We start from the raw sequence: 72089 nt of genomic DNA on the forward strand, positions 1-72089 counted from the left end.
AGCACAGGCTTGGGTGGCTTCAACAATGGAAAATTTTTTATTCATAATTCGGGAGGCTAGAAGTCTGAGATCAAGGTGTTGAAAGGATTAGTCTCTTACGAAGCCTCTCCTCTTTGCTTGTAGATGGCCATCTTTCCTCGTCTTCACATGGTCTTCCTCTGTGTCTGTGTCCTAATTTTCTCTTATTGTAAAGATACCAGTTGCATTGGACTAGGTCCCACCCCTATGACCTCATTTTAACTTAACTCTCTGAAGACTCTCTCCAAAGAGTCACATTCTAAGGCACTGTGGGTTAGGACGTCAACATATGAGTGGGAGGTGGGCACAATGCAGCCTGTAATAGAGTGAAATTCATGTTGCTTGCAGAGATATTTTTGTGTTTGATTATGGGTGCTGTCCTAGACCCCAGTGGGGGTTGATGTTTTGGGTTGTATGTACACTATCACCTTTCTAACATGTCCTGAATTCTGAACTTCAAAATACATCTTGCCTCTCAAAATTTCAAAAAAGAGGTTGTGGGCCTCTAACAGTTGGAGATGAGCTTCCTGCCAAGGCCAGGCCCCTCCACTTATCCACAGTTCCAGACTACAAAACTAGGGGATGAAGTCAATGGTCTCCAAGGTTCTCCCAACCTTTAAAATTTCATAATTTAAAGTAAGATTTAAAAATTTAAAGATTTTCATAAGTAAATCTTATCTCCTAAAAATGACAAGAATAAAAAGAAATAAAAATGATAAGCATGTTTTAATACTGATTCTTCTAATTGTGCCTGTCTCATTGGGTGACTCTCGAGACAGGGCTCCATCATATGGCCACAGAAACAGGCTTGGCTCTTTGGACAGGGAATTCTGGAGTCCTGAGTCCTTGGGGAATTTTCCAGAACTGGGGAGGTAGGTATGAGGAAGCTCTGATGCCTTTTTTGCTCTCTGAGGAGGGATGTGACTGCAGGAGGGTCAGAATGGGACCTCCTCAACCTTAGGCCAAGGTGGCAATGCCTGACTGGTGGAGCTTCATTTGAGGGGCTAAATGAAGAGGACAGCACTTAAGAAATCCCACTAGACAAGAAATTGGTTCATTTGGAAAGCTATGGGTCATGGGGTACTGTTTTCCCTCTTTCTGTTCTTGCTGATAGAGTGTTGCTTGCTCTTGAGAAGTAATCCTGAGGAGGAGATACAAGAAGGGCAAAAATTCTCTGGCTGTTTCCAAGTCAACAGAAAGTTGAAAATAATACATAAAAATCCCATAAGATTTATTCTAGGAAACTTTGAAGAGCTGGTTAATTCCATTTGAGGTATGAATTTTTTAAGTTTTTGAGGGAAAAAGCTTTGCCTTTTAAAATAGTAATTGCTGATACAGGGTATTAGACTTTTAAAGTATGTTTTGAGACAAAATGTTTCAGTAGAAATAAAATCTAAGAAGGAATACCTAAGAGAATAGTGCTTACTTGTGTTTGATAGCTTTAAGCAAACTGAGATAAAAGAAATTTTTCCCCCAGTTTTTAAAATATTTCTGTTTGACAAGAGTTCTGGTGGTTTTGTTATGATAGGAATGTTTAGGTGCTCTCCAGACACAGGGGCAGATAACTTACAGGAGGTGCACATGTGAAGGACTTGGACTCAGAATAAAATTTGGTGCTATCCAGACTGATGGCTCAAGTTCTCTGGCCTTGAGTTTCCCTGGTCATGGGGCTGTACCTCGAGACTGAAAACAAGATCATCACATCTCCAGGGTCAAGGTTGAAGGCCATGGAGGGTCAGGACAGGTGTACCTACCTGGCCTCAAGGGTGGGCATGTCCCCCTGATCTGGGGGAGCATGAATCCAGTTTCAAATGTTGTTGTGGGTGATGCCCAGGACATGGGAAAGGTGACTTTTGCTTCTGTTTACTGTGGAACCGGTGCAGAGACAGTGTAAAGGGTGTATGTATGAATGAGGACATTAGTGAGTAGATGGTCTCCTTAGCTGCTCATGACAACATGTTCAAGACTCAGTGGTCAGTACAAAAGAATCTACCACGTGAGAAAAGCCCAGAACCAAGGGTTAGCTGCAGTTTATACCACATGAGCTCTCACGAATCTATCCTATTTCTACTAAGGAAACTCTTATTGGACTACACTTCCATAATCTGTTTCCCAGAGTTGTCAGGCCAGTAACTGACCTGATCACCACACTTCTGTGGCCAAGCCAGTTCTCTACGCTTCTTTTTTCTCATCATGATAGTGAGGTAGAGACAAAGAAAACCTTTTTCAAGTGTGGATCTTATTCAAAGATGACCCCAGATATCCTCAGGCCTCTGTGGCTGACCTCATGCACATCTCAAGCAAACGCCTGCCCTCCCATGTCCTGCTATGTTCAGAACTATGTCTGATTTGGTCATCTAGAGCAGCTGAACTCAAACATTTACTGAAGGGCAGTGGCTGATGTAGCTTCTCTTCTGCTCCTCTGTCTGCTTTTACATCACACTGAGTCTGAGGTTAGATTGATTTATCTGTGTATCAAGGAAGGCACTTATTGGACTGCGGACATTCATATAAACATGCCTCTTAACCCAGTTCTCTACTCAATGACTTCAAAGGGTGACATTCAGCATCTCTGTTGGTGGAGCCAAAGTCTGTGATTCTAAACAACCACAGTACGATTCATCAGCCATGCACAGCCATGATGTGCATATAAAAGCTAACGTTACAGTGCCTGTAGGATAAGTGTGGGGCACGTGAGTAGCAGACACTAGGTGATATGGAGGTTTCAGAGGGGAAGAGAAGGCAGAGTGCTGGAGTTGTCCAGGGAGGCACTTTGGACATGCTAAGGTCTGAGTGGATGTTGAAAATGAGGGGGAGGAAAGCCCAAAGAGAGGAAAAAGCCCCATTTTGATGGATGGAATGGCTGGGACCAGGATGGGAAGTTAGACTTAACAGTGCTTATTGGGGACCTGACTGAGCAGTCACACTGTTAGAGCTCTGTAATATAGTCAACCTCCCTTCAGACAAACTGAGATGCTGTTGGTTCATTATTTGAAGTATTTTCAAGCAATTTTCCTCATCTGGGCCATAACTACTTCCTCTGGCTTCAGAATCAGTCAACACTCACGCCTACAGAGCAGGAGAATGGAGCCCGCTGACTCGTGTTGTTTGTGTAATTGCTGCCATAGTCTCGGATCCATGTCGTGCACACTCTGAGAGCTGCCTTTGGAAGGCGGCCATGGCGTTGCCCTGAAAGAGTCCTGCCTACAGCCAGCTCCATGTGGTGAGAGGGAGGCGGAGGGGGAAGGAGGGAAAGAAGAGAAGAGGAGAGACTTGTTCTAATTTCATTCTTTTGTACAGCATTCTTTACATGCAATAACTTTTTCTATGAAGTAGGCTATTTGCCCTAAAGAACAGATTTTTTTGGTTTTTCTAAGTGGGTAATTGGAATTATCTGAAGGCTTTGTAGTTTGGAGTGATAAGTACAGAAACACTTTATCTGATCTCCAATGTCTGATTGTGTGGGGGCAGCAATGCCTGTTTGTGAAGAATAACTTTGTAGTTTCCTTTGGGAAGCAATGCATTCCTAAATGGGTTAATTCAGCTCAACTAGCTACATTACCTTTTTAATGTTTAAAGCTTTTTTCAAGTGCACCCTATACCTAAATACTTTCCCGGATTTATTGTTTTTGCCACTGCAAATCAAAACGTTATTGGCAACCGAATATACTCAAAACTAATGAAACAAGGTATTTCAGTACTGGTGGAAGTTTTGTCCAATTGGAGTATGTACCATGACCCTCACACTTAAAGAAAGGGATATTGTAGAAAATGCTATAAATTACATGTATAGAAAGAACTTCCTGGAGGGTCAAAAATTCTGTTCGCACTGTGGATCACTACCGTTCTCCCAGGGACTATGGAGCTTTGCCTTTTAAGTAACCCCACAGTTAGTGTTTGTGCCTGAGCTGTCTTGGTGAGGTAAACATCAGTGTTTAGAGTGAAAGCTTCTGCCAGCACCACTCAGGAGCCACCTGGGTATAACCTCCTGAGCTGTGTTAGATGACGGGGCAGGGATCCCTCTGATTAGTTTAGCTATCGAAGGGAAGGGTCCACCCCAAGAGAAATGAGAACACTTCCCATGACTACAACCCTCATCTCTGGGAAGGATGAAGTAAACAGATGACCTTAAGTGCACCTACCTCTCCTATTACTATGTGTTCAGAATAGTGTCTGCTCACCAGCTCTTGTGCTTTTGGCTCCAGGGACCTCCCTTTCCAGAGTGGACTCCCATGCTATGCATTTCAGCAACACTTTGATTTCCCTGACTCAGAGACCTTCTGCTATTCCCACCAGCTACGAAGGACACTGGGGAAGAGCAGCTAACTGATTTGCCTTGTTACTTTGTTTTTTCTTCCTTTCTTATTCACAGGCTGCTGGCAATCCACAGAGTAAGTCACAAAACTAATCTCAGAAGGTTAAATGAACTAGATTTAGCTCATCTGCAATGGGACCTTCAGCACTGCATGGCAGAGATTTTCAGTTCCCTCTCACAGTCCACTGAGTCCCGACTGTAACTGGCTCACTTTCTGCGTGCTTTCTCAGCCTGGCCATCATCCTCTGACTCTAGAGGATGACTTATATGGTGAGGGAGGGAACCTTCTCTTCTTGAGTACTTCTCAGCATGCTCACCCATTTTCCACTCGTGTTCTACCTGCAGGGAAAGAGACATCCTTCTGCTCCATCACCAGCCCCCTCCATCTCACTGCCTCCTGCTTCCCTTGGGATCTTGCTCTGCTGCTTATTCCCTTTAAATTTTACTTCAGTGTGTTCTCTGGAGCGACAGGAAATTTCCCTCCATTTGACAAACATGCTCAAGTTCCTAGTAATTGAAAACAAACTGGAAAAGCAAATAGTCAAAAGAAAAAACAACCAACCTGGACCCCTTGACCCCGATACCATCACTTCACTTTTCTCTGGCTGACAAACATCTTAGTTGGCACTTGCCACCTTCATCTCTTGGTCAGTCGCACACTTCTTAAAATCTGGCTCCCAAACTGAATATTCTACTCTGTTGTTTTCTTCTTAGTTAAAGACGTCTCATAGTCTATAGCTGAAATGATCTCATCCTAGTTTTTAACTTCTTTACTCTCTCTGAAGGGTGAGCCACCTCGGCCATCCACACTGCTGTGGACTGAGTGTGTCTTCCCCCATCCCTCAGTTAAAACATTGAAGCCCTAATCACCGCTGTGAGGTGGGGCCTCTGGAGGTAATTAGGTCATGAGAGAGGAGCCCTCAGGAATAGAATTCATGTCCTGATGACAAGAAACATGAGAGACGATCTTTCTTTCTGCCCTGTTGTGAGAATAGAGCAAGAAGGCAGCCATCTGCAAACTGGGAGGAGAGCCTTCACCAAGAACCTAACCTTACTGGCACCCTGGTCTTAGACTTCCAGCCTCTGGAAGTGTGAGAAAGAAATGTGTTTTTGTTTAGGTCACCTATGGTACTCTGTTACAGTAGCTCTAACAGACTAAGGAACACACCTTAGAATTCCAGGCGGACTTCGTGATGCTGAGTGCTCCTCTGCTCCTTTGATGCTGACTTGCCCTTGGTCCTCTCCTTTCTTCCTAAATTAAGATGCTCCTTCTTCTTGGTCTTTCTCATTTCTCTGTGTACTTAGAGTCTTTCTTTGAGTGATCCCATCTACTCACATGAATTAAACACCACTTCTTGGAAAATACCTCTGAACTCTGTACATACATATATTGGGAATATTGTGGGTTTGGTTCCAGACCACTGCTGCAATAAAGCAAATATCACAATAAAGTAAGTCACACAATTTTTCTGGTTTCCCAGTGCATATGTTATGTTTTTGCTGTACTATAGTCTATTAAGTATGTGGTAGAATTATGTCTAAAAAAGCAATGTACATATCTGAACTTAAAAATGCTACCCATCCCGAGTCTGTGGGAAAAATGGCTCTGACAGACTTACTTGACACAGGGTTGCCACAAACCTTCAATTTGTAGAAAACACAATGTCTGTAAAGCAAAGCACAATAAAATGAGTATGCTTGTGTCTGTATCGCAGCAATGGACTGTCTTAGGCCTGCATTTCCCATTCTTCACTGCACACCTTCACCTGAAAGATGACCCATTGACTCAAACTCCAACTCAAATTGATCAAAGCTAAACTCACTTTTTTTTCTCTCTGTTAATACTTTAGGTCATTCTTTTATCACTGTTTATGAAGCATAACATACCTTCCAAACTGGTTATTCCAACTCTCAAATTTCTTCCTCATAATTACACTTGTGTGGATAAATTTATTACTGATAGATTATTTGTCAAATTTTGGTGCTGTTTAAAACTCTCAGTTGCAGATATGCCTATGAAAGTAAACCTAGCCAGAACCTTGCTTTGAAGATGCTCTACAGTGTGAATAAGCCTTACCTTTTCCAGCTATTCTTCTAAAACACTCCACCAATTTCCTACACTTCATATGAACCTGACAACTTATGGTTTCATGGATATGCTCTGAGCATTCCGTCTCCATTTCAATAAACTGACATGCAAACATGGTAAATAGTAGATTATTTAAAAATGGATACCAGTGGGTAAACTCCTATGAGTTGCATTCATGAGCCCAGAAATGATATCGCTTCCTCACTGTCTCTCAGTATAGGTAAGAAAAAAACGTTGAGTGGGGAGGTATATACCTGTTATTGTAAGTTGTTTGTTTTTGACCACAACCAGATTTTTTTTCTATATATCTTGTCTCTCAAAGAAGACTGTATGTTCTTTGGGGACATCATATGACTTATTCTTCATATCTTTTAAAATATGAAGTATACAGAATACATATTCCACATGTATTTGTTGAAAGGGCACATGGATGGTTAAAAATGGACATCATGCATGCTACCCTTGGAGACAACATACTTATTACTTATCATGCAAGCCCGGTTCCCCATTTCCAAATGAAAGCTCTATGGTAAACATCTGAAAGCCTAGACAAATGGAAATTAAGCTGCTCCCAAATATATCTGGAGATTACTAGGCGCTTTGTAATGCTTTCCCATTTTATCTTCCAGCTTAATTTTCGTCTGGAAAGCAATATTCCACAAATGGCTGTAGCATGTTGGAGATTTCAGCTGGGGGGGGGAACTTGCCATTTATAGCACAAGCTATTAAACTGTTTTACAAAATATCCAGGGTTTTTCGAGGCTGGAGATAACTGCAAGAATAGTGCACACTCTCTATGCCAAAAGATGTGAATTAATGAGGTAAAGGAAATGTTTATCTCTCGAAAATGACTAGAGAAGGTTTGCCAAGTCTCTTCAAGTTGTCTCTTTTCTCTTGGCATTTTCTTGGAAAGAGTATGCCCTGGTTAGGATACTCACATGTGACTAAAGAGAGCTTTATGGACTGATGCAGGCATTCAGGGCCACAGTTAGAGGTTTGGGGGATACTGGATGTTGCCATAGGTTTTAGGAATACAGGAATATGTTTCAAAATATGATCAATAAAAAATGTACAACCCCTAAACTAGGTCTACACATCCAATGCAAAGTCATATGGGGTGTGTGTGGGTTGGGTCACCTGGAAGTACAACCCTATGTGACATCATAACCCTCTGCTTCTCATTCTCTAGACCACTTTGTAGAGTGTGTGTGTGTGTGTGTGCGCACACGCATGCGTCTGTTTGTCTCTGTGAGAGGGTCATTAACATGCTGGAAATAAGGCAACAGTTTAGAGAAAAGCCTGTCCTAGTAAAGACTGACAAAGGCTGACATTTTTAAAGTAATATTCCTGGACAGGTGGACAGCTACTCTGGGTGCATCTTCTTCTTAGAATAAGAAAGAGGAGCAGTTCAGGCGTTTGTGCTCTCTTCCCTGGGTGGTTTAATTAGCGCAACTGGATAGTAGGATCTCTACCTGGGGTCCAAAGAAAGATTTTCTTATGCTCACTGTCTTTAACTTTTAACATATTCATGATAAAGTAGAAATATATTTGCTCTTATTTTCTAGGCTAAATAGTCCCTTATTCAGTTCAACACACTGACCTCTGGCCTAGAGAACTTGGGGCAAGTGAAAATCTTTGGGTAGTTTTTTTCTTGTGGTCTGTTGGATACCTTCACTTCCAGGTAGCTAGAACATTTTCCCCAAGCTCTTTGGGATTTGATTTTGTTTTTATCTGCGTTTTTCCCTCTGTGCCAGATCGTTCCTTATCTCACCTTTTACCTTTCCTGTTCTCTCTTCTGTTTCTTTTGTTTTCACCTATACAATTCTGGATGCCTAAAGTTAATGTGGCTTGTTAAATATTCTCTGCACACAGCCTGGAGAAAGGTGCTATATATGTCATGCAAATAGCGATAAGGAATCAAAATTTGCTCTGTGCTTTTGCCACTCTGTGGTAATAAGTTATGTAATAATGTACCAAATGATCAATTGGCAGCCTGGTGGGGTGAATGCACTTCTCTAAGTGCCTCATGAACACCCTGGGAATGACTTAAGTGTGGGAAAGAATAAAAAACAATAACATATGTCAGCTCTGATCCACCTGAGAATTCGTGTCCTGAGAAATTTCAGGGGAAAAACCTAATGTCTCGTCTGTGACGCATTTGATTTGCATTCACACAGAGACCATTCTCTGGTCTGGCTTCTCCGGGAGGGAGTTCAGAACTCACGGAATCTTTGAAATCCTTAATTTTGTTCACTTCCCTCTTACAGTGAATACCCACTGAAGTCATGGCTCTGCCTGGAAGGAGAGCTGAATGGAGAGCAAAAGCGATCTGGTTTGTACCTCTCAGAGCTTTGTCAGTGCAAGAAACACCCAAATCTGTAGACAGTTTTTGTGAGTTTATTTGAGCCAAGCTGATGATGCATGGGGAGCAAGATCTCACATGCTCCTGAGAATGGCAGTTTTGCAGCTTATTTAGTATACTAGGATCAAAGGAGAAGACATAAGGAAGGTGGATGAGATCCACTGACAGTAGATTTCGGAGGCAAGAGAACGCAAAGCAGGGAAATCTCTAGTACTGGATAAAAGGCAAAACGGAGAAGCATCCTTCCTTTACATTAGTGGGTGCGGGATAGTTAATAACTAGCATTTGCAGCACATAGAGATGGTATTCGAAGAGCAAGATAACAATGAGGCGTTTTGTGGTCTCCTGCTCCGGTACTCATATACTCTGGTGCCTGCTTTTGTGCCTTCAAGGGGCAGAAAAAGAAAATTACTCTGACATTTCAAAGGTATGTTGTCATAGATGCATAAGAACAATGGGCAGGGCTCACTTAAGGTAAAGACTGACCTTTGGTGAGGAAGCCGCAGGCCTGCCGTGTGGCCCCCTGCGCTTGTCAGATTTATTACATAGCCCCCTTTTTTGTTCACAGCTTCTGTAGTCCAGCATCACCAAAAGTGTCCCTTACCTGGAACCCAGCTAGGGAGTTCCCTTGGACAGCTGGTGTCCCCATCTTCCAAGCCACAGTAAAGGGAAGCCTGCTATCTGTCTTGCACTGATAATCCCAAATCCCAAAGACATGTAAAGTGCAATTCCTGCTCACAGTTGCTTGAAGTTTTGTTGAAAAAATGTGTATGCACATTTACAAACAATCTCACGGTCTGTAGCAAACTTTAGGAAACACACATAGAAAGACCAGGGGAAGTGAGATGTGTACAGGCTGCAACTATCAGAGGGAAACCTCGTGGGGATGGTAAGATTTGAGCTTGGCCTTGAAATAAAGAGGGCCTGTGGCTACAACGGGCCAGTGAGGCTTGGTAAAAAGAGAAGGGACTTTGGAAACAAAATGTCCTGATTTGAATTCTGCTTGGCTACTTACTGACTGTGTGAGCTCAGACTAGCTGCTAAACCTCTCTGCTTCTCAGTTTTCTCCTGACAAAATGGGCAGGGATGCGTAATAGGTGCTGAGTAAGTCATAGACTTAATTGGGTGAAGGCGTGTGGGAAGCACTTTAGGCAAACTGGAAGAGCTGAGCAAAGGTTTGGAGCACATGGGAACGGGATCTGTGGAGTGGAAGTGAGGCTCCTGATTGTCTAGAGCAAAGGTAACCTGGAGAAGAGTACAACATAAAGTTAAATTGTGAGAAAATAGGAAATGCATAGGTCAAACATTCTTTAGTTATTTGAGTTAACTGAAGTTCAGTTAACCAGAGCACGCAGTTTTGCGGCGTGAGGGAAATGACTGTATATACTGGCATGCTCCTGATCATGCTTCAGGCCTCAGCTTCGATACCACATCGTTCCCTGAACTTCCAAGCCTGGGCTGTGTGTGTGTTCCTATTACACTGCGTCACGATTGCTTTTCCCATGACCACCTCCCACTCAAGGTGAGCTTGTTCCTTGATGACGGCTCAGACTGTGCTTATTTTATTCACTGTGGTATTTGAGCACTGAGCAGAAGACCTGGCTATTTATTAAGCGCAGGGTAAGTGCTTAATAATTATTGATGGATGGGAAGAAAGGAAAGAAAAAAGAGAAAGGGAAGGGAGAGAGGGAGGCAGGGAGGGAAGGAAAAAATAACTATTCAAGAAGCTGGAAGTGAGGAGATTCTGCTATGAGGAAAAGAACTTTGGAAACTGGTTGGTAAGCAGGGAGTGAGAGCTGACCCTTTGCCAATTCCTGACTTTGGGTTTTGTTTAGAACAGGCAAGAAATTTAACTTTCAAATATTTAATTGATTGAGGGTCACTCTTCAACTGCCTGACGGAAGTGCATTTTTCTCACAAGCCTTACTTCTCCCTTTTTTCCAGGTATTTTCAATTGCTTAAGCACAGCTGCTAACAGAAGGGAAATCAACAATTCAAATAGTCATTTCTTGAAAACAGCATGCAACCAGGAGGTCCACTTTCAGAAATATCAGTTTTGCTAAACCTCTACCTCTCAATTATGCCATTTATCACTGATCCTAAAATATATTTTTTATATTTTAACATCTCTGCAATCAGGATGCATTTTATAATCAGTGGCATATGACAGTTATAATGGCCATGGCTTTTCTTGCTCTATCATAAGTAAATAGCTGTGCTTCTTTTTTAATCAAAAATATCTTAGATAAGATGAAGAAACTGAGTCCTTAGCTAAATTGAGAATTTTCTGAAGGTTACTCTGTAATGTGGTAGTGGGGCTAGGATGAGGTCTTACTCCCAGTGCACGGCTCCATTCTCCTGGTTATTCTTCCTCCTTTCCCTAGGTAATCACATGTCATAGCTGCGGATGATTCGTGGTAAAATTGTTTTTCTCTGTCAGGGGCAATAAGCAACTCCATTCCAAGAGTGGGAAGAGATCAGCTAGGAAACCTGACTAGCAAGAGTTTTCAAAGATCTGTGTGGGATGCAGGAGCATTCACTGCGGCCTGACTTCTGTGAAAGGTAAGCAGGAGATGTTTGCCACCAAATTGGTTCAAAGAGACTTAGTTCCACTCGTGTGAAATCAGGGGATGCAACAGGGACACCATGGCAACGCACATTTCCATCATTGTTCTCCTGCCTCTTCCCAGCCCCGAGGGCTTGTGTAATGAGACCTTGACTCCCGGACTGGATCGATTTGTAACACATTTTATTGTTCCGACTATTTGAATTTTGATGCCATCATGCCCTGGATGGCCTTGCCTGACAATCTGGAAGCCTAAGGGAAGTAAGTCTCTTTATATTATTCATGATTTGAGAGTCCCATAGTCAGTCATTCCTGCTCCAGATAATGAAGGGACAGATACAAGCTTCTGTAGCGAAGCAAGATTTGGAACCCTGAGGTTTTGGTCATGCTATTTATGGGCGGTATTGTGCTTTTGAACATTCCTTCAGTTACACTGAGCTGTTTCCCACATATGTATGTTGTCCTAGTCTCACGAATAATAGTTTATTTCTCATTCTAAAATTTTGCACAAAGAACAATGGCTCTTATGTGCTCATCATTTCCTCTCTATGCCACTTTGTGGAATTTATTATATTAAGCATGTGGGATTAAGTGAAAGAAAAATTTCTGGAATTTGCCTGGAACTGGTCATTAGGTTTGGGATATTTTCGTGGGGATTTTATAAAACTCTTGCTCATGGGGTTTTGAAATATTGCAATGATTGTTTCTATGTGTTACACCATGATAACAATTTAGTATCTTGCTCTGTGGCCATATCTGTACCACTGAAATTATCTAGTTCTCTAGAAAAATTTAGTAATTCTTCCAATATTGGACTCTATGGTTCTAATGGAGAATTACATTATCCCTTAAGCAATCAACTAATTTCAAAAGAAAGTAAATTACATTCAGTTAGGAGCAGGATTTCAAGATACTTAAATAAATAAATAAATAAAATGTTGCGACATGAAGTAAATGTATAAAATGTTGAGATATGTCAAAGATAAAAATTTTCTGATCACTCATTACGTCTGTCATCACCTGCGCTCCTTTACTAATTAGTTACTTCTACTAAATAATAATGATAGCCAACATTTGAACCCTCCCATGTGTAAGAGATGTGTTGTTGGGGCTGTATTCTCTGAGTCAGGTTTTAGAGAATCTGAGTAACTGAGTTCCGGTCATAGAAATTACAGTAGATTCGCATTGATTTCTTTCTATCTAGGTTTGATTTTTTTCCCCAGGAAATCTCTCTTACAAACTTCTCTCCCCATTTGAGTGGAAATGAGGAAGACTTCACACGACCCTGTTTCTCTGGTCATAGTTCAGAGGTTGGCAGAAGACTCAAGTTGGGTCTATGAGGGTCCCTTCCTTAGGAAATTTGTAATTGAGATAAAAGGATTCAGTTAATTTTGGGGGTGACTAAACCTGCAATGTGCAAAGTAGGCACCTGTTGCATTCCCTAATATATTTATCTCAAGGAGAGACAGAAATATAAAGCTGGACATGGATAAAGGACGTGTGTAAATGGGAGCAGGGAGGAAAAGCGGGAGGTCTCTTTGATGGTGTCAGAGGCCCTGTCCTAAAACACAGCTTATTTCTGGTCCTTTTACCCTCATAGTAATTTTTATCTTGTTTTTTTTCTTATTTGTGAGTGAGTTTCTATTACTGGTAACCAAAAAGTCCAAAGTTACCTAAGGATAGGTGTTTAATACAAATTAATATCATAAGACTATAGGATAAAATAACCTAATTTCAAAATATATTTAGGGCTGTACAACTAAATGAAGAAAATGGACTTTTAAACACTATTTATCCTACTTTTTATATTTTCGGATTATGCACTTGACGGCTTTCACTGAGCACTCACTGTGTGTAAAGAGCAGCAAAAGCAGAGATACTTTACACTCACACAGTCCCCGTCCTCGTGTAACCAGACACAAACAGGTTCAGGTAACTGAACAAGAGGAGGTTCAGCTGCCTGTCGCCACAAAAGCCAAACTTGTGAGACAGATGCTGGTGCAAGAGAAAAAAGGTTTTATTCAGGTGCTGTGTGATCTGGGAGGACGGCAGACTCCTGTCCCAAAGCCCATCTCCTCAGCACGACCAAAACAAAAGCCAGTGTCCAGAGTTCCTGCTCCAATTTAAAGTACAGTCCCTTTGGAGCTCACAGCGGCTGCTAAGCAGTCCTAGTCCCCATCCAGGTAGCTTAACTTGTTCCTGGCTGCCTGCGTGTGAAGCCCAAGGTCAGGTACTTCTGGGAGAGTGCATGAACACACCAGCCAATGCATCACCAGGTGGATAAGAGAGGGTTTCTTTGTTCCTCTGGGATTATATTAGATTGGGTATGGGACGGACCAGGTACTTTCTCAAGATGACCAATCAACTTCCCCAACTTTCTCTCACTTCCCAACCAATCCTCTCTTTCCCCTGGCTAGACTGACAGGCCTCTTTGGTCCCAAAATCTCCCCCTGTGCCATTCTGACTTCTATGGCTCATGTACCTGCCTTCCCTTGTTTCTACCTCCAACCTGGTACTGGAAGGGGGAAGGGCTTTTTGCTATCCAATTATCTTGCTAGCTTTTTGTGATCTCAGTCTAAGAACCTCACCCTGCCACCATCTCGGCCAATGGGGGAGACTCTCTGGTGCTCTGACTGACTGTTCTATGGTAACACTTGAGGATCTTATAATGTAGTTGAGAGAAAAAAATGCATAGGGGGAGAATTCTTAAGTAACAACTGCAAAGCAACAACTGTATAAACACAAATTAAATAGAGCAAACTAATTGCATAAATGCTAAGGGGTGACAGAGTAATGAGCAGGTTCTAGAAAATAATCTCTAAGGTCTATTTCAGCTACAAAATGCCACGAGGTTGCGTACAACTGATAATTGGATAAGGCGGCACTTAGCAGTAACCCTCAGCCTTAGGGAGCTTGAAGAAACCAGGCCCAAACCAAGCCGAGATTTGATTAAAACTTGAATGTTGGGAATGCATGTTCTGGGCTACAGCAGAAGCTTTCTTATATGACAGCAGCAAGGAGACTCCTGATGAGTTTGCAGTTTGTCTGAAGGAGAGGAAGGCAAGAGAGGAAAGATACCAAGTCTTCTTCTGGGCAGCTCTGGCTGGGAGAGAAAGGAGAAGGCCGTTCTTGCCACACTGTCTTTGTGACTATGACTACTTCTTAGGTTTGTTGAGACCGGGTAAATCTGCTATACTTCTGCAAAATTTCCATCTGAGTTTCAAATATACATACATATACACACACACACACATACATACAGAATTTCATATCATTTATTTAGAATATTCCCTCTGAAAATCTTTGTTCTAAATAAATCCTATAGAGGGAGGGCCCTTGGCATTATGTATTAAGAGATTTTGTTATGAGCTACATAGTATCATAAACAACTAACTACATTTCTGGGATTATCAAATTCAGTTATAATGAGATGCTTATTTATCATTTTTCCTCCCTGAACAATAAGTTCTTGACCACAAAGAATATAACCATAGGGGGGAAAAACCTTTTTCTCTCTTGTTCTTAGCACAGTAGCTGACCCCTCATGAGCCTTCAACTGGGACAGAATAGCTGAGGAGTTAAGAGGGTAGGCTCTGCAGTCAGAGATTTGGTTTCAGGTATTGACTCTGTAAACTTGGACGTGGGCCCATGGTTAGTCTGAATGTCACTTTTAGTCTTAACTCTCACCGGGGTAATGACAGTGTGTACATTATGTGGTTGTAATGAGAAGTAGGGAGTGATAAGGTAAAGCCCAGAACAGTGCCTGGTACATAGCAAGCTCTTAATAAAAGGTTGATGTTTATTTTATTTATTAATATCTGCTATTAAATAAACAGATGAATAGATGAATGGTTTGACAGCATTTTATGAGAGAGAGATCTTATAATAAATATTCTGACCTAGAAAAAGATATTGAAATAATCAGAAAGAAATGTAAAAACATCACTAAAATTAAAAGCTATAAGATTGCTTAATCCTCCATCCCACAGAGGATTGCATTTTCACCAGTATTATTACAACGGATGGGAACAGAGCTCCACACCTTTAATTCACGTAGACTTGTGTGTAGCTGGGGACAATGACATGCCTATGGGCATATGGCTCACAATGTGCAGATGGATGTTATTTCTGCTGGAAGCGTCCCTGAAGGTTGGAGACACCGCTCCTCTCCTCTGGATGTAACGACAAGCAGATCTGCAGACGCAAGACGCTGTTGGCAGAGGCTGAGCTGTCACGCACAAAATGATAAACCTTTTGTCTTTCACACTCTCATTCATGTAGAAGGTGGGGGAGGCAGAATTGCCTTCTGTGCTAAAACTGTAATACCAAGGCATTCTATGAGCCAGAGTCCATGGATCTTATCACTCAGCTTCCTTAGGTCCTGCAACCTAAAGTGAGGACCTCCTTTAATAGTGAAACTTTTATAGCTTCATTTGCAGCAGCATGGAACTAAAGATTAAATTCAATCTCTGAAGTCAAAAATAATTCTCTAAAAGAGAGAAATAAGAACAGCCATTTAGCTACAGTTAGTCAAAGTCACAAAATAATAATAGGGGGAGAAAGGGAACCTGGGAAAATTTTGGTTAATGTTATTAATTTGCTAAGGCCTCCATAACAAAATAACACAAACTGAATGGCTTAAAACAACAGAAACTTTCTCACAGTTCTAGAAGTCAGAAGCCTGAAATCCAGTTGTCTGAGAGCCAGTCTCCTTCTGAAACATGTAGGGGACCCTTCCTTGCTTCTTCCTCACGTCTGGTGGTTTGCCAGAGATCTTCAGCAGTCCTTGGCTTGTAGACGCATCACTCCCATCTCCATCTTCATACGGCCTTCTCCCTGTGTGAATGCACATCATCTTCCCTCTGTGTTTGTCTGTGTCCAAATCTCCCCTTTCTATAAGGACTCCAGCCATATTGAATCAGAACTCCCCCCCACCCCATGATCTTATATTAACTTGGTTACGTCTACAAAGACACTCTTTTTAAAGAAAGTCACAGTCTGAGGTACTGGGGCTCAGGACTTCAATATATCTTTTCTTTTGGGGGGGAGCAGGGAGACATAATCAAACCATAACAGGTAATCAAACGAAGCTTAAGTTTTTACATATTTTGAAGGGTTCATGCTTACTGCATTAAGCACACTTTATTTAAGCTCAGGAACTTTTCTCTCTAATTAAGTGTTATGGAATGAGCAACTGTAAAAGAAGTCAGCTTGAACTCTGGGGTACTAGCATGTGAAGGAAAGATCCACGGCAAAGAAACACAAGTGTCTGTGCCTTAACAGCAGGGAGGACAGGAAAGACATTTCTAACCAGTGAGTTAGTCTTTCTTCCCGGCCTTGGCGCCCCAGCGGGGGAACCACCTGGGTGCTGTCACCGCTGCTCTAACTGCACAGACCCTTCCCGAGGCGGTGAGGCCCTGCTAGACATTTCTGGGAGGCAGGTGAGCCCCCGGGGCCCAGCAGGACGCTCCACCACTTCACACTTCAGGCTTTTCCATGGGAACATGTGGGGTGGTAGAGGCTGAGGTTCTTCTGGGGTGGTTCTGAGGATTGCCCTGCACACAAACATACCAGTCTCAGAGGGTGGCTGTGAGAATTGCATGATCTGTTGCGTCTAATGCTGCTAATACAGCATCTGCCAAAAGAAAAACTGCTCAACGACGGTGTGAGATGAATTTCCAGTGTAATCAACTATGAAAATAATCAAACTAAGACTGAACTTTAAAAATCAAAAAATTTTTACAATCGGTCAACACTTAGGAAAAATGACCAAAATAATGGTGTTTAAGAATGGCTATTTAGGATAGGGTAAGTGGTCTTACGTTCCAAGTAAATTCTAATCTTTTACACACTACAGATCATTGCATCTCTATTACTTACTGCCTGTGTTGTCAACACAAAAACTGGCAAAATGAATGTCGGAGGTGATTTAAGGAATCGTGTGTTGATTGATGTACGTTGAATTTTAGAAATGAAAGTGACCATTTTAAGTTTCATGAAGTATAGTAACTTTAATGAGGAAGAGAATAGTGCTTCCTATTTTATTAAAAGTTATGGGAAGTGGAAGCTTCTCAGAAGCAAGTGTTAAAATCAGGATGATTTATTCTTAGCCACAACATTAAAATTTTTGTTGTACCATCCTCTCTGTATTTTGATTAATTAAGGCTTTATAAATTAAGGGATTAAAGGTTTTTTTTTCAGATGGAAAGTACATCACTACTTAGAGACAATATAACTTTTCAATATTTAAAATAATATATACATTAGTATTAATGTATATGTAAAATGCTGACTTACCTCCACATAGATTAACTATAAAAATGTCAGGAAGATACAGGAAATGAGATATAAAGACAAAAAATGAGAACAAGGAAGATAAATACAGGGACTGGGCCCAGGAAAATTCTCTCATTTTAAACTTCCTGGATAAATGCTCTACAATTTCCTGGCCCCAGGGAGCGTGCTTTTATCTCTGCAGTTCCATGTTTTCTGTAATTTGACTTATCATTTGTCCAGTAGATTATAAAGTGTTGTGTCCTTTGGTCTGTAGCACTGAGGCTGCTGCTTCCCCCCACCCTAGGAATTCTGCCATAAATCACTGTGAACGAGTCACTCTCAGAGTACAGGCTAACGCGTCTATAGTTGCGTGACCTTTTTTTTTTTTTTTTATCAGAGCTCAGAGACTTCTCAGTAACAATTTTCTCCTGCTCTTCAGAGAACTGTGTTGAGATAAAATTTTAACTTCTCAGGCCGTAACTAATGAAAGGGTTTCTTTTCTGTCCCCAGCAATCTCACTGCTGCTTATCAACAAATGTGTGCTTGGCAGTCAGTGGCAAGACAGAGGTTTGGATCATGCGCTGAGGGGTTGGGAGGAATGTGGGCACTCTTGGTAGAACAAGTCATTAATGCCCACAGTACCATCCTTTGTCTTTGCTCCTGCTCCTGGAATTCCTGTCCTAATCCCGCTTCCCATCATTCTTCCCTCCGTTACACTTTAAATTCCAGCCAGCAGAGCAGGCGCAATTCCTCTTTCATGCCTCGCTTACAGTGTTGACGTTAAGATGAAAACGCAGCATCCTGCCCAGGGGCCCCCCCCGCCCCCCACACACACAAGGCGCCTTTCCCACTCCCTGTGTCTCTCACAGTGGGCTTCTCATCCTGAAGCTGTGTCAGGTCAGCATTGAATTTGAAAGGTGCACCTGCCGCTCGTGGGACAGCCAAGGCCCAGTGTCTCCAGGAGAGGAGGGACACCTGGGGCAGCAGAGTGAAAGCCTGTACTGGGAATTAACTGAGGTTACTGAACGAGTCACATGATTTAGTTTCTGCCTCCCATTGATTCTAATATTTTCTTCCTGAGGCAGCCCTGGGTGAAAACTTAGGCTGTCCCTTGACTTTTCTGGTCACTCTTGGTGACCACACATAAAATACATACTCAGATAAGTAATTGTAATGCACAGTCCCATATAATTATCAACACCACCAACTTGATTTTAAGTTGGGGTGTCTCTTCCCATTTTGGGATTGTTGCAGGAAAAAAAGTCTTGTGATTGAGAAGTGGTTCTGTGTTTAGCTGTTTTTCTAAGCTAGTGGTTCACATCTTCCCGCTCCGTATCCCTATGGAGTCAGGAACGTGGGGCAAGGTGGGAAGGAAGAGGGAGCATTGCTTTCTCAGTGTGCACTTCTGCGGGGGGTGGCATGTGCCATGGCTTGGCAGGTGTTTAAAGCGGGCTCTGATTCGTATGGGTCATCTGAACATCTTCTTCCTGCAGGTCTCTGAAGGGTGGCAAATGTATCTTTCCTTGGGCTGGACTCTTGCTCCTTCCTCAGGCATTTGGTGGTAGTGCCAACATTTTTCTGTTACACTGCCCTTAACATTCTCTCATATTTTTCTCCCTTTTATTTATAGATTTTATAAATGGAATTAGAAAAAATACTCAATATAAATTGTAGGAAAATAAGTCAGATCTGGGGCACAGTCCAGAAAGTTTCTAAGTATATTTGTTTGTTGGTTTTGACTTCTCTTAAAAACAGATGGTGTCGTTGCCCTGGAGACTCTGGACTCAATATTTGTGGAGAGTTAAACACTGTAGCAGAAGTGACTTTTGCAGCACTTTTGATTCTATTGCAAGTTCATGTGGATTAAACGCAGTTCAGAGTTGTGTCATTCAAGGCAGATGAAAACTTCATAATAAAAAACAAAACCCAGTGTCCACATGTCATAGTCTTTGCTAACTCTTAGTGATAATCAGCCTTGAGTGGGGTGAGCTCATTCCCATTTGATACACAGTAAAATCAGGTTGAGAGAGTCTAAGGACTTGGGGGAGGTCGCTGAGCAATACTGTGGGCCAGAACTAGAATTCACATTCAGATCGTTCTGGCTTCAAATTCCACAGTATTTATGCTGTGTCCCACACTGTCCTGGAATATACAAAAATAATAGGAACTTTTACGATAGGAAATCTGGCCAATAATTCCAAATGTTCCAGTAAAAACGCATGGGGACCTGGCTGAGTAGGCAGGTGGCAGCTTCGGCCTCCTTCACGTTCTCTCTGATTGCCCTAGGTAGTGCAGGGACATTTTTCAGTTAACGGGCTGGGATTCCTGCTCAAACCTTTACCTAACTTTCTTAGGGGAATATAGAGAGCAGGGTGCTTGAAGTACCACTGTCGCTTGGAATCTTTAAGAGAGAAATTTCAATATGTCAAGTGTTGGGTGTCGAGGGACACAGATGTAACAAATAAAGACTTCTTTTTAGAGATTTTTCAAAATAAAGTAAAAAGGGGAAAATGTTCCAAGAGAGGTTGTTCTCAAAATAATATTTTTGAAGTTTTATTTTAGATTTTTCAAGACCTAGATATGTTTAAAGGAAGGGGAAGAGGGAACCTAAAGAGAAGGCGAGAGGTGGATATTGTAAGCAAAGAAGATCACGACATGACTATGTCACAGGTTAGAGGGTACCCCATGCAGATGACAGAACTGGCCATGAAATTAGAAAGATAATTTTTGTTTGAGTTGGGGGTAAAAATGGAGAAAAAGTGAGAGAAATATGGGGAGATGGAGAAGTTGAAAATTCAAAAAAATGTTTTCTGTATAATTAGGGCGACCATAAAATATGTCACTTAAACCAGATAACTTTGACAGTGAAAATGGCACCTTCTGGAATAGATGTTGGGATAACAAACATTAGTTAAGTTTAAGGTTGATGTATGTTCACCCTCTGATGCCTTCAGCCTTTTTATTTAAACTCAGGCATCTCCCCTTCTTTTCTTTCCCCAAACATCACTTGAACTATACCTCATATCAATGTGGTATTTATTCTTCTACTAATTCATTTAAAAATATTTTTGAAGAACTTTTTATATATCACACAACATTCACTACACTCTGATGTATAGTGCAGAAGGCAGAAAAAATTATAGCATGCTTTATTAGACTTTTTATATCTGAATTCTCAATAAAAATAAATTTATATGTTCATAAATTATACACTTGTATGACCAAATTAATATATTGTGTCCATTTTACTCCAAAAAAGTAAAGTGTAAAAGTGAGATAAAGATATAACATGCAATATTTTAAAGTTGTAATTTCATTGTTGACAAAATTATTTTGTTCCACATGAAATACTAAACTTATTAGTCCTGAACCTATTACAAAATTTCATTATTTTTGAAATTATTTAAAATTTAAAAAAAGACTTACCTATTGGCTTCTAGGTAGATATAGATACTTGGTTTTAATAACATGCATAAGGGGAAGAAAACACCCCCGAAAGCACAGCAGACGCACGAAGGTAACACTCGCCGAGTCAGTATTTACGACGTTGGACATCGGTCCACAGCTCGAGTGTGCGCACTGTTTGCCCGACTCTGAGTCCAAACCTGTCCTGTCACCATCGTGTCTGCCGGTTTGCAGGCTGTAAAGAGCACACACCTGCGCCTTTCACATGTGCTTACACTGTTAGCATTGTAGTCAATTTTCCACTTCTTTGGAGGAATATTTTGAACCCATTGGTCTATTCTCAAGGTATATTGGTCAGAACAGATAAGTGACTTCTTTGGGCCCCGTAAACTACAACACATGACGATACACTAGAAACTAACAAATGAGTGAGGAGGCCACTGTCACCCCTCCTCCTTCCAAACGCTCTGTGGACTGTGTGTGTTGTTTCACTACCTAGTCTGGACTGAAATGGTCCTACTGACAAACATTGGCCAAAAAGAAATAGAAATATGAGTTTTAATGTCCTCTTTCGGCGCCCCTGCAGGATGACTTGTGGGGGAGGGTAGGCTCAGGTGTGGGCTTTGATGTCATGCAGACCTTGCTGTGACACTGAGAAGCTCTGTGATCCTGGATGAGTCACTTCATCTCCCTGAAACTCAGCTAGCTATTTCCAGTATAATGGTGATAATAATATTTGACTCATTATTTTGTTGACAATTGATGAAAGACCATGGCCATGAAAGAAATTCAACCAAGGAAGGGCAGATAAAGTGCTTCCCAGACAAGGTAAAGCTAAAGGAGTTCATCATCGCCAAGCCCTTATTATATGAAATGTTGAAGGGACTCATCCAAGAAAAAGATGATCAAAAATACAAACAGTAAAATGACAACAAACTCACAACTATCAAAAAAACAAAAACAAAAACAAACTAAGCAAACAACTAGGACAGGAACAGAATCACAGAAATGGAGATCACTTGGAGGGTTATCAGCAGGGGGCAGGGGAGGGGGAGGAGGGAGAATGGGGAGAAGGTGCAGGGAATAAGAAGCATAAATGGTAGGTACAAAATAGACAAGGGGAGGTTAAGAATAGTATGGGAAATGGACTTATAAGCCAAAGAACTTATATGTATGACCCATGGGCGTGAACTAAGGTGAGGGAATGATGGTGGAAGGGGGTACAAGGTGGAGGAGAATAAAGGAGAGAAAAAAATGGAACAACTGTAATAGCATAATCAACAAAATATGTTAAAATTAAAAAAAAAAGAAATCCAACCAAGAGCCTAATACATGGTAGGTGTTCATTGACCCATTGGCTGCCTCTCTTGCCCTCTGCTTCCGTTCTGTCCAATCTACCTTTCTTGCTTAGCTCGATCATCCTCCTGCCCCAAGCTTTGCTTCTATGTTTGAAAAATGAATGAAAAACAGAAACTTGGTATATGTGACTAGCTCTTCTGAGCTCCCCACATTTTCTCCTACAATGGCAGTTTTCAGGGCTCTGCTCTATTTTAGAAAATAGACAAGGGGACCTCTCCCCAGATTCATATATGCCATACGTTTCTCCCAGGACTCATCAGCTAGAACAACATATGAGGTCTCATTAAGAGTAATAGCTCAAATTTCACCTGGTTTGCAGGCCCTCCCTACCTATTGGCAAAGGACTTTCAGCCTCCCTGCCAGCCCACACACCAATATTTCTGGGACTTTCTATGGGGTGCCTTAAATGTGCTGACACACGGTTTTACCCTTGACACATGTAGCAGCACTGGGCAGTGTGGCCCTTCCATTGCTCTCGTGTGCATGGTGTCTCCCTGACGTGGCTCTGCATACCCTCTCCTGGCCTTGGAGTCCCCCTTCTCCATGCTTCCTCAGTGGCCATTTCAGTTCCTCCTGTGGCTCTGCTCAGCACAGTTGGCAGCTGGACTAATTCAACAAGGAAGACCCGAACTTCCCTCTTACCAAATCTCCTGGGGTCTTTACCAGGGCAATGAGGAGGGGCAGTTGCGGAGGGAGGAGATAGGTCCTCTTCCCTTTGCCTGATGTTCTGGTAGGGTGGGATCACAACAGCTGTATTATATAAGTTAGTAGAAATAATTATTTAAATTAATAATTACAGCTCCACCTTCTTGTCTTGACACGCGTATGTCCAGAAGGCTGGGACAGGGGCAGCTCTGACAATGTTTACCTCGATTATCCGGGATCTCTACTCCGATGTGATAATTAAGCCTTTTTTGTGGGATCAGCTCATTATCTTCAGTTCTTCCCTCAGTATAAGTTCCCTACAAATAGACTTCTGAGCCTCCACCCAAAATCCCCTTGGGCAATCAGATTATCTAGCTATTCCCAGATATGCCTAAACTCCAGAAAACAGTGTGGCTCAGGTTCTGGTTCCAAGGGACTTCTTGGCATCAAGCTGAGAAACTTTGGTGAGTACTGTCCCTTCAAGTCACCAGCAAGCAATAGTATCAATTTTGTCCTCAATGTGATCTTCATCCTTGTCAAAATCATCATCACCCTGACAACTACCATTTAAATGCTTCTGACCAGCTGGATGCTGTACACAGCACTATTTCATTAAATAGGGCATGATATAATTTCTTAACATTAGGGCAGGTGAACATAGCCAAGTGCAAAATGAATCTCTGCTATGTCAGGTTCTCTTTGTTGCCTCAGACATTAGTATAACCTGCCCCAATAATGCCAGGAGAGGGGACTTGCAGTCAGTAAGTAGAAATATAGGCCATAGAGAAACCATAACATAACCTGTATAGATTTGAACCACCAAAGCCTTTCAGAAAGCACGCTAGAAATGTACTTTTGGCTCCAAATGAAGCCTTCAGTCCCACTACAATTTTCACAAGTTTGTTCTACACAACTCATTTAAAAGGCAAACGTAACTTATTTTTGGTGCATTGCGCATTTTAATTAAATGCCCTGGAAGCATCGGCATCTCCTCCTCTTTTTCTCCCTTGGAAAGAGCGATATATAACGAACATGCTGACATTGGAATGAGTAATTAATATGCAGCTTGTTTAGTGAGTATGAATCAGCATTTTGATGATGTCTTGTGAGAACAGGATTATATCGGGCAGGATTTTTGCCTTAAGGTTGATAATTCTAAATTCTGGAAAGAACAGATGCATCAAATAGCACTGTTAGTTTGTTTTATAAAGCATATAGCCGTACAAGAGACAAGTAAAACTTATAACAGAGCGAAATTGATAAAACCTAATTAAGTATATCCCAGCTTTGAAATATTTAGATCATTATAAATTTGTGGCAACTCTTGAATTATTCAGAACAATAATTTAGAAAACCAGCTTAGGAACTCTCTTCTGTGATATGTTATCTATAAGATTAGTATATTCTTCAAGATTCACCTGCTATCTTCTCATTGACCTCAGAGTAGTTATAATTCAAGGTGCTGGTTGACTTTGCCAGTGACCTGATTTGTTTCCTGAAGTATTCTTGCAGAAAGCTTACTCAGCCAAGCCTAGTCTGGAACCTGTTGTCTCTTCCATGAAAATAGATTGTTCTCAAGCCTGACAAACAAGTTCTCCTCGGAGCCTCTGTGTGATCCTTCAGTGTAACAGGCCTTCCTCTCACTTCCTTGTCAACGTCTTTCTCTCTCTCTTTAGAAACTGCTACAACTTCCACAAAACTCTTTTATGATTAAAACTGTGTGAATCCTAATCTCTGCTATGAAGTATTTAGCAAGTGTATTGGTCAGAACACAGCTCTTCCAAGACGCTCTGGGTAAAGAGTTTCAGAAATAAGGAACTGAGGGGAATGTTGCTTTTATTATACTCTGCTGGGAGACTCACAGCATGTCTTAAAACTTCGGCTGTAAGAAGCTTATTTTGATTAACTTCTTTGATGACACATTTACATCCCTGGAGCTGTTGTTGTGTGGAATGTACTCTAGGAACCCACTTCTGCAGCTGTGATAATTTGGTATTTGAATTAAGATTGCCGACATTGTTTTCAGAGTATTTAGTCATTTCTCCGCATTTGATATAAAGTGCTTCCGTTATGTTGTCCCATCTCCCCAAGCACTCACGTGTAATTTTCTCAAAGTGGGCTTTTAATTCACGTCTACCAGATAAAAACTGAAGGCTACGGGGACAGACCTGAAAGTTGCCATTTCTATCTGGATTTGAAGGGCTCCCTTAGATTATTAATAAATAAGAACTAGCAACTCTGTCTATTATACTGATCCTGTCTGTCCCTTCTTTTAATTCTCCCGTCACCACCTCTGTTATAAATGCTGCTAAACACATTCAACTTCAAAGCCTTGCTACGCCTTTTATTTTAGTTCCTATTGCTGAAGTCTGGCCTCTCCCGGGTGTGCAAGTCACAGCTGGTAGTGATGGGGACCAGATGATGCCCCAGCAGCACATTAAAGGTCTTTTCCAGGATGTGGTTTGATGGTTTTGCTTGGGTATTTTGTTGTTGTTATTTTTTCCTTTGGAATGTGAGTTGTGGCCAAGAATTATTTCCCTGATTGCATTTTTGCTATCCCTCTTCATTTGAGTGTTGGAAAACATACAGCGACATAAGGGATATGAGTGTAAACTACTTCTAGAACTAACTGGTAAGGTCCTGTAGGGGGACTTCGAGCTGTGACCTTTTATTTACTCAATAAATATGCTTCTATTATGCCCAAAGTCCCATGCTGATATCTTGGACTTATCACTTTAACAAGGCATCATTATTCTAGATTTTTTAAAAACTTAAACATTTACAGGCATAATTCTTTGAATATTACAGAAGAGATGTTTGCCCTTATACTGTGTGTTCACGTCATAATGTAGTGGAATGTGTGTAGTTTTATGATCACGTTGAAATGCGTTGTGTACAATATATAGGGTATTGCTATTTAAAGTATAGATTGTTTTTTCTCATTATAGAATTGTTGGATGCTTATACAACAATTGTTATAACACCAAATTATTATAAAGAATTTGAACAGCGTATAAAGGACAAGGAAGAAATGAAAAATCATCCATAATGTGACCACGGTGCACAGCTTACTCTTTGTTTCACGAGAGGGGAAAACAATGGGATAAGTAAACGACACTCCAGCCACTACTGTCAGCATCCTAACTAGGAGTCTGCCTCTCAGCATTCGTCACCAGACTCAGAGTCCACTAATGATCGCATATTCAGTGGTTCTAAACACTGGAGCTACCTAGTCCTGAGATGCCTTTTTGTTTCTACATTCAAACTTTTTAGGTTATCATTACTAATTCCTTGGACTTAAAACTGTATCTATCCCCCAAATATACATCTCCAACCTGGCCACTCCCTGGAATTTTAACTCATACTCAGCTGCTATGTTAGCATCTCCATGCAGATACCCAGAAGGACTCTCAAACTTAAGGCCAAAGCTTAACCCCAGATGTTCCTTTATCCAGACTTTTTTCCCCAGGTGTTTTTTTGTGGTTTTGTTTTTTGTTTTTATCTTAATAAGGAGCATCACATTAACACAGTTGCTCAAGTCAAATTCTGGGAAGCCATTCCTGATTGTTCTTTTTCCTTCCTCTCTCCCCCTCGTGTAGCATATGTGAGTCTGGAGAGAGAAAGATTTGGGATAACGCCAGATTTCTCTCGGCCAAGCCATTATTAAAGAATGTAATTTATAGGGGTCAGTTCTCTCTCTGCTAGAAGCAAATGGAATCCTGTCAACTTCTAAGCTGGGGGTAGGCATGACTTTGGCAGAACAAATATTTTCCATATTGAAAAAAAGGAGGAACCCTTATGGATGACCTAGCAATATGTAGCCGACTTCAACAACTGCTGTTTTTGGCAGCAGAAATCCACCCCAAGGGCTGACATTTTGAAGCAGCAGCCTTCTGAGTGGTTGCCAGTAAGAGTGTTCAGCAGGTTGAGCAAAAATCAGAGTTCCTGGCAAGCTAGGAAACTAGGAGAACCTGGGTCTGAAGAGGCCAGAAAACAGAATTGTATGTTATATTTTTAAGGGGACATATTCACCCATTTCCCATCTTCTTCCGTAAGGCACTTGCTGAAATGAGCCGTTGGGTGGGGGTTGGGGCAAGAGCATTGAGAAAGAAGTAGAAAGAAAGGAAGGTAGGGAGACTCTAGGGCGGTGCTCCCTCATGGAGACTATTAGTTTCTGGGACAGACAATTTATGTTTGTGCAAACTGCCCCATGTCGGGGGACATTTAGCATGTCTGATCCTGCATGCTGGAAGTGAATGCTAGTAGATGCCAGACGTGCCCATCCGTCATTAGGATAACCAAAACACATTTCTGTGGACATGGAGCAGTCCCAGCTTCCTTGGAATCTCTCGAGAGAACCTATATAGAAGGAAAAATCTTTAAAGAGAGAGATTTGAAGGAGTGATGTACGTGTGTGTGAGAGAGAGAGAGAGAGGACGAGAGAGAGAGTGAGAGGGAGAGAGAGCACTATAGATAATGGTGAAAGACCTCTCTTTCACCGACTGGGGTGGCCAGACTAAGAAGGATGTGGAGACTTACTGGATCAAGAGAATCCTCAAGGATTCCTGAGACAGGGCGGACAGTCTTTGGGAGAATTCCTCCATCCTCAACAGACAGGGAGTTTTAGGGTCCAGCCAAGATTAGATGTGTTTTGCCAATGCATCCCAAAATCCTGTTTTGGGATTCTGTTACAACCCTTAAATAACCAAAGCGTGTGACACACAGGAGCATCTGTGATGTCATTTTCTCTGTGATACATTCCACTGGCCTGAGTAATATCGCCTAAAACACATGCCCAAGCTGCCTGCAACCCGTGCTTGGCGCCAAGTATCGCATTGCTGATCTCACTCATACAGAAAGATGGTACAAGAAATCATCTTAGACAGCTTAGGCTCACACCTGCCATAAGAATTTAATTTTATAAATGTACCAGCAGACTCCTCCCCTTGGTGGGTTATTTCACTTCTCTGAACCTCAGTTTTCCTATCTATAAAACCAGGCTATTGATACTTTACAGTGTTGTAGCAAAGAATGGGTAAAATAATTACATAAAGTATTTGATATACATTTTGTGGCTTCATAAACATTAATTTCTCAACTAGTCAGTTGGTCTAGGTGATTACCTGGAGTAAGGACACCACTTTTGACTAAATGACCTTACATAGTTTTATAAAAGTCTGTCTTCTTTAGGTTCTTTCCATCCTTCCTCTTGGTCTTCTCATGAATTAGCACAGCCAGCACTAGAGGAATGAATCTCACCCTCGTCCAGGTAAATTGATTACACAGCACACTGCAATTTAAGCTGGAGGATCAAGCATATGGGGATGTGAGCAGTAGAAGTGGCTCTGTAGTTTTTATAGAGCAAAAGAAAGGGCACAGGATACATTTCAGTCTGGACATCAAATGCCAATTTTGTTCTAACGAACTGGCGGAAACAAAGAGGAGAGAAAGAATTCTACTCTGAACTGATTCGTGCTGCAGGCAGCACCAGTGTACAGACTCCTCCCTGGATGATTAAGCAATTGTTGGCTGTCATGTCACATAACCTCGGCTGCCAAACACGTTTAAATATCTGCAAAATACTCACGTACCTGGAGAGATTCCTTAAGGGGCGTGCAGGAGTTACAGAAGTCAGGGGTGTCAGTAGCAATATAAACATTCAGATGATAAAAATGAAGTTGAGATACATGTCATCAGACATCAAAATGGAGCAGTCTGTTAACGGTGCTTCTTTTTGCTGTTATTCTTTCTTTCACACATTCTGCCTTATTTGGACAGCTGTTTTCTCCTTCCCCCTGACCCCCATGTATTTGGTTTCTTTCTTATCTTCCAGCAACACTGCCCCTATAATCCCCTACCCCACTCCACCCCAAGACATCCCTTGAATACTACTACTATCCATGTATCATAAAATAGATATTAAAAAACTATCTTTATACGTTTATATAAAACACGAACCTAAAAAAGACAATTACAAGAATTGCTGAAGCGGAAAATGTAGTAAAGTCCCAATGTTCTCATTTACTAATTAACCTAGACAAAGCACACTTTCCAAAACTGCTTTCATTTCATGTAAGAGTGCCAAAATTAATGAACTATTCAACTAATTTACCTCAGCTGGAGTCTCAGAATGTGGTACCTAGTGCTTATGAGCAGTACTTTTCATTTTTTTAATAGAAGCAGAAAAACTGGGAAATGAGCCAGTGGCTGCTGCCTCTCTTCCAATATCTTCTCTCTTCGCCCTGAGGTTAAATATACTCATCACAGCCACAGGCACAGACACAGGTGACCTCATCGGGACTGAAAAAGAAACGAGAAATAGCAAGAGAGGCGAAAAATAAGTAATGGATCATTGCTGAGATATGTGTCATTCTTGGGCAAAGTAATAAGGGCATTAATTAGACACTTAGGATAAACGTGTAAGCCCCTGTATGGAGAGCTTTATAGGTGTTGGTCTCCCTCACACAGCTCGAAAAGGTAGGTAGCTAATGATGATAATAGAAAACATCCGGGCGGCATTCATTATATGTTGGGTAGAGGCCTAAGCACTCTGTAAACGCCAGCTCATTTAATCTTTGTAACAATCATTTGAGGTAAGTATTACTAGCATTCCTGTTTTACATATAAGGAAATCGATGCACAGAGAATTTCAGCAACTTGTCCAAGATCACAGTGAATAAATGGTGGGCTTAGAATTTGAGCCCAGGGGGAGTTGATACCAAGTAATGCAATCATCACTAAGCTGTAGTATTAGCAGCCTATTTTTTCTTGGGTTAAAAGGATGATTGGCATTTTATACCCCAATGTCTCACAGACTTTGTATCTGAAGTTTATGTCTTCTGGATTGCCAAGATTAATAATGCTGAGGACAGATGAGATACCAAAATGACCCAGCTAGAGAGGGAGTGACAAGTGATATGTGCAGAAGATGGATGAGGTTGTGCCCTGTGAAGGCAAAAAAACCCAAACCCAAAACCAAACAAAAAACCATGGAAGGTGAGAGAAAACGTGCACCCTAATGAGGATGCACTCTGGTGGAAAATGTATTTCATGCCTTTACAATATTTTCAGCCTAGTTGCTGAGAGATTTGTTCCCACTTGATTGGTAGCAGCAATTGTGTCCAAATAGCCATCATCTTCTATCTAGACTGGTTCCTAACTGCCTCTCTTGTCTTTCTCTCATCCTTTCCTCACCTAACATCCAAGAGGGAGCTTTTAAAAGTGTAAATTAGATTATGAGGCTCCCCTGTTGGGAACCATCCAAAGCCTTCCATCCCATTTGGAGTGAATGCAGACTCCCCGCCCTATGTTCAGGGCCTGTGTGGCCTGCCCTTTGCCTCACTTGGTAGAAATTTCAGTCTCGAAGAGGACATTACCCAATGAGTATTCATTACTTAGCTGAACATGTATTCCTTAACATAATATTGTCCACTACCAAACACAGTGGAGAAATTTACATTCGTATGCTCAATAGTTTTCCAAGATCTAACTGAAAAACCACTCGTTCTTTTCTCAAATCAGTTCGTATTTGTAGTGTTTGCCTCTGTGTACTGCCCACAAACTGTAAAATAGTTGTAAAATCATAACAATATATTGGTTCCAATATATTAAGTGAAATCTATATATCAAAGCCTGCCTTGAAAATCAGTGATACACACACTATATTTGAAATATCTTTTAGAGTAGCCCCTGAAAAAATTATACATTGTGAAGAGGATGAGAATACTTATATACTACCCTAAAATATGCCACGTTGGCATAAGGGTTATTTTGAGCTGAAGGCACATACAGGAAGAGTTCTCTGCCATCCTCTTATCTGCTTAAAAGCAAGGCATAAATTTCATCTTGAGGAAGGAACTCCCCTCCCCTCCCCCACACCCATATCAAGAAGAGAAGGGTAACTCACTGAAGATGGGGAGTAAACACTACATTGAGTTCGCATAAAACAGACCTTATCTTCCTTTGTTCCCTTGTGTATTTGGTAGTAACTTACCCACAGTTAATCATTCCTTGAAGCCCAAACCCTCTTTGCTTTGTTAAAAGGATATATGAACCCCTGAATCTAACTGCTTCATTGAGTTTCATTTTATTTCTGTGAATTGCTATGCATGTAAATATAGTACATTTCCCCCTATTAATCTGTCTTTTGTTAGTTTAATTTATAGGCTCCTGAGTCACAAACTACAAGGGTAAAGAAAAAACTTTTCTTCCTTAACAAATGCATTTATAATTGTAATAGGATTTTTAGATGAAACTGAGAACCTTAAATATCACACTCCAAAGGAGGTGCTAGACCATAGTCAGAGTTAACAAAGTTGCACCTAAAAAAATTTACTTTTCGAGGAAGCAAAATTGTCACTGTTTGCAGATGACATGATAGTGTACATAGAAAATCCTATAGACACCACCAAAAAACTACTTGACCTAATTAATGAATTTGGCAAAATATCAAAGTCAATACAAAGTCAGTATTCAAAGGCATTTTTAAAATAGTGATATACAAAGTCAACACAAAGGCATTTTGTATGCCAACAATAAAATATCAGAAACAGAAATCAGGAAAAAAAATCCCATTTGATATAGCAACAAGAAAAATAAAGTACCTAGGAATAAACCTAACCAAGGAGGTAAAAGACCTGTAGTCAGAAAACTACACAGCACTGAAGAAGAAATTAAGGAAGACACAAACAAATGTGAGCAGGTACCATGTTCATGGATTGGAAGAATTAATATCATCAAAATGGCCGTACTACCCAAAGCAATTTATAGACTCAACACAATCCCTATTAAAGTACCAATGGCATATCACAGATATAGAACAAACATTTCAAAAATTTATATGGAACCATGAATGACCCACAACAGCTGCGGAAATTTTGAGAAAGAAGAACAAAGTGGGAAGGATCACAATGCCTGTTATCAAACTGTATAACAAAGACTGTAATCAAAACACCTGGTACTGGCATAAGAACAGACACCTAGACCAATGGAACAGAATAGAGTCCCAGAAAAAAATCTAAGTCTCTATGGTCAATTGATATTTGACAACGGGGGAAGAAGCATAAAATTGAGTAAAAATAGCCTCTTCAACAAATAGTATTGGGAGATCTGGACAGCTACATGCAAAAAAAATGAAACTCGATCACCAATTCACACCATACACAAAAATAAACTCAACATAGATAAAAGACTTAAATATAAGTCATGACACCATAAAAGAACATAGGCAGGAAAATCTCAGATATTCCATGCAGCAATATTTTCACTGATATGTTCCCTAGAGCAAGGGACATAAAGGAAAGAATAAACAAATGGGATCTCATCAAAATAAAAAGCTTCTGTATGGCTAAAGAAAACAGCATTAAAATGAAAAGAGAACCAACCGTATGGGAAAATATATTTGCAAATGATACCTCGAACAAGGGTTTGATCTCCAAAATATATAAAGAACTCACAGGACTCCACTCCAGGAAGACAAACAACCCAATTAAAAAATGGTCAAAGGACTTGAACAGACACTTCTCCAAGGAGGACATACAGATGGCCCAGACACATGAAAAGATGCTCAGGATCACTAGCCATCAGAGAGATGCAAATTAAAACCACAATGAGATATCACTTCACACTAATGAGAATGGCCATCATAACCAAATCAACAAGCAACAAGTGTTGGAGAGGATGTGGAGAAAAGGGAACCCTAGTGCACTGTTGGTAGGAATGCAAAGTGGTGCAGCCACTGTGGAAAATAGTATGGAATGTCCTCAGAAAACTAAAAATAATTGTCTTTCGACCTGACAAGTCCACTGCTGGGTTCCCTAAGAACCCTGAAACACCAATTCAAGAACCTATGTGCTCCAATGTTTATAGCAGCACAATTTACAATAGCCAAGTGCTAAAAGCAACCTAAGTGCTATCAGTAAATGAATGGATCAAAAAACTATAGTACATTTACAGAATGGAATACTACACAGCAGAAAGAAAGAAGGACCTCCTACCCTTTGTGACAGCATGGATGGATCTGGAGAGCATTATGCTAAGTGAAATAAGCTAGGCCATGAAAGACTAATACCATATGATCTCACCTATAAGTGGAACCTAATCAACAAAACAAACAAGCAAGCAAAATATAACCAGAGACAGTGAGATTAAGAACAACTGATAGTAACTAGAGGGGAGGTGGGTGGGAATAGGGAGGGAAAGGGGGAGGGTTCTTCAGGAATCTGTATAAAGGACACATGGACAACACCAAAGAGGGGTAGGATTGAAGGTGGGAGGTGGGGATGGCTGGGGTGGGGGGAGATGGAGACAACTGTACTTGAACAAGAAAAAAATGAATTAATAAAAAAATTAACCTTTCACTCATATTGAGGGCATAACTGAAACGTTTTTCAGAGAAGCAGTTAGAGTGCACTTCTGGTGAACTTTTGGGTCCTTCTTCCTCTAAAAGGAGGAAGTACTCATAGAGTACTTCTTTCTTCACCACCATTTAAGAGAGATTTAAAGGTGCCAAATAAAAACAAATTCAGATTTAAGTAAGAAGAGACTTTATTTAGAAACTATTGCAATAGGGAGAACATTCTGACCTCAGAATCTGCAAGGGTCTCAATATTAATTTTTTAAAAGGTATTCTTTCATAGGAAAAAGTAAAATGTACTAACAGAAACTCGGTGGGGAGCAGGAAAAGTGATGGGGTAAGCAAACAGCATCATCTGGGAAGCTTAAGAGAAAATGTTTCTCTATGGGATGATCAGCCAATTCTCAGAATAAGCTGTTAAGAAGGATGTTTGGCTCCTTAGTGCTGTAGTACTTGCTCAGATTTGGAGTCAAGCCAGATTTTAGGGGCCTGTAAGGAGGAGAGAAACCTGACCAAAGTTTGGTCAAGCCAAAGGTCACTGGGTAATTAATAGGCAATTGTAAGCTTTTGGTCAAAGTGAATCACTAGGAGAGCTTAATGCATTTGGGGGGAAATACAGTGGACTTGGGTTGGCTCTCTGTGTGAGAAACATGTAAAGTGAGAGGGTGGATTAAGTGGCCTGTGGCAATGGAGATGGCTACTGCTTAGGAAATAATTGCACTTAAAGAATTAGTTGAGTCAGAGAAAGTGGAAGTTTTTTCTGACCTTCTTTTGAAAGAGGTCTTAACGAAGAAGACCATCTGAAGAATGAATGAGTGGACTTTGGCAGAGAGAAGCTAATAGTACTGCTGGATTCTTAGAGGCTGAGACAGAAGAGTGAGTTGTGTTTCTCTTTAACCAAGGAAGAGCATGTGGGAGATTCTCAGAGACTGGGTCTACAAAAACTCATGAGTGAACTTCAGAAGAGAAAAAGGAGAATTCAACATTAAATCAAGCTCAAAAAGCTCTGATGTTAGACCAACCCACCAGCACCAAACACGAACATCCCTTTGCCCCTTTGCTTGTCTTCTACTCCCTTCTTCCCCAAATGTCATGAATCAGTTAGAAAAATGTCAAAGATCAGTAGCCAGGTTCCTCCTAGCTTTTAAATTAAAAACATTTTTGACTCCAAAGAACCAAACAGGGAAGGCAATGAATGGCTTGGAGCAAGGTAGGCATATATGCCAAAATTTGGGAATATTCAACCTACCAAGTAGAATTACCTTGTGTAAAAGTTATTTATCTAAAAGTGCTATCAAAATAAAGGATAAACTTACAACATATGTGCAGCAATTTTATTTATTAAAAGTTATTGTCTGGAGCATTTCACAAAACTAGAAAAATAATGATCTAAAAATTTATATGGAACCACAAAAGACCCCAAATAGCCTCAGCAATCTTGAAAAAGAAGAACAAAGTTGGAGGTATTACCTACCAGATATCAAACTATACTACAAGTCTGCAGTAAATAAAACAGCGTGGTACTGGCATGAAAACAACCATATAGATCAATGGAACAGAATAGAGAGCCCAGAAATAAACCCATGCCTATATGATCACTTAATATTTGCCAAAAGGTGCAAGAACATAAAATGGGGTAAAGAAAATCTGTTGAATAAGTGGTGTTGGGAAAATTGGACAAATACATGCAAAAAATAGAAACTAGATCACTTTCTTACACCATTTACAAACTCAAGTGGATTAAAGACTTAAAATGTAAGACTCAAAACATTAAAAGTCTTAGAATAAAACATAGGCAATAAAAGCTTGGAAATTTCTTGCAGCAATATTTTTTTCTGACATATCTCTTTGGGCAAGGGAAACAAAAGAAAAATAAATAAATAAACGAGGCTACCTCAAACTAAAGTGTTTTTGCCCAGCAAAGGAAACTATTAATAAAATGAAAGATGACCTACTAAATGGGAGAAGATATTTGCCAGTGACACATCTGATAAGGAGTTAATATCCAAAATTTATAAAGAACTCAGACAAGTTAACACCAGAAAGAGAAACAACGCAATTAAAAAGTGGTCAGAAGACCTGAATAAACACGTCTTCAAGGAAGACATACAGATGGCCAATAGATATTTAAAAAGTTGGTCAACATTACCAATCATCAGAGAAGTGTATATTAAAACCACAGTGAGATACTACCTCATACCTGTCAGATCGGCTATCACCAATAAATCAACAAACAATAAGTGTTGATGAGGATGTGGAGAAGGGGGAACCCAGTGTATTGCAGGTGGGGGTGCAGACTGGTGCAGATACTATGGGAAACAGTGTAGAGGGTCCTCAGAAAATTAAAAAGGGAACTGCCTTATGACCCAGTGATTCCACTTCTAGAAATTTATCTGAAGAAACCTGAAACACTAATTTGAAAGAATATATACACACCTATGTTCATTGCAGTGTTACTGACAATAGCCAAGGTTTGGTACCAGCCCAAGTGCCCATCAGTAGATGAGTGGATAAAAATCTGTGGTATATTTACACAATGGAATACTACATGGCTGTAAAAAAGAAGGAAATCTTACTTTATTCCAACAGTGTGGACAGAACTAGAAGGTATTATGCAGAGTAAAATAAACCAGTCAGAGAATGACATGTATTATATGGTTTCATTTATATGTGGAATCTAATGAACAACAAAAACAAAATGGAAATAGACTCATAGATACATAGAACAGACTGACAGCTGTTGGAGGAGATAGGGATTGGGGTCTGGGCGAAAGGATTAAGCAATGCAAATTGGTAGCTGCAGAACAGCCACAGAGCTGCAGACGTACAGCACGGGGTGTATAGTCACCAGTGTCGAGATGAATAGGTCGGTATAGGGCCAGGAGAGTACTTGCAGCAGCAAGGAGGACCACTCTGTGGAGTAGATGGTTGTCTAGCCACTTTGCTATACTTTTGAAACTAATACAGAGTAATACTGAATGTAAACTCTAATTGGAAAATGACTTTAAAAAATACTGAAGAAAAGAAAGTCCTTGTCAAATATATTAAATGTCCTTTAATCATTGCTAAGGCCTTGCTGCCTGTTTACTTCCCTACACTGCAATGGAAACAATTATCTCTTTGTTTGGAGAACATTTTTGTTAACACTTGGGTAACAGATAATCCATATTTTTAGAAAACTATTGAGAAGCATGGAAGCTGAAGCTCTAACACAGCTGACTCATCCTTTAGGACTGAATGCCTTTGACTGGGGTCCCAATTCACAAAGTATGATGACTAATCATGTCAATTCTCTTTTTGTTATACCAAGTACTCCTAGGGCTGCATCTTTCAGAAATTTCCTGTAGTTCTTTTCTATAGTATTTGGCAGTCTCCACATTGCTTTCTTTCTGAGGGGTTCCCTTGAGGTACCATGTTAACTTCATCCAGTGCCAATACCCAGCTCACGTGAGGACAATTGATAATCTATTCTGGTCATGATCAAATAGCTTGGTGTTTCTGTGGTTATGCAGCCTCCCGGACCGGGAGCAATCAGGCGGAGAATTATCAGGACATTGACAGATTAGCCTCATCAGTTACCCGCTGTGACCATCAGCTTTCTGTATATTAATAAGGAAAAAATAGCCTGCTGATTGTCATTTAAATTGCATGAAGATATATTTGTCTTTTGGAACTCCAAAACATTTAAGTGTGATGTAAGATAAAAAATCATTAAAGAAGGAGCAGAGTTGTTCCAGCAAACATCTCCCAAGAGGTTGAAGTGTGCCACTTGCATAGTTGAGAAGGTGAGTACATTTTGTGCTTAATCATTTTCAATATGCAACACAATTCAATCCAACAAATATTTATTGAGCACTTACTATGGGAAAAGTACTATGTTAGGCCCTGCAGGGGGTGGGGGATGGGACATGGGGACTATTAATCTCAAAAGTCAATTATTGAAACCTACATGTACATATAATCCAAGCAGACGATAATATGATGTGAGAAAAGAATCTGAAAAGATCACCCTATGTTGGAGCAATTAGGAAAGTCTTTGTGGAAGGAGAGAATATCTGAGTCAGCTTTTTGAAAAGTGAAAATGGGAAGAAGGGAATTATAAAATGAAATAAGTGCAATATCAAAGGCACGAGAATGGGTGTGGCAGGTGCTAAAGGTGTTCCTATGAAATGCTCCGGGCACATACCTTTGCAGTGTACACTGGCAGCTTCTTACTGCCCCGTATGCAACTCTCCTAAGAATTTTCTTTGGCCATGGGACCTGGTCAGTGAACACACGGGGCAAGCTGGGGGACCAGGGATGCCATTGGGAGCAGCTCCAATCAGTAACAGATAATGGGACAAGTCCAAGGGGTGTTCTCTACCATCTCCTGGAGATATCCAGCAGGACTTGTTCTCAGTTCCCCAGGGGGGTTGGTGCTCACTAAATTACCCTACTTTGGATTTCTTCCATTTCCTGCCTCACTTCTCCACTCCCCTGATGGGTGCTTAATGTGCTACTTAATGATGGGGATGCATTCTGAGAAATGCTTCATTAGGCGATTTCATCATTGTCCACATCGTAGAGTGCACTTACCCAAACTAGATGGTACAGCCCATTGCACACCTAGTCTATACAGTCTATTCTATTGCTCCTAGGCTGCAAATGTATACCATGTTCTGCACCGAGTACTGTGGGCAACTGTAACACGATGGTATTTGTGTATTAAACATAGAAAGGGACAGTAAAAATGTGGTATAAAAGATTATAATGCCCACTGTCATATATGTAGTCCATTGTAGACAGAAACATGATGTGGCATGGTTGTACTTGCATACTTGCACTAAAATCTTTGTGACATATTTTGCTTCTTAGAAACTCCACCTGAGACAGAGGACAAGCATAAGGCAAAATAAATAAGCAGCAATTGTCCAGCTGTTTAAAGCGGACAGGGTGTATAGGACAAATAGGAGTGGAAGCAGTAAGTTTTGTGCTTTTTATTCTGTGCCAGGAATTGTGTAAATGACTTTTTCATGTTGTATCTAATTTAATAATCAGAAAACAGCTACAAGTTAGGTCAGTTATCTCCACTCTGAGCTTCAGGCTTCTTATTCATAACAAGTTACTTCATAGGGGTGTGAGGATTAGCAGAACTAACAAGTCGAAAGAACTTTTGTATGGCGTGTGTGTGTTGTTGCTTTATTGAAGGTTTGTGGGACTAATATACAGAGTGAATATAGAGTTGAATTTGGGGGAACAGGTCCTAATAAGGCCTGTCTTTCTGACCCTCTCTTACTCCACCGTCAGTGTCTTGTGAGACTGCCAGACCGGGAGCACAGTGGCCGTAGTAATGCAGGGAACCTACCGTAGCATGGGTGTGATAAGGCCCACCTTCCTCCTCCCCTGGAAGAAGCTTTAATGGTAGCCCCACTGAGGGCCAAGTTCAGGGGTGCCCCTGCTGTGATTTGCCATGGGCAGGATTGTGCAGAGTCAGAAAGGACATGTTTAGCTCTAAAAGGCAAGCTTCTAGAGTAATCCACATGTTAAGGCTGCTCACTCCAAGTGGCTTGGATTTTTACCTATTAAAAAACATTCTTCTGGCGTTCCGGCCGAGATGGAGACATAGGTAGAAACCCTTCACTTCCTCACACAACCAAAAGGAGGACAATGAACAATTGAAAACCAATAAACAACCAGAAGCACCAGGAAATCACACTGCATGGAACTCCAACAACCAAGCAATCAACAAGACTGGTAAGGTGGACTGTGTGGGCTGACTCAGAAAAACCGAGTGAGGTGGCTGAGGGCAGAGCTGACTGCCCGGATCAGCATTGCTGCGTGGGAGGGACTGACTTAAGGGGAAAACTGAGACTCAGAGCTGACTCTGGCTTAGGCTAGGGTTGCCGGGTGGGAGATACTTCCAGTCTGACAGAGTCTGTTGGAAAGTGCACTAGAGATGAGCAGGGAAACTGCTTTGTTCCCTCTCTGGCCCCTCCCCCACAGGCAGAACAGCAAGGAGGGTTGCCCTGCCTGGGTGAATACCTAAGACCCCACCCCTTACAACTTACCAGGTGTACCAAGACAAAGAAATATGGCCCAAATGACAGAACACAGCAAAACCTCAGAACTAAGCAATGAGGAGATTGCTAACCTATCTGATGGAGAATTTAAAGCCCTGGTAATCAAAATACTCACAGAACTGATTGAGCTTGGTCAAGAAATGAAAGATACCCAAAATGAAATAAAGCAAAATATTCAGGGAACCAACAGTGACAAGAAAGAAACCAGGACTCAAAACAATGATTTGGAAGAAAAGGAAGAAATAAACATCAAACTGGATCAGAACAAAGAAACAAGAATTCAAAAAAATGAAGAGAGGCTGAGGATTCTCTGGGACAACCTGAAATGTTCCAATATCCAAATTATAGGGGTGCCAGAAGGAGAAGAACAAGAGCAAGATATGGAAAACTTATTTGAACAAATAACGAAGGAAAACTTCCCCAATCTAATGAAGGAAATAGACTTCCAGGAAATCCAGGAAGCCCAGAGAATCCCAAAGAAGTTGGACCCAAAGATGAACAGACCAAGGCACATCATCATTAAGTTACCCAAGATCAAAGACAAAGAGAAGATCCTAAAAGCAGCAAGAAAGAAGGAGACAGTTACCTACAAAGGAGTCCCCATAAGGCTATCAGCCGATTTCTCAAAAGAAACCTTAAAGGCAAGAAGGGTCTGGGAAGAAGTATTCACAGTCATGAAAGGCAAGGACCTACATCCAAGATTACTCTATCTAGCAAAGCTTTCATTTGGAAGGGCAGATAAAGTGCTTCCCAGATAAGGTCAAGTTAAAGGAATTCATTATCACCAAGCCCTTATTATATGAAACGTTAAAGGGACTTATCTAAGAAAAAGAAGATAAAAAATATGAACAATTAACAAATGAACCTAAAAGAAAAGAAAAACAACGAAAACAAAAACTAAGCAAACAACCAGAACAGGAACAGAATCAGAGAAATGGACATCACACAGAGGGAGTTCAGTGGGGAGGGGGAAGGGAGGAATAGGGGGGAAAAGGTACAGGGAAGAAGAAGCATAATTAGTAGGCATAAAATAGATGGAGAGAGATAAAAAATGGTATAGGAAACAGAGGACTCAAAGAACTTTTATGTACAAACCATGGACATGAACTAAGGGGAGGGAATGCTGGAGGGTTGGGGGCAGGGTTAGGGAGGATAAAGTGGGAAAAATTAGGAAAACTGTAATAGCATAGTCAATAAAAAATACTTAAAAAAATTAAATAAAATTAAAAAAAGAAAAAGAAAGGAAGAAAAAATATTCTTTTTTTAAGCAACTTTCTTTTTTAAAATTAATTAATTAATTTTTATTCAGTTACAATTGTCTGCATTTTCTCCCCTTCCCTCCACCCCAGCCCAGCCAGTCCCACCTCCCTCCCCCACCTCTACCCTTCCCCTTGATTTTGGCCGTGTGTCCTTTATAGTAGCTCCTACAGACCCCTCTCCCCACTATCCCCTCCCCACTCTCCTGTGGCTATTGTTACAATGTTCTTAATTTCAATATCTCTGGTTATATTTTCATAGCAGCACAATTTACAATAGCCAAGTACTGGAAGCAACCTAAGTGCCCAACAGCAAATGAGTGGATCAAAAAATTATGGTACATTTACAAAATGGAATTCTACGCAGCAGAGCGAAAGAAGGAGCTTATACCCTTTGCAATGGCATGGATGGAACTGGAGAGCATTATGCTAAGTGAAATAAGCCAGGCGGTGAGGGACAAATACCATATGATCTCACCTTTAACTGGAACATAATCAACAAAAGAAAAAAGAAAAAAATATTCTTATGTAATATCCTTTGTATTCACATAATGCCATTTTTTGTCTTAAGTAAAATTCGGAGCACGGCATTTCTCTAAATTATTATCCATATACTTGTGGTGATTTTTCATTGTAGTGCAATTCAAGTAGGCGCAAAGGGTGGTTTGCACTTAACCTCATCCTTGTATTGGTGTTATGGAGGAATCCAGGGAAATATAAGCCACATTTCCTTCCTTAGAGGCTTATAATTTCATCAGGGAGAGGAAAAGAAAGAAGTAGCATGCATTTAATGCAGAGAAAATGGATATGGCTGTTGGTGGGAATGTTCTAAAGAAGCAGGAGGTACAACTTGAGTTTGAGTGTGTAAGATGGTTGCAATTTAGGTGAAAGCTGAAGATGGCATTGTTGGAGCAAGGAGCAACATGAACAAAGATGGAAAAAGAGTAAGATAGACTTGTGTAGGTGACAGTGAGTATATTGGCCAGGCAGGGGTGGGATCGTTGAAGGAGGATTTGGGAAAGGGAGGGGACTCAGACTGAGTAGGGTTTTGGCTGATCGAGGTGAGTCATGTCCTCCCGACGTTGTTCCAAGTTACCATCTTCTTGCTTACACCAATGCAACGAGATCTTAACTGGTCTCCTGGGATCCAGTCTGACGTGTTTACAACAGGTGAACTGTGTCACCTTCCTGCTAAAATCCTTTCCTAGTTGCCTTAGCTATTAGGAGAAAGACAAAGACTTTCTCCTGGCCTATGAGGGTCTTCCGATCCAGTGCCTGCCCATCTCCACAGCTTCGTCCCACCTACTCTACACTGTCTTCAATTCTCCCCCTTTCACACTCTCCCCTCATGCTGTTTGTTCAGCCACCTTGGCCTTGATTCAGTTCCCCAGTGACCCCTCCCACCCACCAGGAGCCTTTGCTTGTTCTATTTCCTCTGCCCAGAAGGCTCTTTCCCTCCACCTCTGTCTTTGACCTAATTAACCAATTTTTATCTTACATGCTACAGCTTACATGGTACTTTCTAGGGGAAGATTTCTCTGACTCCCGACCCTTGCATATTCCTAAAACACCCTGTGCCTCTTCCTCATAAGACAGAAACCCAGTTTGTGCACACCTGTTTACGTGTGTGACTGTTCTAACATCACCTTCTCCTCCTGCACTGGAGGCGCCGAGGCTCACCATTGCATCGCCTGCATTTAGCACGGTGCCTGGAAAAGAGCTGACAAAGATCTTTCCGATTAATGGGTGTTTGAATGAATGGATTGGTGAATGAACAATAAGAAATGTACTCAGAAGAATTTGGATCAAATTTGATACTTACCTTCTCATTATTATCAAGTTTATCTGAGGAATATCAGTTGTTTATTTTATTTAAAAGCTTCCTATGTGTCTCTTCAGGCAGTTAGCTTATTTTTAGAACTACTATTCATGAGTTAGGAAACCAATTCTTCAGCCACGCTTATCTGTTATTCTTCTGAGCCTGGCTTGTTTTAAAAATGAAGAGAGAAAAGTAAACACTCTAATTTTGTGGTTCAGTTCACATTTCAGTTTTCTCTTCTCTCTCTGATTCTGAACAATGTAAATGGTTTGAAAACCAAACGTTTGCATTTATATTGCTCTTTTTAATGACAAGATTTCTAAAAGCTTTGAAAATATACTTACAGTAGTTTCAAGCTACAAAAATATATCTACATTAAAGCTCCTTTAAGATATAGAGGCTGTTAACCGGTTCACAACACAGCAGCAACATTTAAAATACAAACGGAAGGTTCTAATTAAATCCTGTACATTGAGTAATGGTGGATTCCTCCAAGAAGCATCCCTCCTTCTAACCCCAAACAATGTTTCTGTCTCTTCAAAGACTATGCGTATTTAGAGAGCTCTGGTTTGAAAACAAGGATTTGGAACATTTGCAAATAAAAAAGGGCAGGGTAACATTTACTCTGCCTTTTCTAACTTCTTGAAAAATGTAAAAGGATCTTTAGTCCTACATTTTTTCCTAATATATACATATAAAGCTATCAATTGTTCTTCAAGCACAAGTTTTTGCTGTACCCTGCAAATTTTGATATGCCATATTTTAGTTATTTTTACTTCAAAACATTTTCTAATTTCCACTGCAATTTCTTTCTTTGACCCATGGGTTCTTTTCAAATGTATTGCTCAGTTTCCAAACGTTTAGCCATCTTTTAGTTACCTTTTTAAAAGTTTTTATTGATTTCAGCTTTAATTCCACTGTGGGAAGAGAACATTCTCCATATGATTTCAAGTCTATGCGGTTTGTTAAGACTAGCTGCGTGATCTATGAGCAAAAACTTACGATTTTTGTAAATGTTGTGGGCACCGAAATGCAGGTTCTTAAAGGTGTGTAGTATTATACATACGCCAATTAGATCAGGTTTCTTAGTAGTGTTACTCAAATATTTTATATACGTCCTGATTTATTTTCGTCTGTCCTGTCAATATGTGAGGAATGGTCAACTAAAATCTCCAACTATACTTGTGTATTTGTCAAATTCTTTTATTAATTCTACTTACTATATTTTGATGTGAGGCTATTAGTACCTCACATTATTGTGACATCTCTGGTGTGGTTGGCACTTTCATCATCACAAAACGTCTCTCCTTGTCACCTTTCTTTAAACTCTTTTTCTGTGATTTTAGCATAGCTATTTCATGTTTTCTTATTTTGGGGGGGGGGACATATTACATGGTTTTACTATTTCCATCCTTTTTGCCTTCAACTTGTCTCCTTATAGTAAATGTGTCTCTTTAAGCAACATACAGTTTTTATTTTTTACATTTATTCTTACAGTTTTTTTTCTAAATTAGATTATTTGGCCTGTTCACATTTAATGTGTCTGTTGGTATATTTGAGTTTTCTCTTTGTCCCCCCTAATATTCATCCCTGGTCTCTCCTTTCTAGTCATCTTTTGGGTCAATGTAGTATTTTCTTTTATTTTCCTATTTCTTTCACTCTACTGGCTTGTTAACATATATATATTTTTTATCATTCATTGGTGGTTACACTAGAGATTATAATATGAATTTTTAGTTTTTGTTAGCATTATCTGTAATTAAGTACTTTACATGCAATTCTTGATGCGCATTTCCATTCTATATACATTTTAAGTCTAACATGTTATTTCTATTGTATTATAAAGTCAATATCATGGTAACTTAGATTTTTCACACATTTACATTTTGCAGTGTTTGTTGTTTTCTAAAATTCCGTGTCTCCAACTGAAATAATTTTTCTTCTACATGAAAGATCTTTCTTAGCATTTCTTTTAGTGTAGGTCTTCTGTGGGTAGAAAATATTTTTGGTAGAAAATATATATTGATTTTATTTTTTCTCCTGTGCATTTTAGAAAGCTTTTAGTTTTGAAATCATTACAAATGCCCAAGAAGTTGCAAACGTGGTTTAGTGAGGTCCAATGTAAGCTTTATCAAGTTTCCTCCAGTTGCTACATTTTGCATAATTGTAATAGGCAGAATGGTAAAGGTGTCTCCCAAGATTCCCAGCCCCTAATCATTTAAACACTAATCTAGGCGCTGCTGTGATGGAGCTGTGGAGATGTAACAAAGTTTTTGGATCTTAAAATAGAGATATTATCATGAATTGTCTGGGTGGGCAAACTGATCACTTGAGCCCTTGAGAGCAGAGAAAATTTCTCTAAGTGGAATCAGAGAGATGTGGTGGAAGAGAAAAAGGAGAGAAAGAGGGCAGAGACTTATCAAAGAGTGAGGACTTAACCTGCCACTGCTGGCTTTGAGGATGAATAAAGGAGGCCATGAGCCAAGAAAGGGGGGCAACCTCTGGAAGTTAAGAATGACTGCAGCCAACAGCCATCAGGGAAACAAAGACCTTTTTACTACACCCACGTGAACCTGAGTTCTACCAATAACTTCAATGATCTTGGAAGTATATTTAACCCAGAATCTCTGGAAAGGAATGCAACCCTGACAACATCTTGATTTTGGCTCCATGAAATCAGGAGCAAATAATTAGCCGAGCCATACTCTGCCCAGACCTCTGACCTACAGAACTGTGACATAATAAATATGCATTATTTAAATTTATGAAAGTTGTTACTGAAACAAGCAAAACCTCACACACTATAATTTTTTTTACAATGTCAGTTCTAGGAAATTGATATTGGTACAATGTGTAGCATTCTATTACATCTACAGATACATGGAATTGACACCAGAAAGGCCAGCATTCATGCTGCCTGTCCCTGCCAGACCCAGTAAGTAGAGACGGGAATTGAATCTTTATGGGTGTTTTTATTCAGGTGGCTGGTGATCTGAGAAGACAGTGGGTTATATTCCCTAAAAGACCCTCTTATATTTCCTTTCAAGCCAGCCTTTTTTATAAGGAGGAGCAAAAAGTATAGATAAGGGATTTGGAATTCAAGGGAAAAAAATGAAATTAAGGGATTTGGAATTCTGGAAATCGACTAATCAGATAAAAGCTGCAGCCTGGCAATTTCTCTAACATCCTTTCATCCAATGGCCAGTGATTCTCTATCTGGCTCCTCTGCCCTGTGTCCTGGGTGATTTTCTCTACCTGTGTCCTGGGCGGTGGCATGTCTCTTCCTGGAAGACAATAGCTCAGATACCATCCCGAATGCTTGCAGTTTTCCTGGGGCACATAGGTGGAATTGCTTGTGGTCTCCTGGAGTCAGGGTGTGCCATACCTTCAGTTTCTGAAACACTAACTTTTTACATGCATTAACTGCTAGGCTTATTAACTACTACCTAAAATTAAAATTTTCCAACTCTTGAGTACCCTCATCAGAACCACTAATCCAATAAAGATGCGGAAGCATGCTATCACTACAAAAACCTCCTCTTCCTCCTTTTGTAGTCATTCCCCTCCCCCTATATTTCTAATCCTTGGCAACTATTAATCCCTTCTTCACCTTTATAACTTTTAAAATTTTGAAAATGTTATATAACTGGAATCATACAGTGTGTGACTGAGGATGGCTCTTTTCACTTATATAATGCCCTTGAGATCCATGTCAGTTGCTGCATGTGTCAGTAGTTCTTTCCTTTTTTCTTTTTTTTTTTATGGTACAAAAACCACACACAAATAAAGTTTATCATTGCAATGATTTTTAAGTATACAGTTCAGTAATGTATATTCATATTATTGTGAAACAGACCTTCCAGACTTTCATCTTGCAAATCTGAAACTCTATCCTCATTAGGCAAAAATTCCCCTTCTCCTCTTCCCTGGTGCTTCTGGTAACCACCATTCTACTTCCTGTTTCTATGAGTCTGACTACTTTAGGTACCTCATGTAAGTAGAATCATGCTATATTTGCTCTTTTGTGACTGGTTTATTTCAGTTAGCATAACATCCTTAAGGCTCATCCATGCTGTCAGTTACTTCCTTTCTACTGCTGAGCAGTATTCCCTGGTATGGGCGTACCACAGTCTGTTTAGTCATTCACCTATCCAAGGACACTTCAGTTGTTTCCAGGTGTTGACTCTCCCACATAAAGCTGGTATGAACGTTTGTAAACATGTTTTTGTGTGGACATAAGTTTTTATTTCTCTGGGATAAGTGCCAAGCAGCTCAATTGCTAGGTCAGATGGTGAATCAATGTTCAGCTTTAAAGGAATTGATCATCTAGTTTCTGGAGTAGTTTATTATTTTATATCCCTACTAGCAGAGATCCAATATCCCTGCATATTCACCAAATTTGATATTGTCACTTAAAAATTTTTTTAAAGATTTTATTTATTTATTTTTAGAGAGAGGGTAAGGGAGAAAGAGGGAGAGAAACATCAATGTGTGCTTGCCTCTTGCACACCTCCTACTGGGGACATGGCCCGCAACCCAGGCATGTGCCATGACTGGGAATCGAATTGACAACCCTTTGGTTCGCCGGCCTGCTCAATCCACAGAGCTACACCAGCCAGGGCAGAATTTTTTTCAGTTATTCTAATAGATGAATAGTGATTGGCCACTGTGGTCTTATTTGCATTTCCCTAATGGCTAGCAATGTTGAACACCTTTTCATGTGCTTATTTGCCTTCTGTAGATCCTCTTTGTTGAAATACTTTATACTGTCTTTTGCTCATTTTCTAATTTGAATATTTGCTTTTTTTCTTTCAAGTTCTTCAGAATTTAAAAAACTGCCAGACCCAGTAAGTAGAGACAGGAATTGAATCTTTATGGGTGTTTTTATTCAGGTGGCTGGTGATCTGAGCCACCTGAAAAACTAGATATAGTTTTTCATGAGATCTGTGGTTTGCAAGTATTTTCTCCTAGTCTTTCGCTTGCCTTTCCATTTACTTTAGCAGGTCTTTTCAGTGCACAATTTAGTTTCAATCCAGGCTACTTCATCAATTTTTTTCTTTAAGAATAGTGCTTTTGATATCGTACCCAAGAACCCCTCACTGAAAATCCTGAAGATTATTTTGTTGCATTCTAAAAGTTTTATAGTTTTACATCTTCCATTTAAATCCATGACCCATTTTGAGTTCATTTTTGTGTAAGATCATAGTTTAGGTTGAGGTTTATGATTTTGCCAATGGACATCCATTATTTCTTCAAATACCTTTTTAGTCATATGTGCTTTCTCCTCTATTTCTGGGACTGCTGTGACACATATTTGATATTTTGTTATTTTCCTATAAGTTTCTGGGGTTCTGATCATTTTAGTTGTTTTAAGTCTGTTTATTTCCTTTGTTTAGATTGGGAAATTTCTATTGTTTTATTTTCCAAGTTCACCACTTTCCTTTGTTTTTTTCATTCTGTTATTGAGCTCATTCAATGAGTTTTCTAGTTTGGTTGTTGATTTTTCTTTATATCTTCTCTTCCTTTTTAAAAAATATATTTTATTGATTACTATTACAGTTGTCCCATTTTTTTCTCCCCTTTATCCCCCCCCCGCCCTGCATGCCCCCCTCCCACCAGCATTTCCCCCAACCCCTTAGTTTATATTCATGGGTTGTACATATAAGTCTTTGGCTTCTCCATTTCCCGTACTATTCTTAACCTCCCCCTGTCTATTTTGTACCCACCATTTATGCTTCTTATTCCCTGTACCTTCCCCACCATCTACCCCCTCCCCTTCCCCACTGATAACCCTCCATGTGATCTCCATTTCTGTGATTCTGTTCCTGTTCTAGTTGTTTGCTTAGTTTTTTGTTTTTTTTTTTAAGTTCAGTTGTTAGTTGTGAGTTTGTTGTCAGATATCTTCTATTCCTTTGTAGATGCTGTATATATTTTTTGCCATGATGTATTTTTTCATTTATGTTCATAATTACTTATTAAAGCATTTTTATGATGGCTGCTTTAAACTTCTGGCCAGCTGCTAAACTTCTAATTCCAGCTGCTGTGTCACCTTGGTGTTGATATCTGTTGATTGGCTTTTCTCATTCATATTGAGATTTTTCTGGTTCTTGTTACACAAAGTGATTCTTAAGTATTACCTGCATGTTTGGCTATTATGTTGTGAGACTCCGGATGGGATAGTAGCTAAACCTTCTGTTTGAGCTGGCCTCCTCTACTCCCAGGCTGGTGGGGAGAGGAGTGTACCACCTATTGCTAAATGCAGTAGAAGTCCAGTTCTCCACTCGACATCTTTTGACCCTCCAGCAGAGAAGGGATTCCTCATCACTGCTAGGCAGAGATGGAAGTTTCGGCTCTCCACTGGACTTCATGATGCCATGCTGTCTGGGAAGCACAGAGGTGCTTTATTATTGTTTACCAGTGGTTTCTGTAACACTGACACTGGAGCCGAGGTGGGGGGGGATTGGAGGGATGGGTCCAGGGGGAGGGTTGGCCTCACTACACCTGTGTGGTGGTAGAGCTCCTGATTGTTCACCAGGCCTCCTCTGACACCACCCCAGTGGGGATACTACCTTGTTACTGACTGGTGGGGGTGTGTGTACAAGATCTCTCCCATCGTTTCTACTGAAACCATAAATGGAAGGGGGCTTGTTACTGGTTGGTGGGAATGAAAATCCCTGCTTACCACTTGGCCTTCTCAGAGATTACAATAATGGGAGTTGGAAGCCCGCCTAGTTACAGCTCTGTAAGGTGAAAGTCTAGGCTCCTCCATTCGCCGGTGTTGGTGGAGATGGGGTTGGGACTCAGGTTTTCCGGTGGTGTTTGCTTTGAGTAGGGTGATAGGTGTATACAGTTTTCTGTATTGATCAGCTGCCCCCTTTGCAGTCATTTGGCTGGAAAGAGTAGGCTTTTCTTGAGACTCGGTTGTGCCCATTGGTTCTAGTTTGTTCATTTTAGGTTGTTCATTCGATTTCTTTCTCCTGAAATAGTTGTTGATTGAGATCTTGAATGTTTGTAACATAGATTGCCAGAAATTTAAATAAAAAGCTTTATACAAATGTTGTTATGGAAGGATAAAGCAAACATTTGCAAAGGAAGAGCTATCTTAGCTATCCCAAAGCCAAAATTGTACTGGGATCAAATGTTTCTATTTTATGTTCTTAATGGGTGTAATCTTTTTGTTTTAAATCCATGAAACTTTAAAATGCATCCAAGTTAAATATTTGTTTGCTTAACACTATTTTTTAAACATGTAATACTATATAAAGTGTAATAGCCATTTTCTTGACATCTATCAGAAGTCATGGGGGGAATAAAGCTACCTAACAGCACAGAGCCTCCCACTGATAACTGTCTCTCTGAGGTCTGATCGTTCCTGCCACCAGGCCTCAAACGCAGCTGGCATCCGTGCAGAGTCTGGCAAAGAGATGGCTTTCTCTTACTTTTGGATAAAAACATCCACAGAAAGCAACATCACAGCAGCTCTACACAAACAATATTTTGACTATATCTGTATTTTTTTACTTGTTTTTATTGGTATATGAATAGACTTTAAAAAGAGTATTCAACTTTTAGGCACTATTTCTGAGTTAAATGTATTGCATTAAAAACACTTTATTGAGCTATAATTTCATACAAATAAATATGTCTTCTTGAAATGTAAAATTCAATGACTTTTGACAAATATATACACTTTTATAACCACCGCCACCACAATCAATATGTATTATATCTCTATCAGCCATCTTTTTCAAATTCCCTTATGTCCCTTTATAGTTAATTGGCACCCCATACCCCCGACCCCTGGACTCAGGCAGCCACTGACTTTCTTCCCCCATATTAGATTTTCTCCCCAAACTTTCATGTAAATAATATCTCATTTATACTCTTTTGTGTCTGGCTTATTTCACTCAGTGTATCGATTTTAAGATTCCTTCATGTCATTGCACGCCTCAGGAGTTCTCTCTCTCTTTCTCACTTGCTCGCTGTGTAGTATTCCATAATATCAATGTACATAATGTCTTCATCCACTTAGCTCTTCAGGGGCAAATGGGTAGTTTTCAATTTAGGGATATTATGAATAAAGCTGCTATGAACATTTGTTTAGAATTTCCTTTGCTATTTCGTTTTTCCCACTTACTTTTACATAAATTTATATATGCATGAAATACTTTGTAGAACTGTAAGAGGAGACATACATGATAGAGTTACAGCTCCTTTGCTCTCATTTAAAAAATTTTTTTCTTTGTTTCTAAAGATAGTGTGATATTATCCTTTAGGCATTGGGAATGTAGCAGCATGCAATTTGTTTGGTGGTTACCCAGGACACCCAGGAATGGCTTAGTATTTTTAGTGGTTGTTTCTACTTCTTTTTTACACATCTCCCTCCTCCACGACATGGTTGGTAATGTCATGCCTGAGAGGAGGTAAGAGTGTGGAGTGTATTCAGCCCTTCCTTGAAGACCGGATTTTAATATTTTTAACTGGGAGGCTTTCTGCTCCTCCTCTGTTCTGTATTCTGCTCTCGTTCCTTTTACAAGCTTTTATTTATTGATCCCCTGGTGTTTCCTTAGCCATTAGCCTCAGCAGTAAAGCTGCTGGGAAAGAGACCAGAAGAATCAACTGTAACAGGGTAGACATGCCATTTCAAATCTTCCGTGTTTTTACCTTAACCCACAAAATATGTGAGATCAGTCTACATTCCCTGTACGAATGGAAATCAGGATCAATGATTCAGTTGCTCTTCACAGTATGGTGAAATTCCAACCTTTTCTCAAATTTGGTTTCCCCTTCATTTAGTTCCTTGTACTTTTACTATCACCTGAATTCTTTTGTCTAGGCTCTGGCTGTCATGAATATTACCCTGAAATGCCTCCATGCTCAGTAATTGAAATCTCAAACACAGTGATGTTCTTGGAAACTGTTCAAACCTTCAAAAACATAAACCCTGAAAATCAAAGGCCAGGAGATAGAGTAGCATTCAGACTTTCAGCTCTGTTTGTTGTGAGAGATTCAGAGCATTCAAACAAGGTATCACAGCAAAGCAGTAATTACTGAGCTCAATAGCCTATTGTCAGGGTATTAAACTGAGGCCAAATAAGATAGCTAACCAAGCTGCCTTTTAAATATGGTGACTCATAGCCTAATTGATGTGAGGATCAAATAAATATTTTGGAACTTCTTTAAGGGGAAGGGATTTCTTTGAATTTAATTTCATTTAATGGAATTCATTGAACATCTTCAAATTTTTCTATAAATTGTCTAATAAAAAACAAAAAGTCTGGAACAAGTTTAAGTCATCTTTTAAAAATGGATGCTGAAACTTTTTCTCTTCCTGCCTACCACATGAGAGGGAACATAGTGCTGTAAATCCCCCTGCAGTTTTGGCTGTAGAGACCTGGATGTGGAGGAAAAGGTCCTTGCTGGCACAAAGCTGCCCAAAGCATACAAGGAGGTAGTATTTCTAGAGTTCTTAATGGGATGCAACTGGATGGTGGGACTTTTCTATAATACATTAAACAAATCGGTCCCAGAGTAAATGTGTATTCAGTCAGCCTGTGGTTTTGTTTTTCTTGTGACAGAGTATTGGTTTGGTGTGTTCTTTTTTACTTATTTGCTCTCCAGTGTTTTTTGTTTTTGTTTTTGTTTTTGTTTTTTACTTATAGGTTCTTTCTGTTATGCAATGACAACTTAGAAGAGTTTCTACCTATTAGGCGATTCTGATGACTTTTGCCACTACCACTAGATTTCTTTCAATCACGTTGAGAGAGGGTTAGTGGGGGCCCTGGCATGATGTGAAACATGCGGAATATTTGGCATCACAGAAAAGAATTTGAATTCCTTCTCTGCTACAACTAGAGGTGTGTTTTTGATTAAATGGTTAGCATTTCGATCCTTTGCTTTCTCTCTTTAAATGAGAGTATAAAAATCCTTTATTTAAAGGAATGTTGTGTTATTAAAAGAAATAAAATATGCAAAGAACCAGGTATATATTACATGCTTAGAGTAGCTTACTTCTACCACTGTATTTTTTGGAAGGCTATTTTCTAGACTTTTCCTTTCTGAAAATTGTTCCTTTTCACATTGTGCCTCTAGATACATTCCAGAGGCAAATTCTTTTTGCAAAAAGATAATATCATTATAGGTCTTGTATTTTTACAATTTTAATATGCAGCACACAACCTTTAATTAAAACTACAAGTTATATGAAATGGTAAGACAATAAGAAAGAAAAATAGAAAAAAATTAGGCAACAGAAAGAGATACACTTGGCATCAAATAATGGAACAATAAGACATAACACTTAAAATGACAATTCTTAGTGAATTCAAGAAGATAAAAGACCAGACATGGGATTTTGGAGAGCTTTGTAACTCTAAAAATTCCAAAACAGGTTTGAGAATTGGAAAACACAATATTTGAAATTGTGAACTCAACATGTGGGAATAAAAACATATTACGTGCAGCTGGAAAAAATAAAAACTAACTGGAGGATGGACCACAATAAAATATATAGAGTTAAACCTAGAGAAGCAAAAGAATATGGAAAAGAAAAGAGAGGGACAAAGACATAGAGTACACAGTAAGAAGGTCTCACATGTATCAAATTAGAATCATAGAAAAAGAGAGAGAATGGTGCAGAAGCAGTATGTGAGGTAATGCCTGAGAATTTCCCAAAATGAATTAGAGACATCGATCCTTAATTTTAACTCTACGTATTATATTTCTGGGCATTATCTGGTTTTCTGAGTGGACATCAAGGGGCCAGATAATATAATTTACTAGTGCTGGGGAACAGGCTGCTCATGAGTAGGACTTAGAACAATAAGAAGTACATCCCTGGCTGGGTGGCTCAGTTGATTAGACTTCACTGTGTACAGCAAAATGTTGTGGGTCTGATTCCCGGTCAGGCCACCCACGGGAGGCAACAGATTGATGTTTCTGTCTCTGTCTCTGTCTGTCTCTCTCTCTCTGTTTCACTTTCTCTGTCTCCCTTCCTCTCTCTTTAAAAAAATCAATAAAAACATATCCTTGGTTGAGGATTAAAAAATAAAGTAAGTTAATATACAATTTCAGAAATTAGGTTAATGTGCTGTTAATTCAAGTATAGATAAATTGACCAATAGAATTAAATGGCTCAGAAATAGACCCAAACACGTATGGATACTCAATTACATACCAACTGGCCAGTGCAGAGTACTGCAGTGTTTTCTCTATAAATGATGCTGAGTAAACTGATCGTGTTATGGAAAAGATAAGTTGACCTCTACCATACACCACACACAAATATGAATTCCAGAGAGAGAAAATTTAAATGAATAAAACCAAAGTTTCTATAATAGAATACAGGAGTGTTAATTTTCTTTGTCAAACAGAAAGATGACCACAAATGGCAGATTTATAAATTTAACTATATTAAAATTAACTTTTTTATCAAAAGGCAAACTACAGAGTAAGACAAGACATTTGCCATACATAGTATAACTTATAAGGGACTTTTGTATCCCAAACATATAAAGAATTTGTATAAATTGGTAAGCAAAATGTGTTTAACAATGAATACACTGGAAAGACTATAAGGGATATTTTATAAAACAAGTTGTATAAATGGCCAGTAAGCTTAAAAAAATCCCAAAAACCTAAAAACCGACTACCTCACTACTCTTAACCTTGTGAGTGAACACCAAGTGATACACCACTGCGTACCTATCAGAGTGGCTAAAATCAAGTTATCAACAGTATCAAATATTGGCAAGGATGTGGAGCTACTGGAAGTCTTTATGAGTAGGAGGATAAATTGGTACAGTCACCTTGGAAACTACTGTTGGATATTACCTCCTATGACCCATCAGTTCCATTCTTAGATCAATACACAAGAGTGATGCCAGCGACATGCACTGGAGTACTAATAGTAGCATCACTCTTAAATTCCCCAACTGAAAATAACTCAGATATCAATCAACAGTAGACTAGATCAGTAAACTATGGAATATTAATACAAAGGAATATTTTGCAACAATGAAAATATATGAATAACAGCCATATATAGCGAGCAACACGCATACATTTGGAACACGATACTGAAAGAAAAATGCCAATTTTAAAGGAATGTATATTGTATGATTTCAATTTTGTAACACTTGAAAACAGGCAAAAGTAAATTATAATGTTAGAAATCAAGACAGTGGTTACTTTTTAGGAGGGAGGTAGAGTAAAGCCTGGCAGTGGGGGCCATTAGGGGGACATCCTGTGGTGCCCACAATTTCCTGTTTCTTCAGCCAAGGTAGGGCTATTATTAGAATTTACTTCATGAAAATTCATTTTATGGTACATTTATCCTTGTGCATATGTATTATAAGTGATAATAAAAATTTTAAAATACCACATGGAGATAGACTTAGGTGTCTTTCGAAATGTACAATAATTTTTGTAGTTTCCATGTTTTATATTTTTGCTTGTAATTGTAATGTAAAACAAAGGTGGCAGCAAACAGACATCCTTATTAGAACCACTGATCCATGACTTACATATATTGTTTCTAATTTTCATCACATATTTCAGGTTATTGTTATCACTATTTCATAAATGAAGCAAGTGAGGCTCAGAAAAAGCCTCTACAATACACGGTGGGGTCTGAGCAGGTTATGGTAGAGTAAAAGTGCAAACACACACTTAGATCAGCCAGAGAGCAGTGGTAATATAGTACATCCCTCCAGTTCACTATTTACGCCATGTTGCCTAAATGTACAATATTTTAAAAATAAAATTGTGTATTTTTTTCTTTAGAAGTTCAGTTTGGATCTGTTTCTTTCTTTATTTTTTAAAATTATATTTATTGATTAGGTAATTACAGTTGTCCCAATTTTTCTCCCTTTGCACCCCACGCTCCCTCAGGCCATTCCCACATGAGTCATGCACATGACTTCTTTGGCTACTCAATTTCCTATACTGTACTTTATATCCCCATGACTATTCTGTAACTACCCGTTTGTACGTTTAAACCCCTCAGCTCTTCACCCATTTCCCCATGCTCCCATCTCATCTGGCAACCATCAAAATGCTCTCCATATCCATGATTCTGTCTCTGTTCTTGTTTGCTTAGTTTTAGATTCAATTATTGATAAATATGTATTTATTGCCATTTTGTTGTTCATAGTTTTGATCTTCTTTTTCTTAAATAAGTCCCTTTAACATTTCATATAATAATGGCTTGATGATGATGAACTCCTTTAGTTTTACCTTTTCTGGGAAGCTCTTTATCTGCCCTTCAATTCTAAATGATATCTTTGCCTGGGTAGAGCAATCTTGGCTATAGGTCCCTGCTTTTCATTGCTTTGAATACTTCTTGCCAGGCCCTTCTTGCCTGCAAAGTTCCTTTTGAGAAATCAGCTGATAGTCTTATGAGAACTTGCCTCTAGGTAACTAACTGCTTTTCTCTTGCTGCTTTTAAGATTCTCTCTTTATCTTTAAACCTTGGCATCTTAATTATGATGTGTCTTGGAATGGGCCTCTTTGTATCCATCTTGTTTGGGACTGTCTGTGCTTCCTGGACCTGCATGTCTATTTCCTTCACCAAATTAGGGAAGTTTTCTTTCATTATTTTTTGAAATAGATTTCCAATATCTTGCTCTTTCTCTTCTCCTCTGGCACCCCTATTATGTGAATGTTGGACCTCATGAAGTTTTCCCAGAGGCTGCTTATATTATCCTTAATTTTTGGAATCTTCTTTCTTCTTGTTGTTCTGATTGTTTTTTTCTGCTTCCTTATGTCCCATATCATTGATTTGAATCTTGGCTTCATCCACTCTATTTTTTTTCCATGCAAAATTGTTCTTTATTTCAGGTAGTGTTTCCTTTGTTTCTGACTGGAAGTTTTTTATGCTGTTGGGGTCCTCACTAAGTTCCTTGAGCACCCTTATAAACAATGTTTTAAACTCTGCATCTGAAAGATTACTTATCTCCATTTTGTTTAGTTATTTTTCTGCAGTTTTTCTCTGTTCTTCCATTTGGGTCATGTTTCTTTTTCTCCTCATTTTGGCAGCCCCCCTTTGTGTTTTTCCATGTATTAGGTAGAGCTGCTATGACATTCTATCTTGGTAGTATGGCCTAATGTAGTAGGTGTCCTGTGGGGTCCAGTAGCTCAGCCTCCTCTACCAACCTGGGTACTCGACGTACACCCTTTGTATGGGCTGAATACACCTTTCTCTTGTAGTTGAGCCTTGATTGCTATTAGAAGGTCAATTGGAGGAATTTACCCAGGACAGTCAGCTGCAAAGACTGGCTGTGACCACTGACTACCAACTTCTACCTTCTGAGGAGGATCAACTGTGCAAGGGCAGGGTGGTGGTGCTCTGATGTGGTCTGTAGCTGTCCACTGGGTTTTTAGGCTCTGAGGGTTTCCTAGGTGGTGCAGACCAACGTCAGACCCCTCCTCTGTTCTGCCTTGGGCCACCCTGCATTAGGCATAAAGCAATCTGAGATGATTGCTACTAGTGCTGGGCTTGGAGATTCACAGGTGAAGCCAAGCTATGAATCTAGGCTGGCTGCTGCTAGTGCCAGGCCTGGATCACTTAGCAAGAGGTATAGGATCTGGAGGCTTGCTGAGGCTGGCTGTTGCTTGTTTCATAGGATGTAGGAAGTTGTGAAGCATGAATAAAGACCAGCAACTCATATGGAAAAGTCACAGTTAACAGTCTGAGTGTGCCCATAATATGGGTGGGACAGAGTCTCAGGGGATCTCCAGGGTGGAGGAAAGATTGTTAGCCAGGTTGATGGAGTCTCAGATATAGCAGCCACCTGTCAGCTCTGTGCCTCTGTGGGGGATGGCTCAGCAAGGGAACAATGGCCTCTGCCTGCCTTTCTGTCTGAGAGAAAGCTGTCCTTCAGCTCCCACCTTGATACCAGACACTTCAGTTCCTCCCTTTTATGCCACTGGTGCCTTTCAAGCTGCTACCCTGGTCCTGGAGCTCAGAGAGAGTGTGTCTGAGTAAGTCTGTGTGGGTTCTTTAAGGGGAACTGCTTGGGACTCCAGAAGTTTCTTCCACTCACTCAATCCCTGCTAGTTTTTGCAACCAGAAGTTATGGACACTTATCTTCCTGGAACTGGTAACCTGGGCTGGGTGGCCTGGTGTGGGGCTGGGACTCCTCACTCCTGAGATATCCCTTTAGAATTTTTATCCACTACACAAGGGTGTGGGACCAGCCCATTCCATATCTCTGTCCCTCCTACCAGTCTGGATGCATGTGTTTCTTAATTTCATAGTTGTCAGACTTCCATTCAACAGTTCTGAGTGATGGCTTTCTGTATTTTAGCTGTAATTTTGATGTGGTTGTGCAAAGAGGAGAGCCATGCTTACCTGTGCCACCATGTTGACTGAAAATTAGTTTGGGTTTGTTCTTATTAAAAAAAATCTTCCAGGTTTCTGTAGTATCTAGGTTTCATCTGCCTTCTTGAACATATGAAAACACAGTTACAATAAATGTTTTAAAACTCTTAACTACTAATTTTATCATTGGGGTCACTGCTTGGTCAGTTTCAATTGACTGTTCTTTCTCCTCATTATGGGTGGTATTTTCCTGCTTCTTTGAATGCCTGGTAACTTTTTACTGGACATCAGTTTCCTTTTTGGGGACTAGACATTCTTGTATTCATACAAGTATTTTTGAACTTTATTCTAGAACACAGATAAGCTGTTGTGTTCAAAGCTTGTGTTTAAGCTTTGTTAGGCAGAACTAGAGTAAACATTAAGTTGAATTTTGCCCAGCTACTGAGGCAACACCCTTCTGAGTACTCCACCAGGGATTGTGAGGTTTTCCTATTCTGACCAGTGGGGATACAAACTGGAAGGCAAGCAAGTCCCATCCCCTTGGGAGCTTCAAAGACTGCCTCCTTCTCCTTTTGGGTGGTTCTTTCCCTGGTCCTGGAGAGTTTCCTTTCAGGCCTGCACTGATCACAGTTAGTTCAAGACTCAGGAAGGACCTTCTCCAGATACCTGGACCTATCTCCCTGTGCAGCCTTTCCTTTCCGGTGCTCTTCTCTGGATGCACTAGAAATGTTAGGGTCTTCGTCTCTCTGGACTCACAACTCTGTCATCTCAACCCTGAAGGCCTTTTGGGTCTCTGCATCCACTAGAGCTTGGAAGCTTTTTCCAGGGAATAAACCAGGGTAATCAGAGCACTTCCTTTTCATGTCTCCCTCTCTCGGAGATTACCGTTTTGTCAGAGTCTGAAAAGCACTGTTTCATAATCTTGTTGTTTTTTGTCTGCTTTTTTATGGTGTCATGTAAAGCCAGTCCTTGTTATTCTATTTTGTCTGGAAGCAGACCTCAAATGTGTTTGCTTTGATTTAATCTTTTTCTGTTTTCTACAAGTGAAGTAAATCTAACATATGTGCCTGAGTTACACTAATTGGGAATATATCAGAATTACCTCAAGGAGAATCCGAGGTGACAAATCATAAGGTAAAAATTCAGGGTGTGTTCATGCTACACTGCGTGGATACACTACCCCTGCTGCTGTCCAGCGGGGAAGCTAGTTTCAGGAAGGAGTTAATCCTTCCTCTAAGACATAGTTATTTCTCTCAACATTTTTTTCCTTTTCACTGCAGAAACAGGCCCATTAATCATCATTTTGAATTGAGGTTATGCAAGGCCAAGCAGTTCCAACTTGCAGGCTGATGAAGTTTGGCAAGCCCAGTCAAATTTCCAGAACAGCATCTAAGTGCAGTGCACCTGCCTGTACCTTCACTTGAGCTCCTGCTTTGCCAAGTTCACTTTGTCAATATTTGTTGGGCTGAGAGCCAGGACTGGGATGCCTTCAAGCCTGAAATAAGCTTCCTTGCTTGTGGAATTCCCTGCATGCAAACTTACAGGTGTTACAACATAGACACAGGTGGTCTTTAAGTGAATCTGATCAGTGAGCCCACATTTCCTTCTTTGTTTCTCTTCCCTCAGCTTCAGCTTGCTTTCCAGCCCCTCCTTCAATGGCCAGTGCTTTTTCCTGCTGCTTCTCAGATACTGCTCTCAGTTCAGCTGGGTTATAGCAAGTGGGGCCGGATTCATTATGAAGAGAAACCTAGTTTTTGTTTGTACGTTACCTAATTAGTAAATCACCTTTACCAGGGGGCACATTGACTGAAGCAAACTAAAGGGAACATTTCTTAAGGAGACCACCAGGCAGATAAAAATCTTTCTCACATCCCATCTTATCAAAGTAGCTGCTAACTCTGCTCTTTCTACTGGAAGACCAGTCTTAGTCTTATTTGCAGTTCTCAAGTGTGATCTGATGTCCCGCATATGTTTCCTTTCTGGACCATATTTGAAAACTAATTAACACTTATTGTGGGCTTATTATGTGCTTGGTACTGAGTAAGAAGTTTCACAAGTTCTTTAGGATTGTTAAGCTTTAATGACAACTTAGTGAAGTGACTATTTTAATCCACACTTTATAGACAAGAAAACTGACCCTGAGAGGGGTTAAGTGACTGTTGAAGTCCTCACAGTAAGCTATAGACTCAAGATTCTAACCTCCATCTGGTTTTTCCCACTACACACAGTATGGGAGAAAAAGTAATCAATATGAAGATTCATGGGCTTGTGCATTAAGCTGTCCATTTATGCTCAGCAGGTCAATTATGAAATCATATTTATCAAGCCCGGGATTATATACACAGTTTGTCTTCAGATACAAACACGGATCAAGCTATTTTGTTCACAGGGCTTTGATCTTAGCAAGGAAAGGTCTTTTCTGAGTCCAGAGCAGATTGTGAGGCATGCTCCTTGGAGGTAAGTAAGGAGAGAGAGGAGATATTAGTAAACGTTTTAAAGTGAGGCATGTGGACGGAATATTTGGTGATGTAACACAAAGCATTACATTAAAAGTGTTTTGACTTACAGACGAATATTACAACAGCAGTGTTTTGTGGTTGTTCATGAATGCATTCAGTTCCTTCTTGAATGCATTCTATTTTTTCTGCATGAAGAAATCTAAATGCTATTTTAACCTTCTCAAGTTCCAATTGCCTTTTTGTATTAATTATTTCGGGAGGTGATGTTAGCTAGAGATGAAGTAAGTAAGAGAGAAAAGCAGTGTATATTTGCATGGGTTTTAGTTGTTTAACCTCTATCCCAGTGTGCAGCTCAAGGAAATTCCTGTCGGAATATCTGTAAGCAAGTGATTTCAGAAAATGTGAGATTTACAGAGAAAGCATGTGATATTTTTTAAGTTGTAATGGGAAGGTAGAAAGCCCTACAAATATTTCCCCCTTTTGTATATTGCCAAGAAATTTATGAAAGAAATATAAAGTAATTCAAATAAATCAGAGATATATCTCAGAAAGATGTCACCCCACCTTCCTATCTTTTATTCTGCCTGTCAAGTTTGCTTTCTTCCCCAGAGGTCACCTTTGGTAAGAGTGTGGAGTCTAATATTCCAGGCATTTTTTTCCCTAGAAACTCACAAACCACACACACACACCCCTGCTACAACATATGTCACTCAATCAGGCTTCATTATTCATTAACAAGGCATCAACAGAGTGTTGATTCATTCATATCTTTTATAAATTAATGTTTTAATTGTTTATTTTTAGACAGAGAGAGGAAGGGGAAGGGGAGAAAGAGAAAATGAGTGAGAGAAACATTGATTTGTTGTTCCACTTATTTACACATTCATTGATCACTTTTTTTAAAGATTTTATTTATTTTTAATTTTATTTATTTACTCAGCCAGGGCCACATCTTTTACTGTAAAATCTAATCAAGTATCTGTCAGAGAAAGCTCCAGAGTTCTGAGGATTAAAGCTCTTGAGACATTGCCAGAGAGTTCAAGCCTGGCTTACTTTGCCCATTTGCGTTTATAACTCAGTAGGTGAGTTAATAGGTCACTGTATCTTATATCAACTGTGGCATTTGTTTAGTTCTTATATTCAATATCTTTAGTTTTAGTGATTTTCAAGCCTTCATGTTGTTGTCGCTGCTGTTGTTGATTCAAATTGAAATTATAGTTGTACATGTTGTGGCTTTATTGTGTTTGGTGTTATAGAGTCAAGGATCTAAAAGGCAGATCTATCTTCCAGGTATTTTCCAAAAGTATGGACCATTGCTAGAAAGTGGCTGAAACAGGAGCTCAGTTCAGACAGAGTCCTCAGCCCCTCCACTCCCTAGTTACATGACCAAATTGTTTTCCATGCTTATGCCAAAACCTTAGAGTCGTCCTTGGTTTCTCTCTTCTTGTACTCTGCATCCAAAGCATCTGAAAACCCTTTGGTCTCTACTTTTTCTATACAAACCTCCAATCTGATCGCTTCTTACCACCACCATTGTTGCTGCTCTAATGCAGCAACATTGGTTCTTTTTATACCTCTTGTTTTGTTGTTGTTGTTGAGTTTTCTATTATTTAGTTGTTTCATAAGAATTCCTAAATGTTTTTTGAAGTATTTTTATGCTGCTGACACTAAAATCCTGTGAGATAATTCTAACATCTGATTCATCTCATCTTGGAATCTGCTGATTGTCCTTTCTCATTCTAGTTGAGATAGTTTTCTGATTCTTGGTAGAATGAGTGACATTTGGGTGTCCTGGATATTTTGTAAATTATTTTATGAAATTATGGATTCTATTTACTCCTTTTTTTTTTTTTTAGCAGGTATTCCCACTGTTAAGGTGTAGCAAAGGGCCAGGTGGATATATACGAAGTCTGTCTGGGAAAAGTCCAGCCATTGTTAATATAATGAGAACAGCTTGTGCTTTATCATGTAACCTGGCAGCCAAGAGGAGTGGACTGGAATGTGCATGAGTGAACACTGATGACTTCACTGTACCAGTCAGTGGGGTGGGTAGATGCTGTTGTACTGTCTACTGTGTGGCCATCACATTCAAAATGACTGAGTGAGTAGAACAGTGAATCTGCCTTAAAGTTTGCATTAAGCTTGAACATTCCTCCACATAAACTATTCAGATGATTCAGAAGGCCACAGCTATGGGCAACTGGTAATCAGTAGCTTCATCAGGACAACATCCCCATTTGTGCATCACTTCTCATGCAGTTTTTTGGTCAAACCTCAAATCACCCAGGTGACACAGCCCCCCTACAGCCCAGATTTGGCACCCTGCGACTTCTGGCTTTTCCTAAAACCAAAATCACCTTTAAAAAGGAAGAGATTTCACACCATCAATGAGATTCAAGAAAATATGATGGGACAGCTGATGGTGACTGGGGAACTGTGTGAGGTCCCAAGGTGCCTACTTTGAAGGGGACTGAAGCATCATTGTCTATGTACAATGTTTCTTGTATCTTCTTTAATAAATATCTCATTTTTCAACTTCCCATTGTGCAAATGTGGGGCACCAAGTCACACTGCTTTGTGGCAGATGGGTGGGGTGGAAGTTCAGTTCCTCCACTGGTCCTTCTGACACTTGCTAATGTAAGTGTGACATTGGCTTATACTGAGTTTTTCTTCTCAGAGGACCCAGCTGCCACTAGGGGAGGAGAGGAGGTAAGTGAATTGGCATGTAATGCCACCTTTTCGCCATCACCTCCTTTCACCATTGATTCCAGTTCTCTGTTGGGCTCCAATGACACTGGGATGCACTTGTGAAGCAGTGTGGTGATAAGCCCCACTTCTCATTGCATCCTTAAGTCTCTTTGCTGCAGGTAGGAGTGAGGCTCAGTTTATTTCTGGACTCCACTGATACCACCCGAGTAGGGCAAAGTACCCTCAACTTTTACTGGGCAGGATATATAAGATGAACTCCCCATCAGTCAAGTTGACACTGACTCTGCAGGGGAATCAGAATTTTGCCTGCTTTAGCCAGGTTTGGGGGTGGGTTGTGGTAGACAAATTAATTACTGCTTGACCCTGCTGGCACCACTGGGTGGAGATTGGAGCACCACTGTGATGTCCCTGCACGGGGGATGAGGGAGGTAAAGTGGTGGGACAGGTGAGAGCAGCTTCCTTGTTGACACAACTGACAGCAAATGGCACCAGATATTAGACTTCGAATAAGAAGTGAATTCAGAACCAAGCAACCCAAATAGAAAGAGAACGTTTGTTTATGCAGCAAACAAAGGGAGTATGCTTGAAAGAAAAGAATCAGGCAGGTGGCTGGAAGAGCTGCTCTGGAGTGTGGCAAGGGCACCTTATCTAGCTAGGAGGGGCTAACCACTTCTTTCTTTAGGCTGATGTATCAGGACCTGTTCTGTTGTCTCTTGTCCTGGTCCAAGTCAAATGATGCTTGTCTCTGGCCCCTTGTCCCTCCTCTAAGGGGGTCTATTGCATGACTACTGATATGAAAATTCAGGGGGGTCTAAACCATATGCCAGCAATATGCTAGAGGAGGAAAGATCATCCTGGGGGTGAGGTCTCAGCCCAGTTTTGCTTGTTGCTAGCTGCCCAGGGCTTTCCACTCTGGTGACCTTCAGTACCTGGCCTATCGTTCCTACTCTGCTCACGTTTGTCTAACTGCCTACCACACAACTGAAATTGTGAAGTGTGTACGAGGGGTGGATTTTCCTTTGATGGTTGGTTTGAGGAGGGTGAATATTGCCAAAAATGTGTTCTGTACTTTTAGGCCACGTTTTTCCTGGTGTTTTGACTAGGGGTTATAGGCTTCTCTGGAGATTTTTAAAGGGAATTTGTACCTGTTAGCAGTTCTTATTGGAGGTTTCTTCAGGGCGCTGTTTGGGATATGTATGAGGAAATAAGGATACTAGGAACTTATCTCAAGTTCCAGGGTTCTGAAATAGTCTGCTTTCTTTTTAGCTTTCAGAGCCTAGCTGTGATTATTGTTTGTGTTATACAGATGGTAGAAGGGATGATCTGGGAGGGAGGGGGCTCATTTATCTTGGTCAGAACTGAAAGTCACCAATAGCATCTGTCATGAGCGTACATTCGTGATGCAGTCTTTCCTATAAGTCAGCTGGGCAACTGCTTGGCTCGCTGCCTGCTGAGCAGCCCAGCAGCAAGGAATAGACAAGAGTCACACACAATCACTGCTATTCACTCAGCTTTTATTAAATGAAGGTTCACTCAAAGTAGAACATCAACATATGTTAATATCCTACTCACACTCTAACAATCTAATAGAAATATAACACACACACGTAACAACCAATGGGGAATAACAGACCCGAGTCCCAGAGTCTCAGTCTGCAGGTCTGGGAGACAGCATGGTGAGCAAGGGAGTTGTCAGCATCTTGCAAGGAAGGATCTCTGGAGCCAGGTGGACAGCAAGGCAGACGAAGTCCTCAGTCCAGCAGGACAGAGCCTCTGGCAACTGATGCCAAGTGAGATGAGCGTGGCATGGAGCAGCTCTCTAGTGTGTGGAGTTCAGCTGTCTCAGTAGTGGTCTGGAACCTGCCTCAGTGTAGTCCACCCTTCTGGCTCTCTTGATAAGTGTCTTGGCATCCTGATAAAGAGTGTGGAATTTCCACAGGAGCCTGTCTATGGGTGGCTGTTTCGATCACGTGTGCAGATATCTTGGATGTGCCTCCTTGACAGATGTGTCTAGTGTAACTTAAGTAGTTTCCCTCTTGAACCAAAGTGTCATAGCTGACCAGCAGTCATCCTTGGTTGACATGAGTGACACCATCTTGTTTTATATACTTTATGCTATTTCGACTGGATCAATGCCATTTTATTGGTCCTGCTCTCCGATCTGCTATCTTTTTAAGATCTTAAGTTTTTAAATCTTATGATTAAAAAAATCTTGTGATTTAAAAAATTAGCCATAGATAGGCCTGGATGTGAATTCTTGACTTGGCTTCCCAGTTGGGACTTTGTAATCAGATCATCCTGAGATGATTTTTGGTCACTTAGCTTGTCAGACCACCATGTCCACCCCTCCCGCCCCCGAGCTTGTCAGGTTTAGGTTTATTACATAGCCCCTTTTTGTTCACAATAACCTTAACACTTCATAAAAAAGTCAGTCGATTTTTCATAAATGCTCTGCAGTATGTTTAGGAAGTTTCTATTTCTAGTTTGTTGGAAGTTTTTTTAATTAGTCAAAATTTAATTTGTCAAATAGTTTTCTACATCTGTTGAGATAATTATGTTTTTTTCTTTGTTAATCTGCTAAAGTATTTTGATTGATATTTGCATGTTTAACTTTGCATTTCTGGCAAAACCCCAGTTAGTCAAGATGTGTTATCATTTTTAGATTTGTTGGATTTGATTTGCTGAAATTCTGTTTAGAATTTTTACATGCATTTTCATTAGAAACATTGGTCTGTATGTTCTTGTTATTTATTTGTCAGGTTTTAGTATCAGGGTTTTCCTTAGATATTACTTGGTTATACATTTGCTAACTTTCCTAGACCTCAGTGCCCGTGAACCTTATTTCTATTTCTCGTTTCAGCAGGTCTTCTTTTGATATGTTCTCACCTTGCCAAAAATAATTAAAGCCTCAGATGGTTTGTAATTAACTTCAAGGTCAACAATAAATTATTATACATTTGAATTACAATCTTTTGATTTATGGTGGCCCCCCAAATGAAAGCAATTAATTGTTATAGCATTAAATTGCGATCAAGTTTTTAATAATGAATATTCAAATAGTTTATTATAGTAAAAACTGAAATAAAAAACTAATTTTTGTATAAATTTCTTAAACTACCATTTCCACATCAATTTTTTAAAATATTTTTCTTTCCTAGCGAAATACTTTAGTGACCATGAAGAAGGCAAACAGAATACACCTAAACTTGTTTCTACCTTTTCCTCCCCTACTTGTTTAACTTTACTAAAACTATTGTGAAACAATTATGCAGATGGTAATAATTAAGTTTCATCTTTAGACAAGTGAAGCTTTTAATACAAGATGATTATTAAATTTTAATATCTCCAAGGAGAATGGAAAAATAGGAAAAAGTCCTTATTATTAGAAGAAATATGGTTTGCAAAACAAAAGAATTCAAATATTGATTCTTTGACCCTGGGTGTGGTACCACAAGGAGATTTTGCTTTTTCCCTTGGTTACACTTGGTACAGTTTTCTAGATCCTTCAATGCACTAATACTTTAAATTTGATATGTAAATCAGGTGATCATTAGAAACAATATTTATTAGAAAAATTAGAACAGTATAAGATTATCTGATAAAATAGAACATTAATTTTGCAAATGTATCAAGTTTACTTTTTTTGCTCATAAAAGGTTAATGTGATTTTTTACTTTCAGGTAGTTTTCAATAGCATTCATGTATTCAATCTACTCTTTTTTGAAACAACCTTATTTGAAAAGTTTCCATCTCTCAACAACTGTTTTCTATCTCTGTTCTGTGCCTTAAAACATGTCAACTCTTTAAGGGGATCTAAAATGCGCTTGTGTAAGGTGATGGCGTCATACAGTATACCCTGAGGGAGAGCATTGTCACTCATAAGCTGCTATTGAAACTTTGCACTCCGTGACCCTTCCCAAGTATGTCAGTGGTAAGGCAGCGAGAGGAAACTTTTCCCTGGGACCTTCTCTTTTACTTCCATCCACTAACTCTGAGTGAGGGAACACTATGGGTTTCCTCCCTGAATTTTCCAGATAACTGAGCCCCAGTAGTTTTCTGTGTTTCAAAAGGTGCTCAAAATTTTGGGCTTACCAATTAAACTGTTTGTTTTCAAGTTATTTTTGGATCTTTAGAAAATGTATTTTCTATCTGCTCATAGTATTTGAGCAGAAGATGAAGTATTATATGAGCTGTCTTTACCAAATATGCACTTTATTTAATCATCACAATAACTGTAGATGGTAATGTTATCTATACCGTTGTGTTGTTGTTTTTAATAGAGGATTAAGCTGCAGCTTGGAGAGATTGAGTGACATATCCAAGATCACACAGCTAATCGATAGCAGAACACATACTGAATCGTATGAGTACACGAATTTACAAGCCACGATCTTGTTTTAAGCTAAAGTCACTATAGCCTAGTGACAATTTTGAATAATGTTCCATAGAGATGGAGAGCATGCTCTGAACAGTGGCAGCTCCATACAACACGTAAGATATTGTGAGGGCTATTTGGAAATCGTTCGCAGAATTATCTAAAATGATAAGTGTTCAACTACGGCAGATATGAAAGGGACTACAAAATGAACAAATGTCATTTTGCTACTTCTATGAGTTAGCAGAATCCGCTTATCAAAACTTCACAGATATAAGTGAAATACCAGGGTTATTTTTCTACCCAATTAAAATTTCATAAACCTTAAATACCATAAAAGTGAATATCCTGATTTTTTACAGGAAAAGGTGGTAAAGTTAGAGTGGAATTAGAGTTAGTCTGGAATCCTTGAGAAAGAGTACGAGCTACCTCAAATATCATCTACAACTTAAAAATCCATCTCTTGCCAAACGTATATCTATAGAAAGGGTTTTGTATTTTAATAGTTAAATAAGATTTTATTTTACTTTCATTATTAAAATGAAACCCTACTGTTATTTTTTAATCAGAAAGATTGATTTTTACCCATTGTCTTATAGAAAAATGGAATTGTAGATATCATTGGTGGAATAGTCCAGAAAACTAAAATTTATCTTTTATCTCTATGCATATCTTTATTGCCTAAAGCATCTTTCAGCTTTTAAACATACCTGGCAGTCGCAAAGCTCTGTTTGCTATGAGATTGAATACTGTTTCTCAATACATCCCATAACGCAGCACATAGTGTAACAGACACTGGAAGTCTCTCTTCGTACCTGGGGAGCCCTTTGAAGGCTGCTGTAGTTACTACTGATAATGACTCACACTTGAAATCCTCTGGGCAACTGGAACCACCTCAATCCGAGGGGCTGAAGAGGCCTCTGAGTCATTTCTTGACTGGAAGGGGTTCCAAATACCCACTGTCTTGACTCCAGAAGGGAAACAGCAGCTTGCTTCCATCCTACTGACTCAGACTGGTGCTAGTTATACCAGAGCTCAATTCCTTCCTTAGCTCTCTGCTTTTTCTATTTTTTTAAATTTTAATTTTATTAATTTTGGGTTTTTTTGTCATCCAAGTACAGTTGTCTCCATTTTCCCCCTACCACTTCCCATCCCAGCTATCCCCACTTCCCACCCTTGATCCTACCCCACTTTAGCCGGGTGGTGAAAGACAAATACTACAAATACTATATGATCTCACCTGTAAGTGGAACCTAATCCACAAAACAAACAAGCATGCTCTCTGCTTTTTCATCTTGCTCCCTTCATTCCTAGTGGTCTCACCTGAGCGTGCTCCCTTAAAAACCACTTGCTGAAGAATCCTAGTCTCAGGGTATACTGTTACGAAACCAGACCTTAGATATGTGGCAATTAAACCCACAGTAATTATCTCCCTTTCCTATATTCAAAAGTGTGCCTGGGTTCAATTTCAAAACATGTAGATGCCTGCATTGCCAATAATATTGCTGGTTGTGTTACTTAATTTTATTTTTTGTTTTCTCTGTGCTCTTCTTCTGTTGGATGGAGAATACTGAGGTTATTTATTATAAATATTGAAATGAATTTTATAAGTTGTTGAATGCGGAAAGAAAGTGCTCCTATTATGGGTATTTTTGATGAAATTACTAAAAGATTATGTCACACAGCAAGGTCACACTTAATGGTAATCAGTTCCTTTCTTCCTGCATGTTTTAGAAATAATTTTATAATCACTGCCTGTCTGTTCCAGATTTTATTGTCTCCCACCCATTTCTCTTGCTGGCAGCTCCTTACCGTGCTGTATATGTTTTTCGGTTTTACCAGACTGGGAATACAAGAGATATGAAACAGAAGCTGATTCCCCCTACGCCCTTCTGATGTGGACAACATTAATTTATAACAAAGCTGTTTTGCCATTACTGAAAAGGGAAAAAAAAGCAAACAGCTGGTTTGATGGAAAATCTGCCATAATCCCTGGTGAACAGGGAGTTCAGACATGATACAAGCTGACAGAGGGTGAAAAAGTAATCTTCAGGCAGATGAGTTAGTGCAGCTAGGATGCACAGGATAAGATGCCGTTTGCCAGACAAGACAACACAGGGCATTCCGTGGTCACACAGTGCACTTAGAAAAGGTGACATTGGGAAATGATAATAATCAGCTTACCACTGTTCACAATAATGAAAAAGTACCAACAAAATTTATGGAAATGAAGATTTAGATATATCACATGTAAAGGAGGTTCTTCTGCTTAGAATCCTTTTAAGATTATTGTTCTATCTCATTGATATTTTCCTGAACACCAGCAGAGGCCTCCAGACACTTCTGTAAGTAAACAAGCACCATGCACACAGAGGGGAGAGCGTGACACACATTGTGTCCACTGACATGCAGAGGACTCAGATGGAGCCTCTGATGATGATGATTTCCATGAGAGTCAGCTCTAATTGGAGGAGCTGCTAACTTTTGTTATATATAACCTGCTCAAATGCCCATTAAAACACACACACACACACACACACACACACACCTTGATCTAGAGTAGAAGGGGGTCATGGTATGTGAAATGATAATAATTTTAGATCACATTTGACTCATTACCACAATGTGGACATTTCTCTATTAACAATTATTATGTTGTCAGTCATAGTTCTCTCAAGCCACATAACATGCCAGTATTCTTGGTATCAGAACACTATAGCTAGAGAGGGAATGGCAACAAGGTCATGTGTGGACCCCCATCCTGGGTTATTTGGCAAGTACCACTTTTTGTTTCAAGGTTTGAACTGAGTGTAGTCCTAAAGGACAAGTTTGCTAGATAGTTACTAGCCATTAAAGCTTTACAGAAAATATAACTAACTCATAAAGAACCTACTAATGGGCAGTCTAAAGCACCTCTTCCATTTGTAAGTATTTGTGCTTATGTGTGTGGTTGCAAATCAATGCCCAAGACCTACATGGCCGCTATTGATTAACTACATGTTTCCCCCCTAAGTTTTAGTGAATAATCACAATTATAGTCACCCAAGTCCTATAATGCCCCAGGAGGTCCTCTGCTTCTGAAATGAATGTTCAGATTCTTCACGTCACTCATAAACTCTGCTCAGCCCCAACCTCTGCTCACTGCTTTCAGAAACTACAGCAGCTTCTTTATATATTAGACCCTCCTCTGACCGTACCTTTAGAAGAATAAATACATGAATTTTGCTGCCATATTAATTGATTTTAGCTAATTAGGAACACTGTTTTTGACCCTGATATGATAAGGAAGTGTGAACACATTTCCCCCACAGCAGGTTTGTTATTTGCTGAGGTAATAGAAGAGTGTTAATTAGACGTAATTCTACTGTCAGGTTGATGGTTTTAAACAGTATGCACCACACAGCCTAAAATGGTGACAGTAGAAGCTGGGTTTTGGCCATGGGTGTTATTTGTCACACGAGGTTAGCCTACCTCTGGAATAGAAACCTGATGGAGGTGAATGCGTACATGCCAAAGAAACCCCACATCTGTGTTTTACAAATGTTCTTCATAGTTGAGGCCTCCCTCTCCCCCATTTCAGAATGTCTCAGGAGGCTGCAGAAATACACATGTCTCTCTTCAGTCATTGTCACTCTCTCCCAGCCTTCCAGCATCCAATTTGATATTCATCCTGGCCCTTCTTCACTTTAAAGCAAAAGTCACAGGTTTTGAAATTCACTGGCCTTGAAGTATTTGCACAAAATCTTTTGAACCGTTTGGGTCCTGGGATTTCTTCAGTCTCTTCTGCTGAAGGCAAAGCTGGGCGGACTGCCTGCTGCCTGCCTGGAGCAGCAAAGCAAAGGGAAACAAACAACAGAGCAGTTGAGATTCCTGCTAGGAGCTGGTGTGTAGATGGAGCCCATCAGTACTTTTGTTTATTTGTGAGGCTTTTCTTAGGGAATGCAGGAAAGGGAACTTAAAATAAGCAACCATTTAGAAAAAAAAGAAGAGGGATGTTTGACAGCATTTTGAGTTTCAAGGCTGAGCGAAGTGCTCATTGACACAATGCGATGCTCTGTTAAGGTGCGGTTGCTCTGTGAGGCATGTGCCTTCTGTTTCCTTTGTTTTCTCTTATAGCTTTACACTAGTCATTTACACACTTGTCTCCCATCCTGCCTGTTATTAATCTGTGAGTAAAAATGTTAAATGAAGTAATCTCTGAATGCCCTTCCATTATTACATTCTACCATTTTGATTCTGCAAATCAAATATCAACTGTTGATCTCACCACCAAGGACCAATAAAATTGATAAAACTTCCTTTGGAAATATCTGGTGATATATGCAGTTTATAACTATCTTTGAGTCATAGAATATAATAGGATGGAGGGACAAATCCCTTAACAGAGTACCTTGCCCACTGAAAGATTAGTCTTGGTAGAGTAGTGTAGTGGAGGGGGAAAATTTCTTTTTTCCTTCTTAGTTCTTTTGTCTGGTCTAATATTGAAATTTGCATGAGACAGATTAACAGCAAAAATAACCAAATTTAATAATGTATGTCAATACAGGAGTTCATTTCATAAGACTATGGGGCTCAGGACAAATCAAGCAATTAAGGCTCATGAAGTCTGTCCAGAAAAAGTCCAGCCATGTTAATATAATGAGAACGGTTTGTACTATGTCATGTAAACTGGCAGCCAAAGAGAGTGGACTGGAGTGTATA

This window comes from Desmodus rotundus, chromosome 2, assembly GCF_022682495.2.
Source record: "Desmodus rotundus isolate HL8 chromosome 2, HLdesRot8A.1, whole genome shotgun sequence".
NCBI classification, from domain to species: Eukaryota; Metazoa; Chordata; class Mammalia; order Chiroptera; family Phyllostomidae; genus Desmodus; species Desmodus rotundus.